Genomic DNA, 66833 nt, shown 5'->3' on the forward strand with positions numbered 1-66833 from the left:
ATCCCGATCATAGGTTGGGAACGGGCGGGAGGAGGGAAGGCCGAACCTTCCAGCGGACGCAACCCCTCTATTATAGAAGATTTTATTGATAGGGAGAGAAAAAGTCAGTATATACACTGCTCAAAACAATTAGGGGAGCAAGCAAAAAAGTGAAGAAAACCGGGCGAGACAGCCACGTATTGACATACAATGGATAGTACACGCGTATCAATGCGCAATACAGAAAAAAGACGTAAAAAAATTTGGAATTAAGCTTTAATTCTTTGAAAATATGGAAAAAACATGAAAAGATGATTTAGGGCAACAATTTGGTTACATGTAAACGATAAAAAGAAGTACTGTTTAGACATGATGCATGAGTTTTAATAGGGCGTGTGGTCTCCTCGAACAGCTAAGACTGCTGCACACCTGTTTGCCATGGATGCGATGAGGTTATCGATCAGACTTTGGGGAATACTGTTCCACTCCTCAAGAAAAGTCTCGGACAGTAACAGGCGGCCTTGGTCGCGCAGCAATGCGTCGTCCAGGACAGTGGCGGATCATGATTTTGGGAGGCCCCAGGCGCAACCTGATCTGGAGGCCCCCCTATCAGGGACGGATTAAAGGTAGGGGCTGTCACCCCCCCCCCCCCCCCGAGATCAGAAAAATTAAATGGAAAGAAAAATGTTTTCTACGTGTTTGACTGAATAACAAACCAAGAAAATAAATTTGCTTAAAAAAAGGGGAAAATTCAGAATTTTTTCCAAAAGAAATCAGAACCGTCCTGAAAAATTGAACACATGGTCACAACCACCGCCCCCACCCACAAATTTGCGTTTATCCACCACTGCACCCTTTTGGCCCTAATAAGAACGAGATGGTTCACTAAAATGAACAATATTATCAAAAATCATAACTTTTTTTTTATTTTTGCATCACCAAAACCATAAACACAAAAATAAGATAAGGAAATATAATGATATTCTCTGGTACTAGATGAAAAATAATCACACTCCCATTAAAAAAAAAAAATCACAGTAAAATTCTGCATCATATTTTTAGTAATCTAAGATGTCCGTCCTGGTGCCTTCCTTCAGCCACACGGCAAAAATGGAGATCCGTCATAGTTTTAGTAATTTAATATTACTGATTAATAAAGATTTGATAATATCTCAAATATAATATATTTGATTTGATATAAAGATACTGATAATATTTAATAGAAAAACATTTCTTCAATAGAGGGAATAGAGGGAAGAAATTATATCGGAGTAAATATAAGAATTATATTTTTAATGGAAGAAATTATTTCAGAATGAATTAAAATTATTGTCAATGAAAGAAATTATTTAAAAAAATTTTTTTAGAAATTATTATTTTTATTTGTTTATTCTATTTTATTTTTACTATTATTATATTGATTATTATTATTTTCTCTTTCAGCCACCTCGTTGGGCACTCTGCCTGTTGTGGCCTTTGCCTTTGCATTATTTGTATTCAGAGTGAATAAAAATCTTCTATATTATGCCCCCCCCCCGTTTCGTTTAATAACGAAAAATGCCACTGTATAACATTGTGGCCCGCGTACTTTATAAAATGTTTCAATATGGCCTGCTATGCCTCAAAGGTTGAAGACCCCTGCAGTAGACTCTCGCTAATCCGGTACGTATTACACCACGGTGTGCCAGATTTTACCAAAATTGCTGGATTAACTTTGAAGAAACCCATTGAAATAATATATGAAATTTCGTGCAAAGACATAGTCAGGACTTGATCAGCAATTAAGAAATATTAGAACGTGTTAAGGGGGTTAGGGCATCAGGAGAAAAGTGACACCACACCACCTAAATATCCTGGACTACTGGACGTGCTGGATTAGAGCACGACCGAATTCTCGAGAGACTACTGTAGTTGAATTGAAATGCTCAAATAAAAATTTATCAGATAATTTATATATTTTTAGTTTTGCTTACCGTTATTTTTGGAGATTCTGCAATCTAAATCCTAAAGGAAATCTTGAGGATCGGCATGAAAATTTTTTTCATTACAATAACACACATTACAATTACATTAACAATAAACACTTTTCGGTCTGACACAAAGATGTTGTCTACCCAAGCCTCCTTGACCAATCCAAAAATGTAGCTCTTTTTTTTTAGAAAGAAGGAAAAGAAACCCCCTCGATTTTTTTCAGCCGGGGAGGGAGTGTTAAAAGAGCAACAGAAAAATCACGTGATTCAGAATGCATGTCATTCAGCATTCATTTCAAACCCCACTTTTCTTTTGTCATATGGTCGTATGGTTCCAGTCATAGATTGCAAATGTATATGTTGTTTGAACCAGCTTATACTATTTCATTCAAACAAGTGGGAGACAAAATCACAATAAGAGCTCTACTACATTCATTTTAATTAGTACGACTGTCTCTTCCTGTCGATGTCGCCGCTTGCCGATAGCCATCTTGCCATCCATTATACTGTATACAAAAGCTTACACCAAAGCTGTCGTATTATCGGCGCCCATGAAAGCATTTAATACTGTGGAATGAGACATCTGTTTATGCCTTCACTACAATTTTCATTTCGGACAGACATTAGGACCTGCTGTTCTCATCCCTCCTCCTGCTTGTGCCCTTAGGGAAATACTGTTTGAAAATGACCCTCCCTGAATGATCGCTTTACAATGTCTCTTCTTTCTTTGTCGGGGAAGAACTGGCCCTTGAGAGCTGCGTCTTGTAAATTGTTCTTTTCTTTCAGTTCCCGTTTTTCTTCCATAACTCATACGTACAGTATACAAAAAATAACAAAAAAAAAAAAAAAATTGCGGTTGAAAAAAAAAGGGAGAGCAGATACTGTACTTAGTTCAAGAGATTTGTTGATGCGCATGTAAATTCATATGTAGGATGAAGCACACAACTATTTGGAGGCCCCCCGCTCTGCCGAGGCCCCAGGCGCGCGCCTCATGCGCCTGTGCGGTAATCCGCCACTGGTCCAGGATTCAGGTCAGGAGAGCACGCTGGCCATTCCATACGCTGTATTGTTTCAGCTTCAAGCATGTTCTCCACCAGACGAGCTCTATGCGGTCGGGCATTATCATCCTGGAAAACAAAGGAATCTCCAATGGCTCCAGCGTAAGGGATGACATGAGGTCGCAGTATCTCGTCTGCATACCTTCGGGCCGTCAAAGTGCCATTCCGAATGATATGCAGGTCCGTACGTCCGCCTATGCTGATTCCACCCCATACCATCCAACCAGCTCGTCTGTATTGTGACCTTTCACGAACGAATGCGGGGTTATTTCGAGTGCCCCTGTCCCTCCATACCAGAACACGTCGGGTGTCACACTCCAGACTGAATCGGGACTCGTCTGTAAACAGCACTTGGCTCCAATCATGTTGCTCCCAATCTCGATGTTCAGCAGCCCATCTTCTTAGGGCCGCACGGTGGCGTGGGGTCAACGGAATGCAGACCATTGGCCTACGTGCATAGAGCCCTCCCTCATGAAGCCGATTACGAACTGTTTGGCTGGACAGCCTTCGTCCTGTTGCCAAGAGCAACCGTCTTTGCAGCTGCGTAGCAGTCTCTGTTCTGTTTCGACGGGCTTTTAACCGTATATACCGGTCATCAGTTGCTGCAGTGGCGCGTGGCCGACCTTGCCGTGGTCGACGTCTAACATTTCCTGTTTCTTGGAATCGATTCGACTCCAACAGCGTCCGCGACACTACGTTGTGTTTGCCCGGATTCCAGTCTGCCTATAACACGCCATGCCATGGATTCCGGTAAATCACGTTGTTGAGACATCCTCAAGTCACCTTGTCTCGAAAAAAAAATACTGCGCAATCGAATTTCACAGTTACGGCAGTAAAACAGACGTTTCTGCAACATCCCGATTTCTGCCCTTATCTCCTTTTTCTGGTTTTTGACGTCATGAACTTTGATTTGCAAATGAAGTTTTCTTCTTCCGTTTCCTGCTAGGCTTTAAATTATGGATGATTCATTTTATGTTACTTATCGGTATACATCTTTGCGTAATTTTGTTAAAACCATGTGCTCCTCTAATTGTTTTGAGCAGTGTATATATATATATATATTACAACTGACAATATTAGTAAAAACCTCTACCTACTTTTAAAAATTCTTTTTAATCTTTTTAATTATTTTGTTCTTTTTTTTAGATGGGTTTCCATTACCATTTCCTTTTCGCGTACCCCCGGTTGGGAACCGCTGGCTTAGATATTAGAGCATTCGAGGGACCCGGGTTCGAGTCCTGGTAGGGGCGGCGATGAAATTTTGTCCAAAAAAATCAGTATCTCTACAAAATTAGCCAGTTTTTCTGTATATCTTGTATTAACAAGTGAAGAGTACATCTTTCTCCAAGTTAATGTACTTTATTATTAATTATCAGTTTATTAGAGATCGCATAATAAAGTAAGCTTGGGCCTTTTTAACAGAATCATAGGGCCCTTGGGCAAATTGATTTTTCGGAGGTCCTCCTACTTAAGTAAAAATACCTGTCCACCAATTTGCATACTAACTGTATACAATCAACTGTACTGTCAACAGATCTAATTGTCATGAGATCCTTAGGCTATGTCCGGGTGAGATGAGATCCCAAGCATTAGGAGTTAGGTTACATTAGGTGTAACCCAAGTTCTATATCATAAGGACGTGAACTTAAAAATGCGAAAAAATTTATGATTAGCAGATCAACTGCGTGGTTTCAGGGGCGATGCAATGAATGGGGCACGAATGGGCGATGATGAATTCAGGAGCATTATCTTATCGTTAATTATTGTTACTCGTGTGAGACAGTTTTAGCACCCCTGTGCCATATAAGCCACAGCAGTAAAATAACCCCGAAAACCCGTTCACTGATGAAATGCATCAAGAATCACATTTTCCTTTGCGAATTATTCAGGCCAGTACTCTCATAGTTTCAAATTTTGCTTAATTTTTTTTTTGCAATCCTGTGGTGTTTGGTCAGAACATAACTCCAAAATCACATTTTTGAGATATAAACATTTACACACACATTGTCATTTAAAAGTCAAAAATAAAGCATACACACAAATACAAATGAAAATATCATACATCAGCATGTTTTTTGGCCATACGCACATATTTGTGGATTTATCTCACTTCTAATTAGTTATAATTAGCAAGACCTACTTTTAGATCAAAAAGCCATTTTTTTGGAGTTATCATGTCCTGGCCAAACACCACAGAATTTTCATAATATTTTTCTCTTTTACCCCTGATTCGGTGCTCCGTGCATCCGCATAGGTCTTGATCCCTTAATCAAGCCCTTAGCAAATGGGTACAAAGTCACCTTAGTTCAGTTAACCGTATAAGTAAAAGAAATGTTAACGGATGTACTAGATTACAACTCAAAAAAGTATCAGAAAGAAAAGGTATCCAATGACTGTGGTTCACCAAGAATAATGTAACTATGAGCAGGGCCGGATTAAGGCGCTTGAAGGCCCTATAAGCACTCAAGTAATTCGGTGCCGCCTCCCCCCCCCCCCCACATTATTGAATATATCAATTGAAAAAAAAATTGGGGTAGCCACACACAATTTGAAGGTAACGACTCCAAGTGTTGACGTGAATACGTTCTTTGCGATTTGAATCGCGTGGTAAGTAATTGGTACCATCAGATTTGTCTGAAACAACTAACAGGCGATACTAATGTTATCTATTTGCATTCCGTACCGTACGAGATATAGCGTAAAACAATTTCGTTATGAAAGCGGACCGCGAGTCCGGTGCCCAGACCAGAGAAGAGGTATTAAAACCAGATCATTGGATTTACTTTGACGAGATCTACCCACAGACATCAAAAATCACTGATATATACTGAATACTTCTTGAGATATGTGAGCGTTTAAATTATTTCGTTTTCGAAAAGTTACGCAACTTTTTGTGAATGTACCTAGTATCGTCAAATGATTTAAAAGACATTGTAAAAAACACGTTGGATGAAATTTTATTTTAAAAAAGTAAATAATATCTAAGGCAGAGAATATATGTGTGTAATGTGAATATTTCTACGACACACTCTTTATTTATTTGAAAGGTCCCAAAATTTTATTTCATGTTTTCGAAAAAGACCAGATCTCAGATTATCTTTTGTTCTTGTCCAGTGTTTCTTAAAGTGGGTGATGGAATGGTCCAAGGGGAGGGGGGGGCGATAGAAGCTACAGATTTAACATAGGATCCTATGGGTTAATTTGATTTAGGGGGCGATGAAAGAAAAATATTTCTGAAGATGGGGACGATGTGTGAAATGAAAAGTTTGGAAACTATGTTCTAGTCTTTTAAAAACATTCCAAGATATTTTCTCCCATTGACAAAATGGGGCTTTATAAAATTTCTCGAGCCGACTTAACTGGCATAGCCACAATATTATCTACAGGTACCTTATTTTTGGTAAATCACAATCATTGGGTACCTTTTTCTTCTGATACATTTTCGAGTTCATTTGCAATCTCGATCTGGTAGCATTTCTCTTTTGCTTCTACAGTGGATCAAATGACTTACAGACGATGTTATTATCCATAAAGATCTGCACGTTCTAAGTTCGTCCTTATTCTGTTAAAACTTGGCTTGGCTTACTCGGTTCCTTCTCAACGCATATGATCAACCAGACACGCCTCGAGGCCTTCGGTGCATAGACAATAGATACTCATGACAATTAGATCTGGGGCCAATTTTCGAGAATAAATTGCAAATTAAAAGATGGGTATTTTTTAGCTAGAGGAGTCTCGGAAAAATCACTTTGCCTCCCAGAATTAACCTTTCAAGGGATAACAAGGAATCTTTCCAGAGGAATTTGGAGTAATTAACCTTCAAATAAACAGAAATCTATTTAACAACTCACAAAGGTATTTTCTTCGGATATTCTAATTTTTTGTACAAAAATATTTCCAATCATCTTTTTTTTTTGGGGGGGGGGGGGGCTTCTACGACCTTACCCGCGTAAGCCTCTGGAGTCTATGATGTTGATAAAAATACTCTGGGCTTACTTTATGGAATTTTTTGCGATATCTTTCAAAAACTCTGCTTTAACGTGAACTCTTGGTGTTTGCGATATTATTAGTTTCTCTGGATTTGAGATTTCAATATTGTTGCTGCGTCCATAGCATATGCCTCTCATCTTGTGTCAAAGAGGAATTTCAAAATACTTTAATTTCTAATATGATCTTATGGGGATTTTCTACCGAATGGTTGATGCTGGGAAAAAAGATGTAATGAACAAAAATACAATTCGATAACTTTTTGTGGTGCCCCTTTGCTCTTGATGCCCTAAGCACGTGCTTATTTTGCTTAATGGTTAATCCGTCCCTGACTATGAGTAATATCGGCCATGCTAAGTTCAGTTTTTGAAGCCAGTTTATGAAATCCTAACAAGCAATGTCTTAAAATGTTTTCAATAGATTCTGAAAAAAAAAATCTAAAAATCTGAAGTTGGTCTTTTTTTGGAAAATATGAAAGAAAAATTCCAAAAATTTTCCAAAAAAAAAAATCAGGAGATTTTATCAAAGACTTCGCAAATAAAAATAGGGGAGGGGGAGACCTTCAATGTCCATGCTTAGAAATATTCACATTATAGTTCTGCCTTAGGCCAGTATTACACTATAAAAGTTTTCTAAAAGTTCTTTTATAAAATTTGAAAAATTCAACCAGTAAGATTATGGGTTGCATTTGCTCGAATGTAACCTATTAACTTTATTGGCTGGATTTTTCAAGTTTTATAAAAGGAATTTTATCAAACTTCTATAGTGTAATCCCGACCTTAGATTAGTTACTTCTAAAATACGTAATAAAATTTCATTTTTTTTCAAATTTATAGATTCAATATCGAGTGGAACATACTTGTAGGTATCTCGGGGGGGGGGGGGGGCGCACCGAAACCATTCAAGTGCTTAGGGCCTTCAAATGTCTTAATCCGGCCCTGGGAGAAGCTGATTTATTGAGGGTTATACAAATTTCGCCACCCTTCTCTCATTATAATTTTCTTGGCCGCTCATTCCTCAGATTTGCTGCCCCCCCCCCGAACTTACCACCCTGGGCTATAGCAACACCATCTATAGCAGAAGGCCTCCATTCAAAGGTCGTGACGTGACTGAAGTAGGCCATTTAACCTGTAGTCATTGGATATAGCAGGTCGACGCACATGCGATATCTTTACCTTCCTTCTGCAGTATATCCAATGACAATAGATGAAACGGCTTACTACAGTGACGTCACGAGCTTCTCGCTTAGGCCTTCTGCGGTAGATGGTGTCGGCTTAGCCCGCTAACCCCCCCTCCCCCCCTTAAATACGCCACTGGATGGGCAACTGCTCCTCTCGCAGTTCCCAATTGCTGACTTTCAAATAACAAACTCTGCTATTTTGCCAAGGGGAGTAAATAGACACTATTGGAACTGACATTTTTTCCAAGAATCTCCGGTTTGTGGGCGGCTTTCTTTTTTACACGAATAAGCCCAATTTGTCAATAGCCAACCACCAGAAGGCCACATTCTTCGTTTGGATGTAAATCCCAACCTCTTCACTGCAAGAAGGAACAAAATGGTAGGATTACAGTTCTCAGTATACGTGCATTTTTTCTTCAAAGGTTACCCTCATTCTTGCCCTTAATCCGAAAGAAACTCCTGAACTGTTTGTATCAACATTCAAGATTGGATCGACTTGACAAGACACGTCAGCACTAAGCCGACCCTCATTCGTTACCCTCAAGAAACATGTTGTTTTTACTCTAAACACGGATAGGATCTGCCGTCAAGCACAGAAAAATCCAATATGGCCATCTTTCGTAGCGGTTGCTGTACTGTATCTTCTGAGAATCATGGCCCGATTTCCGCCATGGGCAACATGACATTTTTCAAGGCCCCCCCCCCTCCAAAATTTATAATAGTGCATATTTTACTCAATTTTTTATAAATTTTATTTGGTAAAATTTTGGAAAATCAAAGAATTTTCCTTAAATCTCATCATACCATTTCTAAAGTGCCCATTATTATCCTATTAAATATCACCCACAATTTTAATGCTATACTAGAGTTATACCAGACGTCCTCCTTTTTTGATATCATTTCAAGCGTCCTCCTGTTTTAGAAAATTCACCCTTTCGCCCTCCTTCAGGTTTCCGTACTTATTTTTCTTTTTTGCCTGGGGAATTTTTTTTTTTCCTCTCTGAAACATATTATATCCCGTCATTAACATGTGTGTTTTTTCCCACACAGGTTTCCAGGCTTTGACCAATCGCTGTCAAAATTCCCAACATACAGGAACCCAAGTTGCAAGCAGGTCAGCGGATACTGTTCTCACAAGAATCGGCCCAGCCTGCTTCATTACAGGGCCGCAACGCAAAATTTTCTCAATGGGGGGGGGGGGGGGGTTTACGTTTTTTCCTGAAAAATAACACTATAATCTCGGCTTGGGGGGGATTAGAACCCCTCCCCCTTTGCGTACGCCAGTGGTGGCATCTATATAGGAGGTAGTGGTTTGGGTCACTAGACCCGCTTGCTCTCCCTATCTCCCCGTCTCCCAGTTGCTTCAGGATAATATGAACAAGACAGTCCAAAAAACAGCGCTGGAGAAATCCGAAACATCCATTTCAAGAATACCATTGTTTGCAACATCTAATACCGTATACTGAAGGGGGAGGAGGGGGGGGGGGTGTTATACCTCTCCCATTCAAAAACAAAGAAAGCAGGATGCAAACAACACTGGGTTTAACCAAACGTCCTCCTTTTTGATGTCGTTTGAAGCGTCCTCCTACGTTTCGGAAAATTCACCCTTTTGTTCTCTTTTTCCTGTTTTCCTAATTATACTTTCCTTTTTTTTTTTTTGAGAAAAAGTTTTTTTCCCACTCTGAAACATATATCTCTTCATTCATGAGTGTTTTTCTCCACACACATAGACCAAAAAAGCCGTCGAAAAAAGTCCCAGAATTTTTTCTGTTTTTGCTTTTTTAGCGGTTTTGTTTTAGTTGGGAAAAATTATTATTGCCTGGTCGATTTTATTGGTCAGTACAGTGGCGCCATCTGTTGTGGAAGTTGAGGAAAGTGACGTTAAGTGCGCACGCGCAGGCGTTCTCCTTTCTCAGATTTCGAATCTGGTAACTCTAAACAACACGCAGTGCTGATTCTTAGTGGCGACATTTGTTATGAAAATTGGTAAAAGTGACGTTAAAAAAAATGCGTACGCAGGCGTCCCCCTCTATGAGTTTTCGAATATGGTAACCTTACATTATACCAATCAGTAATAGACTTTACACAGCATATACATTCAAGGGCATAGGGAGGGGGGACTTGGGGGTCTAGTCCCCCCCGAAATGTGAGAAAATTACCGAAAATAAGGAAAAAGATGGCCAAATCTATTGTCTATCATTTTGGTTCCCCCCCCCCCCCACCCCGAAATGAAATGAAAGTGGTTCCCCCGCCCCGAACGAAATTTCTGGCTACGCCTCTGTATACAATGCACTTATTGCAATATAAACTCCATCGCAAAAATATGTTTCAAAGTGTTACAACAGTCTTTCGTTCGATTCCTCAACTTCACATCTTTTTGACTATAAAATGATTTATGAAACGATGACAAGAAAGTGAGCATGTTTGATCAACATGAAATCCTCAACTCTTCATGAAGATTCTATATACGAATGTCCTGTAAGTGCCAATGTGGCCTTTATCTCATCCAGAGAGGAACTTAAGTATTTTGCGACCCGGTGCGAAAACAGCTTTTTTTTCGGTCCCTAAAATTTAGCTGCCCGGTGCTACCGCACCCTACGCACCTGCCAAAGTCCAACCCTGATCCTATCAACCGTTCGTCGTAGAGGTATGATTCCAATTTAAAAAAATGCTTAACAGGCGTTTAAAAATTATCTTTTACCAGTTTTGAGAGTGAAAATACAGTGTGTAACAAAATAAAAAAAATCTAAATTTTTACTCCGTGTCCTTTCTTATAACTCCCATTTAGAAAGTTGTTGCCCTGTATCTCCTGAGGCCAACAGAAAAAAATACAAGTTTCCAAGTGCAATATTCGTTGAAATATTTGAATTCAAAAACGGAGAAAGTTATGAAAAAACAGCGAAAACCAACGGGGACACAACTCTCCTTTCCCTCATTTATGCTGTACTTTCCCAACTTTTCTCCGATTTTCGAATTCGAATATCTCTGCGAATATTGCACTTAGGAACTTGAAATTTTTTTGTTGGCTTGAGGAGATACAGAGCAACAACTTTCTGATTTGGAGTTTTCTGACTGTTAGAGGACAGGAGGACTGTATAAAAATTTAGATTTTTTTTATTTTGTTACACACTGTATTTTCACTCACAAAACTGATACAGGCTAATTTTTTATTTTAATAGTTCAGGCAAACACTTTTCACACGGATTGCAATTGCAAGGTGCGGTCGAAAAGTTCGGTGAATGGTCTCAGAAAAAATAAAGGAAACAAAAGATACAAACAAAAAATTACTTTTATTGGCTTCGAAAGTAATCTCCATTTGCTACAATACACTTTTGACAACGGTTGCAAAGCTTCTGAAAACTTCCTTTCGAATCGCCCGAAGCAACGATGTCACTCTTGCTTGTATGTCCGGTGCGACTACAAAGCGTAGGCCTTTCATGACTTCCTTGAGCCGGGGGAACAGAAAGAAGTCTGCAGGACCTTGCTAATATACCCAATTCATCCGCTATCATTATTAAAGTCAGCTGCTGACCAACCGGAAGCATCTGTCGTATCCGTTCGATGATCCCTAGTGTTCTGCTTGTTAATGGTCGACCCGAACCAGCAGCTCGAACGCAGGTCAACATCAACAGATTCCTTTCCGGTGCGGAAGCGTTTAAACCAGTCGTAAACACGTTTTTTACTCACTGCTTCTGTTCCGTATAGTTTCGTCAACATTTCATCGGTCTCCATTGCGGTTTTCCCCATTTTGTAGCAAAACTTTATGTTCACGCGTTGTTCCATTGCATTGTGACATCAACTTTCACACTCAATGCGTTCTATCGGTTGCCTCGGGCAACTCTGCTTCGGCTTAGTATTTTAGACGCTAGGGGGGGTGATTCTTTACACGTCTCTTGACGCGCATGCGTAAGAGTACGTTTCTGACCAACGCTGTTCTTTAAATATTGGACTTTGGGAATTCATTGAACTTTTTGACCGCACCTTGTATGTTCATCCTTGGTTCGTGTTGGTGACACAATGCCACAAATGTTAAATAACGCTAGATGTTTAGAAGAGACGTTTCGAAATGTTGAGACAACATTTAATCATCACCAATATCAAACTGTTCTAGAGAAAGATCATTCTTCTTATTAAAATTTATAAAATCATCGCAGTTCAAAATCATCAGTTCGCTCAAGTCTTTAACAACAAAAACTGTCATCTTTAGCTTTATTGTGTATTTGTTACAGGAAATGCGATAAATCGATTATTATATATAATAACCTGTTATTATGCATACTTACCAATCGTCTTGGTAAGTTTGATAAATTTATCACTTTTACCTGCGAATATGCATATTACCCAAGAATCGTTGGTAAATTTGATTAATACTGAAAACATTATAACTTTTACGGCAATTACGTCTGTGATTATGCATAATACCCTAGTGTAATTGGTGAATTTGATGAATATGAAAAAAAATTCCAAATAAGTCTAGTATGTATGATGAATATAGTCGGACCCCGATACAACGATACAATAACAAACTTTCCCATCGTATCCCGTTATAATGGTACAATACGCGCGCGCGCGCGCGTGTGTGTGTGTGTGTGAATTATCCTGTATAGTATATCATATAGTACGATTTATCATGTTTATACCAATGACTCGAAGTTTGGGTATTATGCATAATCACCGGTAAAAGTGATAAATTTATGGAAATTTATCAAACTTACCAAAATGCTCGGTGATTATGCATAATAACTGCATTTATCACATTTACCGTGGCATATTGAAGTTGAGATAATTCAAAAATTAGATTTTGATGGTATTATCAATGATTTTGCTCATACGAGAGTGCGAAAAAAGCATTTTTTCTAAAATGTTCATGGAGAATTTTACATTACATTTCTCATTTAAACTAGAGCATATCCTTATTTTTGATGTGTTTACAAATAACATGAACTGTAGTTGCTGACGTACCAAACCTTTTTCACCACAGTAAGGGGGCGCCCCCAATACCTCTTTTGTCCTAGGCCCCATCAAGTCAAAGTAAGGCCCTGCTGAGAATCGAGAAATCGAATGTTAAAATTTTGAAGAACTTATATTGGCTCTCGCATTGTCGTTGTTTTCTATCCGTTTGTTTGGGTTGCAGATTGACTAGAACCCGGATGTTTCCCACGCACTTTAATCTTGTCCTTTTGGGTCGTAAAAAAATAAGAAAAGTTGCCTCACATTAAAAGAAGAAGAAGCGTGAAATGATTTATAAAGAGATGCTGCTTTGGCCACATATAACAATCATGACACAAGGTCTCAACTTTCTCTCATCTTAAAAACGCATAGGCTGCCTAACTTTGAAGGTCTGGGTTGTATAGGGTCGTAATATTTAATTCTGGGAATAAAATCTGAAGAGCGTTCTGATAGTAATGTCTGTGGATTGCAACCACCAGTTCTTTCTGAGTCGCTTGACAGGCCATTTTACTTACAGGGTGGGCGAAAAGTCCGTAGAAACTTTAAAAATGAATAAAAACCGAAAAAAAACAGAAATAAAAAACGGTTTGCAGGGTTAGCATCGCTAAGTCACGGGAATTTTTTTAACACTAGAAAAAAATAACTAAAAAAACAGCCGATGTGTGGCGCTGACGTACACAAGTCAAAGAAAACAAACGCAAATAACGAACAGAATACCTCCAAATCGTTTATTACAGCAGTGTGTGTTCTACATGACCACCACCACAGGGGATAATACATTGCAGGCGAGTCATAAATCCAGCAATGGCAGAGTGAAGCAGGTCCACATACACGGTTTACAACGGTGAACTGTTAGTGGATTAGGAGCGCAAGTTCTTATAACCGTCTCATTTGCCTATTTCCACCAAATTCACTCGTACCAGCGCCACCTATCGGCTGTTTTTTAGTTATTTTTCCCCGTCTTAAAAAATTCCCGTGACCTAGCGATGCTAACCCCGCAAACCGTTTTTTATTTCGGTTATTTTTCCGGTGTTCATTCATTTTTAAAATTTCTACGTACTTTCTGCCCACCCTGTATATTTCAGTATGTATATATCACCTTTCATTGCTTTCCAAAATGCACGTGATACAAATTAGTGAATAGTGAATATTATTGATTTTTATTAGATGGATCTTTATTGGAAATGTGGTGGCATTACAAAAATTCTATAGCTGGTCAGATTAATGGATTAATCAAGTCAGTTAAACGATCAGTTGTTAATTGCAGTTAGACTTTTAGTTGAGTTAATGGATTCGATCAATCCGATCAAAATTGTTATCAAAAGTTTGTGAATTAAACTGATTGGTTTGAAAAAACCGATTAGATGTCTTAGAACGAATAGCTCTGAAATTTCGATCGTATATATACTCTATGTTATTTATTATTCACCATTTTCAGTTAAAATTTAGTCACAAGTGCATGCAGGAGACCGACAAAAAATTAAATAAGAAAAAAATTTTTTTGATCAACCCTGTAACAGAAAAAAACAGAAAATGACTTGTAACGTCAACAAAATATTTTGCTGATTTTGTGCAATATCTGCTGATTCTGTGAATTTTCGTTAGAATAGCACGTATATTAACGAAAATATAAATGTTTTGTATAAAAATTTCAATTTTTGTCGCATGATTTTTGCTTATAATACGCCAAGTTTCCAACCAATTTTAACGAAATTTACAGAAAATATGACGCTATACATGATACACACCGTGTAGAAATTTAAAATGTGACGAATTGTTATTCAATGAGATATGAGTGATTTTAGTAAATTACTATTAATTGTGTATGCGCAAGAAATATATACATTTTATTTTTCATAATTTGATTGCCAGATATATGGGGTGCTAATTTTATGAAAATTCCAACTGAGACAATGTCGTGAAAATTCAGAAAGATATATGCGATACCGTGAGCTATAATTTGAGAGCTTGTGCTGAAAGTAACTGAATAATAAAGGATTTTCCACAAACTGGTATAGGATTATTTTCTGTTATTTGGTCATTTCGGAAATAAGCCCATAGCATAATGCGAATGAGCGATGACGCGTGTCTTTAGTGTGTTTTAGCATAACACGCATGTATGATGTCAAAATAAACAAACTGAAGTCAAAAATGAAATAACAGCAAATAATCGTGTACCAATTTGTATAAAAAACATATTGTTTAATTTCTTTCAGCAAGTTCCGAAATTTTACGGCTCACAATATCGCGTAATTGAGATTTCATTGACTCAATCTTATTTAAAATTAAATTTTTAATTCAAGTTTTTTTAATTTTAAAATTCAAAATTTGAAATTTAATTTCAATTTTGCTTTATTTCAAGAACTAAAGTTTCCTTTATTTTGAATCTTTTTTCTATTCAATTATATTAATGTAATGCTATTTTATCATGCACAATATGTTTTAATGCATTTTTTTTGAAAATTTACAAAAAAATAAGTATCAGAGATATATGAAATTTTATACTGACATAGGATAGCACATACAATCAATAACGCGTAAAAAATTTTAATAAATCAACGGTTAAATAGTATTTTAATGATATTTCTATTAGAGTAAATTTTTCATCATGTTAAAAGGTATAAAACCCTTAGCAGGCGATGGAAATGACGACTGACTTGAAAAGTGTAATTGTGTTCCTTTTGTGTATCTGTTCGAGTTTGTGCTTCTCTTCAACTGCTTTCTTGTATTATAGTAGACTCAGGACTATCTTGCCTAATGTGGTGGAAGAGCGCTGCCGGAGTACAGAAAACCGGATAGACCGGAGTTCTATAAATGCTCACTTCTACCTCGACCCATTTTACCATCAAAAACCCGCTCCTATTCATATTTCCGACCTCAGTACAGGCAAGTATTTCATAAATGCTTTATTAAAATTAATGTTAAAAAATTTATTATAAAATTAATGGTCCAAGAATAGAAATATTGGACACATTTTGGGTTTTATCACAAATTCTTTTATGCCTATTTTGAGTGCAGAAAACATAAAATCATAAACACACACACATTATGCAGTATGAACACATACCGTGCGCTTTTAAAATAAACAAAACATTAACGAAAAACGTAAGTTTAATTCTTACAAAAATTATCTAAACTTATTCCACTCTTCATTGATAAATGATAACGCAAATGTCAAAAGGTAGGCCTAAGATAAAAGAGTCTAAAAAATTCCAGTTTTTAGTTTTTAAAAGTTCTTGATGTAGATGACTGAGGGGTTCTCCCTTTTAGCCGTCTTCCGTGACGCAATGTCCCTCTACTTATGGACTTTTATGCTCTAAGTCGCGCAAAAACCGGTCCGGTTTCGAGGTGTGGCTAGCACAGTGCGGAAGATTTTAACGGTCAGTTTTGAGTAGCCACACCCCGAAACCGGTTTTTGTGCAGCTTGGAGATCATGGAAAATTGTTACGAATTAATTTTTAACTAAGTCGGATAGTACGAAGACCGGATAGTCGAGAGCCTACTGCATGGGTTCTTAACCTATGGGTCACGCGAGACCCAAACTTGGGTTGCAAGGCCCTCAGAGATGGGTCGTTCAAATTCACCAACAGCTGGGAGATCTTGAGCTATGGGTTCCGCCCTTTCAGCAGGGGGTTCTAAGAAGGGTCGTACAAATTTACTTAAAGCCAAGGGTTTTTGAGCACGACCCAAACTTGGTTCGCAAGGGCTTGTGAGATGGCTCGTTAAAATCCACTTACAGCCAGTTATTCTTAAGCTATGGGTTAAGACCTAATCTTGATTCGCATTGGCTGCCTAGATAAGTCGTACAAATCCACTTGCAGTCCTGCTATAAAATGCACTTAATGCGTCACCTAAACAAACAGTTCCATGGGTTGCAAAGCTAATCTTGTTTATTTTGGGTCACGGCTGAAAAAGGTTAAGAACCCCTGGTCTACTGTATGTGTCAGTTATCTGCCAGTTATTTTTGCAGACCAGTGTTTCTGTCTTCTGTCTCATCAACAGCACTCAGCTCTGCAAAGTTCTGAAAAAATAACTTCTCTTTTCAGAAGTTATTTTTTCATCACGAAAATGTGACATCACGAAAAACAACATTCTAACTCTCTCACACACAACTACAACAAAATTAATCTTTCTCCAAAATGTCGGTAGAGCGAAATTGTTATACACAGGGCTCCAATCGAATGAATTTTCACCGCACCCACCACCGGTAAGCGGGAGTTGCAGCAGTGCAAATGGCTTCAACTTGAATGGCGGCTTGAGAATTTTTTTCTCATTTTCAAAAAGCTGCTTTCTCTAACGAATATCATTTTTTATTACGGGGAATGGATGGATGCTGTCCTATGGTAACAAACTTCGAGAACGAACACTGTGCAACCATCACGATATGGTGGTGGCAGCATTATCTGAAAAATGTTATTATAGCGTTGTGTGGGTTCAGTGATACCTTGGGCAGGGTCGTAGCCAGAAATTGGTTTCGGAGAGGAGACAACTAGCATTTTGGACAACTGGGCAGCTGACTAAGGTAGCCACGCCTCAAGACATCTTTCACTACCTGTTCGTATTAAATTAGAGAGAACTACGATTTGGAGACAATTCTTAACGGCCGGGAAAAAGACCCATTCTCCAGCTGGTATTCAAACCAAGGCCTGTTGCACCGAAGGCAGCGATGGGCAAACTTTTTTTAGGAGCGGGACAAAAAACAAAAAGAAAGAGTTTTGACCGACCGGACATATTCTCACATTGATTCATAATTAGAATTTTTATGCTTAGAAGTGAAGTGTGGCGGGATATGTTTTATTCTTTGAAGACTGACACGGTTTCATTGCAAATGAGACACAATGGTTCATCGTTTACAACTGTGAAAAGTAAATAAGTATATTTTAATAACTTTTATACACATATATTTTTAGAGCGTGTTTCGTTTTTTGCGCATCCAAAAGTTTTTAAACCGATTTCTATTTAAATTATTATAACTGTATTTTACACATGCGGAAAATGGAACACCCACCCCCCCCCCCCACCTTAAATGAATTTTTCTAAAACACTGAAATTGAACATTTCTATAGGCCTACTATTATTATTTTGAAATCTGGCCGAATGAAACCTCTAAGGGGGGGGGGGGGCCGCGTCTGGTCCACCCGCCGTAGTTTGCCCATCACTGTGGTAACTAATTGTTATTTTCAAGAAAGAAAGCAGACACAAAAAATTTTCTGACAAATGAACACTTGTCAATGGTCACAAGGCAGAGAAACAAACATTTCGGTTTTAGTAAATTAGTACACGTGGTTTGCTGTCGTCACTTGTTGTCATATGGTGGTATCTCAGCCAACACACACACACAAGGGTTGCTACCAAAAGATAGATCAGTTACTCCGAAAGCATTTCCTTTACCACTCTTTTATACGAGTATTTGCTTGATAGAATACCGATGATAAAAAAAAAAGTTACATTTTATAAAAACGAAACTGGTATTTTTAACGAATTAAGAGGAGTCTCATGCTTTTTAACATAGTAGAAATGTCATTAAAAATATTACTTAACCATTTATTTATTTCAAATTTTTTGTACATGTTTTTGATTGTATATGCTATCCTATGTCAGTATACAGTTTTACATATCTCTAATATAATTTTTTAAAAATTTTCAAAATAACGCATTAAAAACAGCTTGCGCGCATGATAAAATAGCATTACATCAATGTAATTGAATAAAAATTGATTCAAAACATATATAAAAGAAAACTGTTCAGTTCATGAAATGAAGCAAAAGATTCAGATTTCATTGACTCAATCTTATTTAAAATTAAATTATTAATTCAATTTTTTTAATTTTAAAATTCAAAATTTGAAATTTAATTTTCATTTTGCTTTATTTCATGAACTGAAGTGTCCTTTATTTTGAATCTTTTTCTGTTCAATTGCATTATTGTAATGCTATTTCATCATGCGCAATATGTTTTTAATGCATTATTTTGATGATTTGTAAAAAAGTAAGTATTATACAGATATGTAAAACTTTATTCTGACATAGGATAGCATATACAATCAAACATATGTGTAAAAAAATTGAAATAAATCAATGGTTAAGTGTTATTTTTAATGATAGTCCTACTAGAGCATAGTTTTTTACCATGTTAAAAGGTATAAGACCCCCCTTAAACGAATTAAACAAAAGCATTGTATTCTTATGAAGCAGGACTACACTACATACAACTAGGTTTACACAAAACCACCAACTAAATTAGAAACCGGGCCGGTATATGATCCTCGTTATTAGATGTCGGTTCTGTTCTAAATTCGGTGGTGGTTTCTGCTTCTTTGCTACTAAAGTAGAACCTTTCGATAACGGACACCCACTGGACAGATAATTTTGTCCGCTAACGAGGAGTGACCATTAATGGGTAGTAAAATACATTCAGTCCCGCTGGCATAATTCAAAAAAGTGTCCGCGAACGGAAAATGTCCGCTACGAGAGGTTCCACTGTATCCATCTTAGAATTCACTTTTGTGAATCCAACCGATTTCTGCAAAAGATAAATGAACTAACTCTATATGAATAGAAAAAATCTAAAATAATGAAATCTGAATGCGACTGTTAACGCCAACTAATAGCTGGGACGCCAAACTTAGCGAGTTGCTTGCGAACATCTCTTTTTCCATAGCATGTCCGTGATGACAGAAATGAAACTCATACATCTTCAACTCCCCTCGCTCATATCTTTTCTTCTCGAATCCCCTCTCTTTTTCCATTTCATACTCTTCTCAAAGGTCCTAGAAGTTAATATTCTGTCAACAGAGACTTTTGAACAGTGTCTTGCCCAAATGGAAATCCACGAGAAGAAGATTATGCACAGCTATGAAAGTATGTATATTTTTACACCGTATTTCAAATTTTAATATGCATGTATCGTCCATATTTTGTTCTATATAAAATGTTATATCTTTGCTTTTAAAATTGCTACGAACACGACCCGAAACCGGGTATATCTCATCAAATCTTGCAAATAAATTAATAATTCACATCTTACTATCCCGGATGAAACTAGGGTCACCGATTTGGGAATTTTCATTGACGAGCGACTTAGGTTTACTGAACATTGTTCAGTGGTGATCAAAAAAGAGGATCGAATGCTCCGTTTCATTCTTGAAAAGGTCTCCTTTCGTTCTCTTAAAGTTATTCTTTCCGAAAAGCGGAACAATGACTTTAGTTCGTCCTGCACTGGCTTTAGTTCGTCCTGCACTGGAATATGCCGTAAGGTTTTGGAGACCATACCTACAGCGGAACATAGACTTGCTTGAGGGGGTGCAGAGAAGAGGTATGCGTGCTCTCGTTGGCACCCAAGGCTAGGAGGAAAGACTTGATTTCTTGAATATGTTTACATTGGAGGAACGCAGGTGTCGGGAGGAAAAGATCGAAGTGTTCAAAATTTTCAACGGGATGGATAGGATGGACCATGAGTTATTGATACACCGTAAATTAACCGCTTCGACAAGGGGGAAACCCGTATCGTTTAGTAAGGGACAATTCCAGGTTGTGGCGACGCAGGGAATGTTTCTCTGAAAGGGCTGTCAATAAATGGAATAGCTTACCTCCTGGGGTTGTGAATTCTAACACTATAGATACGTATTAAAAAAGTACAATGGGCATAGTGGGATAAATCGAGAAGCTATCCATACCTAGATAAGATAGATAAGACAACCATAATATTTTTATGCAGTTTAATAAATAATATTAATTATTATTATTATTATTATTATTATTATTTGGTGATGTATGCTTTTATATTGGTCATTTTGGTTATATTTGACATCCATATTTTTTTCCGGCATGATTTTTTCAGCCACCTCGTTTGGCAATTCGCCTGTTGTGGCTTTGGTATTTGTGAACAAGTTTCACGTATCACGTGTTCCACTGCTTCAAAGGCCGATTTTCTTTGTATTTTAAGGAACATTCTGGTTTTATGTTCTTTTTTAGTGATGTGGACAAAGATAGTTTAGAAATTGTCATCGTAAAATTTTCATTCAACGAACAGTCTCGCCAACGGATTCATTTATTGTTAGCGATTCCAGAAATTTTCCAGCGCAGGTATTGAAAAATTTCTAAGCAAAAACAATAATGATAACATCACAGCGGAAGAGAAAGAGGCACTCAACGAGGTGCGAGATTCGAACAACGGAGTTTATTTTCACATCGGGGTGGGGATTTTCGCTATCTGCTAATTGGTCCGTTTCTGTATATATATATATATATATATATAACTTTTTGTCTCTCCCTCTTCTTCGGAACCATCATCATCATTATCACAGCCTTACATTTCAGAACCCCACCGGCCATGCTCTCTATCTTTTTTCCTATCTATCTTTCCTACTCTCTATCCAGAGGACGTGGGTTCGATTCCCTACAAGGGCAGTTAAATTTTCTCTCTTTCCTATAAACTCATCTTCACATCAGCGAGCTGTTAAAAAAAAAAACCTCCGTATGGATAACGAAGAGTGACGTCATCCTCGGAAGGTTGTAAATGTACGGAATAGCTTACCCTCGGATGTCGTAAATCCCCCTCCCCACGATAGAGGCAATATAATGAGTTGGGTGAGAGTAATTAAGAAGCTGTCCATATTTAAATGAATGACAATCATATTTTTATGGGCAGATTGTTTAGTTACTTTTTTTTCTGGCTTATTATTACAGGGTAGCTGTATTTAGGCCATGACAACCATATTTTTGGGGGCTTTTTTCCAAAATACAGCATTATTATTATTTTTTTATACATATTTATTTGTTATTCTTTATATTCTGTATTTTTTGCATCCACCTAGTTGGGCAGTTTGCCCGTTACAGTTTCTGATTTTGTATTTGTCTTTGTATCTATGTAAAGCATAGTTTCCCAAACTTTTTGTTCCATCGCCCCCTACCAAAACGCCCCCCAACTCAAGTGAGCCCATAGGATACTATGTTAAATCCGTAGCTTCTATCACCCTCCCCCCCCCCCCCCGGACCATTCCATCGCCCACCAGGAGGCGATATTACCCACTTTGGGAAACATGTAAAGCATGTCTTTTTTTTTTTTAAATCTTTGTGCTACAATTTGTTGTGCATCGTTTTTAGTTGGGAATGAATTTTAAAATGTCACTATATATATATATATATATATAGCACCAGCTAAGTGCACATTATCTGATGCCGTACTTGGCCTGTAAGTTAGCTGTCCAGCCTTTCCTTGAAAACAAAGGAAAACCTATCTATTAGTTGACCAGCTAATAGATAGAATATTAGCTAGTAAAAAAAAAAATTCCTCATGAAGCCTTCTCGCTTGTCGCGGAGAGAGACCTACGTCCGTTTAACCTCAGAAGATACCTGCCACAGATGTGGGCGAAACGTTAGGAAGAAAATGCCCTAGACCATTGGTTCTCAACCGGGTTGTACTGGGATACTTCAAGGGGGCCACGGAGGAAAATTGAGAGAGGGGCCATGACAGGTGGTTTGGAGGGCTGCGGAGAGCTGAGAAGAAAAATTAAGGTGTGAAGAAATAAAGCTTTTATATTAGTGACTGGACACTTATACAGAATCCAACAAAACTACCCATAAAACCAGGGCATTTTATGGCATGGACCCACCCGGGACTCACCGCCTACATTCTGCAGCAGGTTCCCTAGGATGGGGTTTTTTCGCAAGGCCCCTCTAGATTAAATTTATTGTGTGAAAAAACAAAAAATGATAAAAATCATATCAGGCCCCCCGGGCTGCAGCTCTGTCAGTCCCACTCTTGTGAGGGGGTCATGCCCGTGGGTCTCAGGTCCATAAGTGACCCCACCTCATGATATTTTGTATAGTACAATAAATTTTGAAAATAAGTAGGAATATGTAAGTTGTTTATTTCCACCTAAGTGTGGGACTACCATAGCATCGCTTTAGCTAGGGGGCCCATGATGTTGAGACAGCCCTGAACAGAACTCGGACTAGCGGGGAGCTCAATAAATTCTAGCCCAGTGATTCGGAGTGATTGCAAAATTTTCGTTCAGTATAAATTCACTGAAAAAATCCAATACGTATAAAGGATCTTACTTCTAGATGAGGGTCGAAGACTCTGGGTAAGACAGGGGAGCCAAGAGAAAAAGCCTTTTTTATAGGGGGCCACGGGCAAAAACAGGTTAAGAAACACTGTCCTAGACCATGGCCTAATATCCCGGAAACCACTTGCAAGTCATTGAACGACGGCCACGAAAGCCTCAGACAATAATTCCTGTTTGTACAAAAAAGCAACAAAAAAAAAAAAAGACAAATGCTGCCAAAGATGAAATCATTTACACTCCCAACACCAGTGGCAATGCCGTCTTAACGCATGGGCCCACCCGGGCACGGCCCGGGGGCCTCAAGAGAATAGGGTCCTCAGAAAAATTAGTAGTTGAAATTTTCAAAAATTTGACAGGTAGGGCCTCAGAAAAATCACTTGGCCCGGGGGCCCATGATGCTCTTAAGACGGCCCAAATCACTGGGGGGGGGGGAAAGATGCACCTATTTGTTTGGGTCTATTTCCTATTTGTTACCTTTCGCTCCTCTTCGATCAAAATGATCAACTCTGAGATTTTCATTCCACACTCCAATTACATTTGGATCTTACAGAACCATTCTCCTCAATGTCCAATGCACAATTTTGAGATTCCCAGTCATATGATAGTAAGGAAAAACTATTGACTCTTTTGCGGTCGAGAAGTTTTTCCGGTACTTCGTTAGTACAGTTTGTACTTTTATATCGCCTTCCGCACAATGAGAAGTCCCTTCGGAATACTAACTATTGCGTTTTCTATTTTGAATAGCTTATGAGTAGGGCCCGGATTATATGCGCTAAAATAGTGGCAATATATACATTAAAAAACTTTGAAGTATGCACTAAAAACACTGAAATATGCGCTAAAAACGCTGAAATATGCACTAAAAACGCTGAAATATGCACTAAAAACGCTGAAATATGCACTAAAATTAAAGATAAATCTGCATTTAAAAATGCCGAGATATGTCATGGAATCAAAAATATATGCAAAAAATGAAAACAGATGCCGAAATAGGGCACTAAAAATAAAAAATACACTGAAAAATGGGAAATTATGCATTTAAAAGTGCCGAAAATGAAAAAATTGTGAAAAATATGAATTTTTTAAAATGCTGAAATGTTCATTTAAAAATATCGAAATATGCATAAAATAAATAATATGACTTAAAAACTCCTCAATATGCCCTTTAGGGGATAGATGTGAGTATTGAAAATTATATGTAAAGTGTAAAAAACATTATACGCGTTCAAAAACGCTGATGTTTCCCGAAAGAAGGAAAATATGAGCAAAAAAAAAAAGGAAAAAATGTGCATTTAAAAATGTTAAAATACTACTTAAAAATGAGAAGTATGCATAAGAAGAAAAATATGCACAAAAAATTAAAAAAAACGGCTTTAAAATACAAAAATATACATTTAAAATGCCTAAAAATATGCATTAAGATGAACAATGCACGAATTTTGGAATATATTTTTATCCAAAAATTAAATAAATTTGATTAAATTTGAAGAATAAAATGAGATAAAATATTAGTACAATGCGTTTAATACAAAAAAAAGCTAAAATATTCACTTATTCTAAAATTACGGTTGATTTTATGCATTTATATGCACTAACTACAAAAAGTGCAAAAATATGCAATTGCATATAATCCGGGCTCTACTTATTTGAGTTCAGTTAAAAACCCAAACTCACAGGGGGCCTTCATGTGATCGTAAAAAAGACAGGGGTTTCTAACGAAAAACTTCTCTGACAACCCTTGATGGTAATGAGTCTGTTCACGGAACTCAAACAAATTTTTGAATATTTATCCAAAAAAGTTGGTTCCCTACCGCCGTCTCAACAGCATCTAAAAGCCCCAGAGCAAACTGAAAGAGGGCTTAGGCACCACCTCTTGATTTACATATTTATTGCCATAAATCATTGTGTCAGATCTTATCGTGGAAGTCCCTATGAAAATGAGGGTCCCCCGTGCCGTGCCCGGATGGGACTCGTGTTAAGATGGCCCTGGGTGTAACGTAAATACACGTAAAATCTGCAATTCAAGAATCGTCACTTCTAGTTTATGAAAAATTTCCAAAAAAAACACATCGTTTTTACAACTTGTAATTTCCTTATGAAACGGAAAATGATATTCATAAACTTCTAGAGCTTCGGGTTCAAAACTTCAATGTGAAAAATTCACTGTCACTGTTTCTAAGTTGTTTAAAAACTCGGTCCAGTCATCCAAAGTGGACTGAGTTTTTCAAGCAACATTATCCCGTTAGAATTCAAAATAAAGAATAGCTTTGCAAGTATGTTAAGAAGATGTGTATTATCACTAAGGTTTCTGTCATTGTCAAAAATGACTTATTGGTGTTTCTCTTTGAAAGAGGTAGTTTTAATGCATAACTATATTCAATACTAACAAATACTTATTGGTGTTTCCACCTCTTTTAGGAAGATAGACTTAACCCAAATGCTGTTCACCTTCACCTAACACCAACTGCTGAATTGAAGCGAAAATACATACCGAAGGAAAAATGTTCGCTCTCCAGCAAATTGGATGTATAAAGAAATTATTACGGGGCCAAGCCACGATGTCTCCTGAACCGGAAAATATTTTTACAACTACGGCACAAATCGATTCCGAATCAAAAATACGAGATTGTTATGAGTCGAATAACCTGACGTTTGGAAACATTCCCATCGATCAACCGGAGGAATGTTCTAAACATTCACGATACGTGTTTCAAAAAATATTTGATGACGAACAGATCAAAGCGATCCCGGATCAACCGAATGTGGATCTTAGCTTAATACCATTGAAACCAAAGTCCTCGTTAAAGTACAGCGTAGATGCAGTTTTTGAGATTAATCCACCATCAGAGGAAGACCCTACGAATCATCGCATACGTTCAAAACCCGATGAAACTGACGAAAGAACTTGCAACATTCCTAACGATTTTACAGAAGGCATAACAAACTGTACTGGTGACTGCTCAACTTCTGAATTCATCAACAGCATCAGCAACATGACCCGAAGAAGTTGTATTTCTTGTGGTGATGGTGAAATATTAGTGCGAAACAAGAAAGACGTGGATGAACATATTTTGAATGACCAAAAACTCGAAAACTCTGATTGCCATCTTTGGAGGCTTGTAGATCGAAACAGATCTATACAGGTCAAGAGTTTAAAAGTTAACAATAATCATGATCGTATGACAAACGGGATGAACTGTCGGTTAGAAAATGATAATGATGATACATTTCAAGAAAAATGTGAAAGATATTTAGCCATGCCAAACGAAAAACATCAAACTTTAATTCATAAAATCATAGCGGAATCTGATATTATACCTAATTGTTGGAATGCTGCAGGTTCGACAATTCCTAAGACTCAAAACGAACCAGGTACACAACTGACAAATGGAAGTTCAACGGCAATTCTTGAAACCGATTTGAACTGTGGGACTAAAAATTTCCAGTATCTTCAAAATGGATGTCCAACTGAATTTGGTCAGAAGCAAAACAAAAATTTTACACCACTGGAATCAATCGAAGTGCAAAATATCTCTCACGACCATACTCGTCTACAAGTGAATACGGTAGAAAATTATTTCAACTGTTCATCAACAGGTTGTACCAGAAAAATACTCTCACACGACCATAAACTGAGAGATGACGACGACCGATATATTTCAGGATTAACACAAGGATCGGATGTAATGAAAGACGCGGAGAACGAATTCGTCAATCTGTACAATTGCGAAATGGATTACTTCGAAATCTCAAACGATGTTGACGACTACGAAGTACACCTTTCTCCATCAATGAATTTTCCGATGAATGATAATGATGGAAGTGGCACTTGTTCTCTAGAACATCTACAATTCAAATACGAGAATCAGGAACATGATCATTCATCTTCAATGGACTTCAATTGTTCGAACATTTTTGACGAAGACAAAGTGACGGTTCAAAATTTGGATTATTTCAAGCAAATCGATGAAGAAACCAGTAAGTTTTTTTTTGTTCACTCTGGGTTGTATAGAAATCGAAAATAACCCATAAATACACATACAACGATCTCTCACCTATGCGTTGGTGCGAGAGAACGAGGAAAAAAAGACGCATAAGTGAGTGAGGCGTATAAGTGAATATCATTATTATGCTATACATTTGACCGGGAGTACAGAAACTTGTCTTGTAACTGAAAGGGTGTATATGTGAGAGCTCACTGTATAGTTACTGTATAGGGTGACTCCATTATAAGGGTCGCAACTAGATGCTTGGTCACCCGGGGCAAGCGAACATTTTGACGCCCCCTTGTAATGTTGAAGGAGAGGTTTGAGAATGAAATTGGCACCCCTTCAGGTCTAGCGCCCGGGGCACGAGACCCGCCTGTTCCCCCTAGTTGCGGCCCTGTCCATTATCCCCCCCCTGCCGCATTTTAATGGCGAACCGGTGATCCTAGAGGCATACATACTTCTAGTCCAGTGAGCCTAGTAGTCTAGGGCGCTCACCCGGCAAGTGAGAGGACGTGGGTTCAATTCCCCGCAAAGGCAGTTGAATTTTCTCTTTTTCCTAAAATTCATCTTCGAATCAGCCAGCTGTTGAAAACTTTCGTGTGGAGAGTGACATCACATGTTCGGATACATACGTCTAATTAGGGAAAATATCCAAATAATGTTTAGTACTCAGATAATTCATTCATGTTGCAAGGAGTTATTAAAAATAAAAAACACTAACTTTTTATACGGACATACTGTCCTCAAAATTATCCTTTTTCCCAGGGGCCCCTGATGCTCTTAAGAATGTCTTGCTGCCGGGACAGTAAGGGACCAGGTTAGTGAATGACCAAAACAATGGCCTATAGGAATTGTAAGCACGTGAGTGGGCAAGAGAGTGACTTGGAGTGTGAGCAATCTTGCGAATGAACAAAAAAGTGACCTAAAGAGCAAGGGACCATAGACCGCCATCTGGCAGTGTCAGCAATTATGAGCCTGAGTTAGGTCTGGCCGTCCATGAACGGTCCCGTTCAGCGCACACAAGCTCTAAGGAAAGATTTACAATCGTTGTCTTTGCAGTCTAGGGCCCTCACCTGGAAAGTGAGAGGCGTGGGTTCGATTCTCCGCTAAGGTAGTTGGCTTTTTTTCTTTCCTATAGATTCCGTTTCGCATCAGCCAGCTGTTAAAAACCTTCGTATGGGTAGCGGAGATTGACGTCATCCTCGGCTAGTACATAAGTATAAGAGATAGATATATACTTATTATATATATATTATACTCTTATCTCTACCTCCCCCTTCTTATCTGTAATACTTACAGATATTAGGGTAGGTATACGATGTAGATTTCTCTTTTCTTGTTCTCACCTACTTGTTCTCTTTCGCTCTTAGATGTATATAGCAGAAGGATAGACACATCATGGAGGTAAAAAGAACGACTTTTTTTTTCGTAGGGGGTTTCAACAAAGCTTCGCGGTGATGAGGAGGAAGGAAAGAAAACAGAGAGAACTTTTTTGAATTTATTCCACTGGCGTTTGGACGCAATATTACGTTCTTGATCGTAAAATGGCTTAGAGTTTTAGATTTTTTTGTGAATGCACTGTATATCCCATATTGGTGAATTGGATACAGTAGACTCCGGATTATCCGACCTAATGTGGCGGAAGAGTGAGCGGGATAGCCCGAAGTCCTATAAATGCTCACTCTTACTACCCTCACATACCATCAAAAACACCTTTTTTATAACAGAATCCGCTCTTGTTCATATTTTACGATCTCTGAGTGCAGGAGAGCACTTAAAAATGCTCGTTACGTACTGAACTGTAGGTTTGTAAAAACGTATTTTACAGATATCCAAGAATAAAAATATTGGACTAACCAACTAATAATAACCACCTACAACTAACTGTAACGACCCTAACTTGACTGCAGGAAACATAAAATCCTGTCCATTGTACAGTATGAATACATACGCTCTTAAAATAAACGAAACATTAACCGAAAACGTAGTCTTAGTTCTTACTAAAACTATTTAAGGGGTCACATACCTCTTAACAAGGGGAAAAGTTATGATATCATTAAAAATACTATTTAACTATTAATTTATTAGAAATTTTTTCACATATTTTTGATTAAATATGCTATCCTACGCTGGTATGAAAAATTTTACATATCTTTAATACTTAAATTTTTTTTAATTTTCATAGAAATACATTAAAAATAGCTTGCGCGCATGATAAAATGACATGACATCAATGTAACCACCATACAATATTAAAATTAAAATGAAGAAAAAACGGTTGAAATTGCGATGAATAGTTCTTATTTAAAATTTAAATTTTCATTTTTTTTTTATTAATCAAATATTTATGAATGGATCTGAAATCTTTTTTTAGTTCATTTCATGAAATGAATCGTTTTCTTCATTTCAATTTCATTATTGTATGGTTACATTGATGTCATGTCATTTTATAATGATCGCAAGCTGTTTTTAATGGGGTTTTTTTTTGAAAATTTTTAAAAAATTAAGTATTAGAGATATGTAAAATTTTATACCAGCATATTTATAGGATAGCGTATTTAATCAAAAATATATGGAAAAAGTTTCTAATAAAAATCAATGGTTTAATAGTATTTTTAATGACATTTTAACTTTCTCCCATGTTAAGAGGTATGTGACCCATTATTTCACTGATGAATGATTACACTAATGTCAAAGGTCTTACGCAAAATGTAGGCCTAAGATAAAAGTGTCAAAACTCACCGTTTATAGTTTTTGAAAAATTCCTTGATAGATGACTGGTCCTTCCTTTTAGCCCTTTTCCGCAACGCAATGTTCTTCCACTTACGCTGTAAGGGTGGATTCACATCTGCAGACGCTCGCCATGTCGTGTCAGACACGGCAAACATTGTTTTACATAGAAATGTCTGTCTGCGTCTGTGCGGCCAGAATACTTTAGATATGAATATGTTCATTGGTTTTATGTTGAAAAATGTTTGCCGTGTCTGACGCAACATCATCTATAGCAGAAAGCCTCCGCCCTTCTTCGGTGACGTCACGAGCTTCGCGCGGGGGGGGGGGGGGTCTTCTGCTATAGATGGTGTTGGTCTAACACGGCACGGTGATTATCTGTAGATGTGAATCCGCCCTAACCCACGCAGAAAGTGGTTTTCAGGTGTAACTATAGCAGCGCAGGGGATTTTAATGGTTTATTTCGTGTAGCCCAGAGGCCTTCAACATTTTCCCAGTCGCAAGCACTGCCTTTACCCATCACCAAAAGAGTACCCTTACGGAAAGTTTAACATACGAATGCATAGAATCAGGATGATTTCAATCCTTGAATGCAATTCCTCCAAGGTGTTTAATTGGAACGTTGATCTCAAGCACACGCTAGCACGAAATCGAACACGAGCGTCAAGCACTCTGGATTCAGGGAGCACCGTGGTGAATATGTCTGGTGTAGCCTAACGCCAAAATCGGTTTTTGTGCAGCTTTGGAATCACAACGAATTATTATGTACGAATTTTTAACTAGGCCGGATAGTCGAGAGTTTACTGTATTTCGAACTATTTTGTTGTCTCCTTAAGATTCGAATTAATCAAGATCGACTGTATCCATTCCCCGTAGTTGAATCAGCTCATCCAACATAACTGAGAGTGTGCATATGAATTTTCAATGATAAACTGTTTTGTCTCTCGCTGCAGGTCAAATCATAGACGAAAATTTGCAGAAACAGCAAACCAATAAGCCTCGCAAAGAAAGAACTGCTTTTACAAAGCACCAGATCCAAGAATTGGAACAAGAATTCTCCCGCCATAATTATATTACAAGGTTACGTAGATACGAAATTGCTGTGCTGTTAGATCTCACCGAAAGACAGGTCAGTACATACAGTATCTCCTCGTTAGTAAACCTCGTTAGTGCGTCACCCGGTTAACACGCCACTCCGCTTACCGGATCACTTTTTTGGAAGTCCCAATTGTCCTCAGCCAGAAATTGACAAGCTATGGCTTACTCCGTTTAACGAGTCACTCCACTTACTAAGTCATATTTTTGCTCTCCCAAGAGTGACTCATTAACGAGGTTTGACTGTATTATTGCATATTGACTCGAGGAATAATTATAACCCCCCTGGACAAAATGTGTTCAATAATGGGACGAGGAAACAAAAATAAATGTAAAGAAACGTTTATTACCAACCAGTGAACGATTCGAAAGAAATGACATTTTAGACTCATTAGAATAACACGTTAATTAAAATTCAACTGATACACTTTTAGTGGATTTTGAAATAACGAAGCAAAAAAAAAAAAATAGTGTTGCATTGATGGGAAAAAAGTAGTTATTATAATAATGAGTTTGGCTTATATACAGGGTGTCCTGTAAGTGCTAATGCGGCCTATTTCTCATCAATCGTTCGTCGTAGAGGCATGATTCCAATTTAAAAAATGCTCAAAAGGAATTCAAAAAATTTCCCTGTATCAGTTTTGAGAGTGAAAATACAGTGCGTAACAAAATAGAAAATCTAAATTTTTAATACGGTCTCCCTGTCCTCTAACTTCCGATTTCGAAATCGCCAAAATCGAAATTTTTTAATATACGCGAAAGCCATAATCGTATTATATATATTATTTAATCAATAGCCTAAGACAAACTCACGCTGACATATCACTCTTTCAAATCCACTGAATTGGAAAGCTCTATCCAATTGCCCCCCTTTAAGAAAAATGGCCAAAATTCGATTTTCTGTTGAAAGAGAAGTTTTTAAGCTAAAATATTTTCAAAAAAGAAAGGTGTGAAGCAAGTAAATTTTTATAGGCCAGGAAGTTTCAACAAATACTAGTGTTAAGAAATTAAAACTCTGGTTTTTTTTTTTCGAGCGTTTTTCAGAATTATGGCTGTCTTTAGAAAAAAACCAGAAAGTTCAAGCTCAAGTTCTGCGATAGGATTTCCCTATTTTCTTTTCAGATGTTACATTATTGTTATTCTGAATATACAAAAAATACTGTTTTCATAGATACCTAACACTCACATTGCATCAATGCAGCCGCTGTACAAAAAAAAAAGCGAGAAACCATTTTTCGGGTTTTTCAATTGTTTTGCAGAATTTAAATTCACGTAGTTGCACAAATACGTGGAGCAGGTCATTGAGCATTCGAGTATTTTCATACCTCGACAGTACTTGTACGTGTACCAAATTTGAGGGAAATCTGAATCAGTCGTGCAACCCTCATTGGTTGAGTTGTTATGGAATAAGCCAGCAGAGACAGGCCTACAACACGATACTTACAAAACATGAAAATTCAAGTATTTCCATCTTTACTTCAGAAAACGGAAGCCATATGGCAGCATGAATACGAAACGAGCGCAACTCGACAACATAAATGCGTTAAGGCCAAGCATACACTCAGAACACACATTCCGGCATGTGCCGGTTCGTTCGAAATTCCGTAGAGGAATGTGTACGAGGTGCATGTTCGGTTAAGTAGTAGTAGTAGTAGCATATCTTCCAAAATGAAAGAAGGTCAATATATCTTAAAAAAGTCCAAAGCAGCATTATTTTGGATTTTTTCCTTTAGGTGAAAATATTTCTGGCTCCTAGATTTTTTTTTTCTGCGATTTGTCCAGCCCTGCTTTAAAAACAATTTGCCAATCACTGCTCAAACTGCTCAAGGTATGGAAAGGAAGGGCTTCTACAAATCACAGTAAACAAAAATGTATTTCACAACAAATATATTCAAATGATCCCATGACCATATTTCGATGATAAAAATAAAACCCAGTTAACTGGGATCTTAAATAATAATCCGTAAAATACGGGACATCGTCAATTGTCATCAAAAACATTGGCAGAAGTAGGCACAACCACCGCTCGTAATTAAAATTCCAAAAAATTGAGGAATAAACGTTAAACCTGACAAATATGCGAGATGAATATTATTTGTAATTTTCGCCATAATTATCATAATAAAATTTAGAGTTTTTATTTTGTAACACACTGTATTTTCATCCTTAAAACTGGTACAGGCTACAGGGTAATTTTTGAACGCCTTTTGAGCATTTTTTCAATTGTAATCATACCTCTACGACGAACAGTTGATAAGATAAAGAACGCAGTAGCACTTACAGGACACCCTGTGCATAAATTGACATCATCATCATCATCATCGTCCCCCCAGACTTTCAAGTCAAACACCGCCTTTGTCCTTAACACGGGGCACAACTGGTCCGTCAAATTGTTTCGGATATTTTACTGGTCCTTTGTTTTCAGAAAGGTTGAGAAATAATGATCTAGAGAGAAGTGTCCTGATACATCAAAAGTAAATTAGTCTCTGTCTCCTGTACATAAAGATATTTCTATCTTTATTGTATACGCTGTGATTATAGTTTCCCAAACTTTTAATTCCATCTCCCCTTCCTCAGAAATTTTTTCCCTCATCGCCCCCCAACTCAAGTGAGCCCATAGGATCCTATGTTTAATCCGTAGCTTCTGTCGGCCTCCAGGCCTATGTTTAATCCGTAGCTTCTGTCCGCCCCCAGGCCTATGTTTAATCCGTAGCTTCTGTCCGCCCCCAGGCCTATGTTTAATCCGTAGCTTCTGGCGTCCATCAGGCCTATGTTTAATCCGTAGCTTCTGGCGCTCCCCAGGCCTATGTTTAATCCTTAGCTTCTGTCGCCCCCAGGCCTATGTTTAATACGTGGCGTCTGTCGCCCCCAGGCCCATGTTTAATCCGTATCTTCTGTCCGCCCCCAGGCCTATGTTTAATCCGTAGCTTCTGGCGTCCATCAGGCCTATGTTTAATCCGTAGCTTCTGGCGCCCCCAGGCCTATGTTTAATCCTTGGCTTCTGTCACCCCCAGGCCTATGTTTAATCCGTAGCTTCTGTCGCCCCCAGGCCTATGTTTAATCCGTAGCTTCTGTCGCCCCCCGGACCATTCCATCGCCCACCAGGGGGCGATATTGCCCACTTTAGGAAACACTGCTGTAGATCGATCATTGCTGTGTATTTACTCTTTTAAGACGACTGCCCGCCTTCAAATCACGAATTTCATCACAATTTTCGATTTCTTTTTCTATTTACTTATAGTTATTCCAAAATTTATATAACTTCAATTTTTGTCTTCACAATAACTATAAATATAGCTATTTTTATAGATTATTTATGAATACAGTCGAACTTGATCAATTCGAACTCCAAAGTCACTGGAAAAAAAAAAAAAGTTCGAATTATCCAGAATTCGAATTAACCAAGTTCTTCTGTATGTTAGAACTGAGAAGCGAAAAGCTAAGGCGCTGACATGAAGGGGAACATTGAGGGGGGCAGCACCACCCTGATGAAACTTATTGGGTGGGGGGGGACTCAAAAAGTCTCAGCTCCCCGGTTCCGTTGTCTATGAAGCGAAGTTATTGTCAATTAAGTAAAAAGAATTAAATTATCTTAGTTCGATGATGAAATCTTCGAATAGCGTTTTTTCTGAACATTTGTATATTTTTGCTTTTTTTACTTCACGAAAAACTTGATTTTTCGAGCATTTTTCAAAATATCTCTATGAATGAATATTCCTCACTGTATTTTAAACAACTCTAAATGAACTAGAAACTAAGCAATATGTTGGCAACTTTTCGATTTCTATGATTTTGAATTGAGAACATCAAGTATTTTTAACGAAAAATGTGTATTTTTTCACGTCTACAATGATACCTCAAAAATGTTTCATAGTATTTAAAGACTTCTAGTTCATTGCACAGAACAATAATCTGTGTGAAGAACATGTTGATATAAGCAGTAGTTGTTTGTACAATGTCCATGCTCTGGCTTCTCTTCAATACTTAATGTCTAGCAGACGTACCGAAAATATGCTAATTGTACATATAAAATTGGGATTGATTTTTATAGTTTAAACACTTCACGTACAAGGTTTCCGGGGTCATTCAAGTATTATGTCAGCATCAAGGGGGGAGGGGGGGGGGTTTGAAGGTTGCTTACGTCATCAACCGCCTCTTTTTGAAGATATGAAATATTCTAAGCTGCTGACGAAATTTTGCTGACAGGAGGAGGGGGGGGTCAGTGTTTTGCTGACGATTGCTGACAAGGAGGGGAGGGGGTCAAAAATGGCTGAAAATCTGCTTACGTAATAATTGAATGGCCCCTTGGCAAAAAATTTGGATCATCTATATCTAACGAATCGGCAATAAATATGTACTATAAATATAACCTTGTCGTAACCTAACCGAGCTTAGAAAAAGGAAGAAGGGGAAAGAAAAAAAGTATAATCTATAATATAGAGATAAGAGAGTCTTCTTTTCACCTCACCCTACGTGTTCTCTTTCGCTCTTTCACGTTTATAGTGAAACGGTGCTCTATAAAGAAAGGACGGAAAGAAAAAGCAACTTCCGCAGATGTTAGGGGTGTTATAAAGCTTTGCGATGGTGAAGAGAGAGGAAAGAAAACACAGAGAATTTGTTGGAATTTATTCCACTGGTGTTTGGACGTAATATTACGCCGTGATCGAAAAAGAGTTTAATAACTATACAACTTCTTGCAACATGAATGGCTTATCTGAGTTCTACGCGTTATTTGGATACTCTTTTTCTAATTGGAAGTATGCCTCTGGGACAACGTTTGTCAAAGTGTTCGTCGCGGCTCCTAGGAGCGTCGCCAACCTTTGTCGGGTGCATCGCGGCGAGTTGAAGATATTGATTTGTTTACCTATTCATGCTTTGCAATGGTTTTTTATGTGAGAAAATATCTACCAAATTTTTTTGGGGAGCCGCAAATGAATTATAAATTATAGAACCGTGGGTGACAAAAGTTTGCGAACCACTGCTCTAGGACTGTGTTTCTCAACCGCGGCCCAGTACCAGGCCGTGAGGGATTCACAGTTTCATTTTTCCCATTAATTTCTCATTAGTTCTGTGTATGACCGGGCCTTTCACTTTACACAAAAGAGATTTACCGGGCCGCGCACTTCCAAAGGTTGAGAGCCACTGCTCTAGGATCAACGGTTCGCCAGTAAAATGCAGCAGGGGGAATTATGTAATCACCCTGTATATTGAACCGACAGCTGCAAAAAACTAATCAGCTGCTAATTATAATATTTTTCCTTTTTTCCGATTTCTCAATAATAAATTTAAAAATTTAGGCCTACCTTAAAATTAATAATCCTCCTAACCAGAACATTGCCTGCTGCTCTGTCTTAACGAAGAGATATGAAGGACGTAATAACTAAACAATTCAATCTCGTTTGAGTAAATTTATGCTCACATCAAAATATGCACATGAATGAGGAAATACAACAATTATTAGTAACAATTGAACATTGAATGGGTAAAATAATCTAGCGCGAGCGTATGAAACAGTTCGCTAGATATCAGCAAAAATGTCACATGTATTTATTTGGGATGATTAGATTAAACCTGATGAATATTCATGTTCTTTTACGCAATTTTTTCCGATCATTCACGACAATCAATGAAATGATGACACTTTGACCTTTTGATATTTCATTTGTTGCAAAGTGGGTAATCAGTGTCACCATCGATGTCCAAGTCAGAATTGCTTTTGAATCTTTCTTCTTTAAAATTGCCACTGGATGGTTGATTCGATTGAACATTGAATGGGCGAAATCATCTAGGACAAGCGTATATGACAGCTACGCTAGATATCGCCCCCAAAAAACAGTTATTCACTTAATATGGGTAGACCAAACCTTCGATGACCAAACCTAATCAATACTCATGTTTTTTTTTCCTGGCTCCGTCACTACGCAAATCCATAAACGTTGACCTTTCAATGTTCATTTGTTGTGAAGTAGATAACCAGTGTCACCATCCATCTCACAAGTCACAACCGCTTTCGGATCTGTCCTCTTTGCAATGACCACTGGATGGTGGAATCGGGGAATTTTTAGAATTTACTTAAATAGGATCAATTACTTCAATTGGCACCCTTCAATATTCGGCACCTAGAAGCTCCAGAATTGTCTGGTGCTTTTCTGGAGTACTAGCAGCCGTAGCTATATAAGACACCGTAGTCACGAAGAAATTGCATACTTAAAATATCTCTTTTTAGCAGCTAGATTATTGCAATTAGGGGGGGGGGGGTATGTCTCTTGGCTGCTGAATGTTAAATTATATCTAGATCTTCCTCTTCTTACATCTATCACGTAACGGTATAGATGATGAAATATCCATATCACAATTTTTTTCGACGTCCTTGCTAGCTGAGGACTCCTCTGTCGATTTGATTTGAGGGATTGCAACCGCTTGGTTGGCATCAATGATACTGCCATCAGAGATTTCGCGGTCCTCACCAGGAACGGGTTTCCTCTTTTTTGATCCATGGTTATCAACATCAGCGGAATCAGTTGATGGTGGAACGGATGCTGAATTATCCTTTTTGTCAGAACTACTTTCATGCTCCGTGCTATCTGAGGAATCGTCTGACGAAACGATATACTCAGGGAGAGTAACCGATCGGGTGGTAACGTGTGAGATATTCTGAAGGTCCTCAACAAGTTCAGTACCGACGACCTTACCATAATTGTTTATAATTTGATCGCGTTCCATTGATCTCAAATAAAAAGGGTAGCGACCCGAAAGGGTTTTAGTACGAGGACGAATTTCTCCGGTTTCGGGAACTTGAATATTCGTGCTGGCACTGACATCGTTTCCACTCTCATTATTATCATTATTTACCCTCGGTATGTACGTGAACTCCATATCCATATAACCTCCAAAAACTTTATCTTGCGATTCACTCATGGTGTTTGTGAACGAAATATTTCTGGAATGTATGAGATTATTGCTTCCAATCACCAATCTACAGTCACGTGTAATTTGATACAGTTCGCGCACGTAAGTCAATCTTGTTACTTAAAATCAATCAAAAAAATCCCGTTGAGGTCCAGTCAGAATTCGAATTCGCAATTGATGTTTCTTAAACTGTTCAACAACAATATAATAATAGATTTCACACAAATGTCTATTCTCTTATCACAGAAACTTTTCAAACGTTAACGAAACAGACGTTGTTGCCAATTCTGTCGTTTGTTTATCCTGAGGAACGGTGTTAGTCTGGGCACAATCAGTAAAACCATCAATTTCCTCTTTAATTACATTTATTTGTAAAGAATTTGAGTAAACTCACGTTATTTATGCACGATGCTTCGTAGTTGAGTGCACGTTCTCCTTCTTCTCGAATTACGACGTTGTTCATAGGGCGATGGTGTTTGTAACTACTGGCAATCTCTACCGATGCGCAATAACGTACTGTTTTGAGAAGCGTCTAGAATCTTGTTAATGTGTTGCCAACAGCACAAAACTTAAACAACTATAATTTTTAAAATTCTCATAAAAAACGATAAAAATCGTGATGGAATTTTTTTTGTCTCCAACATTTTAATTATTCCTTTTAGTTTTTCTGAAACTAGATGGGTATTTTGTTTTACAAATGGTCTAAAGAAAACCAGATCTAGTAAGAAAATACAAGTAACTAAGTTGGCAACACTGCGTACAATCTCTCTCATACATACAGTTAGCGAGAACAAACGCGGACGATGAAATTTCTGATCAGAAGAAGATGAAAATATTGCCAAATGCTGATGCCGTACTGTGTTGAGACGCGGCGAGAGTCTTGTCACTGTGTTGCCAATAGTGAAAGAATTAAATCATTTGATCATTTTTGTCGCACCACGGTCATTTTCTGCAAACGAGGGCTAATTAGACCGGGACCTACAATTTATTGCCGATTCCGAACGGCAGGCTTGTTTTTTATACTCATCGAGAGGTTGGTACGCTAACCCCTCGATGGGGGACTCCCTGCGGTAGAAATTTTTTCTGAGAAGCGTCTAGAATCTTGTTACTGTGTTGCCAACAGTACAAAACTTAAACAACTATAATTTTTAAAATTCTCATAAAAAATGATAAAAATCGTGATGGAATTTTTTTTTTTTGTCCCCAACATGTTAATTATGCTTTTTAATTTTCTTGTAACTAGACGGGTATTTTTTTATAAATGGTCTGAAGCAGCGGAGGAGCAGCAAAAGGAGTAAAAGAGAAACATTTGAGTTCATCGCCCTCCCCATAGAGAAATGAAATCGAATACGAAAAGAAAGAGAAATCGAAAGAGGAAAGAAAAATACGGGAAATTGGGATTTTAAATACGAGACATATATCCGATTGTTACAAAAAAGTTACTATTCGTTGGCGATATTGCTAATTTATTGCCAAATTTCTAAAAAATTGCCATCGAGTGGGAAATAATAGGCTATTGAAAGTCACAGTGAATGAAGATATATTTCACGGGGGGGGGGGGGGGACTTTGAACATGATACATATTTATTGCCAAAATTATCATTATACAGGGTGTTCTGTAAGTCCTATAATTCGGCCTTCATCTCATCAATTACTCGTCGTGGAGCCATGGCTCCAGTTAAAAAAAAATGGTCAAAATGACCAGTTTTAAGAATGAAAATACAGTGTGTCACAAAAAAAAAAAAAATCTACTTTTTCTTATACTGGGGGACCCTCTTATTCTCTAACTTCCAAGTACAAAGCTTTTGCGCTGTTTATTATGAAGCAAATAAACAAAAACCCCAGGTTTTTAACTGCCATATTCGCTGAGATATGTGAATTAAAAAATAGGAGAATAGTTGGGAGAGAATAGTGCAAATGAGGGAAAAGAGCGTTCGTTGTCCGTTAGTTAATTCTGTTCTTCCCAACTTTTCTCCGAATTTTGAATTCAAATATGCCAGCAAATATAGCACTTAGAAACATGGAATTTTCTCGGTTGACCTCCGTAGTGACAGGGCAACAACTTTCTAATTGGAAGTTGAAGGACATGGGGACCGTATAAAATTTATGCTTGTATTCAAATTTGTATTTAGATTTTTTATTTTGTGACACTGTATTTTCATCCTCAACACTAATACAGGGTGGTTTTTCAACGCACTTTGAGCATTTTCAAATTGGGACCATATACCTCTACGACGAAAGGTTGATGAAATAAAGGCCAAATTAGGACTTACGGGACACCCTGTATATGCATATCATTTTAGTATACATTAGCAACTTCGAGGCGCAAATGAGAGCCGATTTCCCCGTTAAAAAGTCTCGCCACACAGAACAATAGGCCTACAACGATACACTTCATAAATTCAATCATTATACTTCATTCGTAGTTACAATAATTGATGGCAGATGGAAGCACTACGAGCATTACACAGAAGAAAACTTAAAGTCAGGTTCACTTACAGTTACCAACCGTCCTCCTGTAAGAGGACATTTCCTCTTTTTTGATGTCATTTCAAGCGTCCTCCTACGTTTCGGAAAATTAGCCTTTTTTGTCCTCTTTTTTAGGTTACCGGAATTGTTTTTCATTTTTCTGAAGAAAATGTTTTTTTCCTCCACTTTGAAACATATATCTTCATTGATATATGAGTGTCTTTCCTCCACACGCATTCACCAATACATGGGCGGAGATACGGGGGGGGGCACCTTTGCCTCCCCAGCGTCAAAGGTGGAATCGACTGATCGAATGTATATGCGCATATATGAATTGACATCATTGTGCCCCCCCCCCCCAGCAATAATGACCTTGCCTCCAGACTTCCAAGTCTATCTCCGCCTATGCACCAATATAGACCTTGAAATTCCCAGAATTTTTGTTTCTGCTTTTTTTAGTGGTTCTATTGGGAAAATTATTGTTGTGACCGGTTTTATTTGTTGGAATAGTGGTGCCATCTATCGTGGAAATTGGGATAAGTGACGTCACTAAGGTTGAGTGCGGAGACGTCCTCCTTTCTCAGTCTTCGCATCTGATAACCCTACCTTGAGGTATTAAACCATCGAGCAAAGCTGCATTAAGAGTTAAGAGTTAACTTACAAGCGGCTTTGCCATCGAGCTTATACAGTATTGCCCACTGAGCTATAAGTGGTATTGCCATCGAGTGACTTCGAGTAACCATCGAGTAATATAAGCTCGATGTATTAAACTTTAAAAACTTGCGATCTTTTTTCCTGATGGTGTGTCCTGTGTGTGCTGCCATCTATTTTTTTGTTTGAGATTTTTAATTTCGCGTGAAACAATAAAATGAAATTTATTTTTCGCTCTCTTCTAGGTGAAAGTTTGGTTTCAAAATAGAAGAATGAAGTGGAAGAGAACAAAAGGACCGCAAAGAAATAAAAATTGTGCGAGACATTCGAACACTACATGAAAAAAAAGTTCATGTAAAACGAGAACGGCACAAAAATTACAAACCAATTTGAATAAATAATTTCATTTTCGATGCAATTAGTTTCTTATGGGGTTCTTATATATAAGCTATGGGTCGCGGGGTTTCCAACATGGGTCTTTAAATCCAATAACGGCAAGGGATTCTTGATGAGCTATGGGTCACGACCCAACCGTCTGATTCGCAGGGGCTACAAATCCACTGACATAGACTATTGATCTATGCAAGGGCGTAGCGGGGGGGACATGGCGGGTCTGGTCCCCCCGAAATGTGAGAAAATGACCGAAAAAAGGGGAAAAAATGGCCAAATCTATTGTTCTATCACTTTGGTTCCCCCCCCCCCCCGAACGAAATTTCTGGTTACGCCCCTAGATCTATGGGTCACAAACCAAACCTCTGATTCGTAGGAGATTCTGAGATGAGTCGTACAAATCTACTTACAGCCAGTGATTCTTGAGCTCCAAGTCGTCTTAACGCATGGGCTAACCAAATGTTCCCAGGCGGGAATTCCGCCCATTTGCGGGAATTTTTTACGATTTTCCATTCCCGAGAAATCGGGAAAAATACTGTTGCAACACAGTAGTACTTGGAATGGAATATGAAAAATATACAAAACAGGCAATGGGAAATATTCGCTGAAAAATTAAGTAATTTTCTCTAGCATTGCTTGAAAGAGAAATAGAGGAAAGAAAAATACGTGGGGTGGGGGGGGGGGAACTTTCAGTTTTCAATTCTAAAGTATAAAAAACTAATTTTTGAAGTTTTACAATCGTAAATTCGTTATTTGTGCATCAGTGGAATGTCCCGTATCTTTGAAATGTGGTCAACCTAGTCGCACCCAGGTAACGTGGTTGCCCAATTTAAATTATTCCAGCACGCATGAAAATTCAGAATAAATGCAAGAAATAATTCCAGCACCTATGAAAACTCAAAATAAATTTCAAGAAATAATTGCAGCACCCATGAAAATTCAGAATAAATGCAAGAAATTATTTCAGAAATTTATGGAAATTCAGAATTCTCTCCAGAAATATTGATCAAAACGCAGAAAATTCCAGAATCGTTTCTTTCTAGATGAAAATACAGAATCCCAGAATTGATGAAAGGAAATATTATCATTCTATGTGTGGGGCTTCTGAAAATGCGAGTCCTGGTGTGACCGCACCTGCCGCACACCCCTGAGGGCGGTTTTGTAGGAAACACTGGTCTATATACAGGGTGATTTAAACTGTTTGTTGATAGCACTGCAAGCGTTGACTTTAGCAGTATATTTTCAGTCACGAAAAGTTTTCAAATGAAATGCGGTTTCTTAAAATGTCGTAATTTATTTGAGGGGTCGTATACATAAAAAATAAAGTATATAACTTTTGATACAGTCCCCGTGTTCTGAAAAAACCCCAATTGAAAAGTCGTTGACCTGTCTTTCCTGAGAGAGGCCAACAAAAAAAATCCCGTTTTCTAGTGCAATATTCGCTGAGATATTTGAATTCAAAATTAAGTGGAAAGTTGGGAAAAGAAGTGTTGGCCATTTTAGTTCATGCAGTTTTTTTTTTTTGAAAATTTCGGTATTATTTAAATTATTGACTTTTTGGTTGAAATGTTTTGTTTTTGGCTCGAAATATTATTCAACTTTGATTTTCAACATGTGTGAAAATTACAAAGATTTGAGAAAGTGGTATCATACCTTTTAACATGGTGAAAAGCTATGCTCTAGTACAGGGGGTCTTCAACCTTTCAGATACGGCGGGCCAAATTGAAACTTCCCCACAAAGCTCGCGGGCCACCAACTCGTGTAATTTAGTTAATTCGTCTTAGTAGATGGGGCGAATGGGCGATGGCCCGAGTTAAACAGACAAAAATAATTGAAGACTTTCATTTATTCTGAAATTATTTCCTTTATTAATTATCAATTCTGATTAGTTCTGAAATAATTTTTCTTCACTAATTCTGAAAAGTGTTCGATTAATTACTGATTTAATTTATTAATTTATTTATGATTTCTATCAGAAATTTCGAAATTATTTATCTCATTCATTTATAAGTTATTTTTTTCACTAATTCTGAAATTATTCGTTTAAAAAATTATTTTTTCCAATAATTTTGAAAATTTTCATCAATTCTGGAGTTATTTATTTCACGAGTTCTGAGTTTTCATCAATTTTTGTTTCAGATCTATTTCTTTCATGAATTCTGAAATAATTTCTCTCATGAATTCTGAAATAATTTCTCTCATGAATTCTGAAATAATTTCTCTCATGAATTCTGAAATAATTTCTCTCATGAATTCTGAAATAATTTCTCTCATGAATTCTGAAATTATTTATTTCTGAATTCTGAAATTATTTCTTTCATGAATTCTAGGATTAATCGTTTTTCAACAATTTTCTGAAAATGATCGCCTGTCCACGACAACAAGCTCCGAGGGCGAAATGCGGCCCGCGGACCATGCGTTGAAGACGGCCGCTGCTCTATTAAAAACATGATTAAAAATACTATTTAAACATTGATTTATTTTTATACATATTTTTGATCGTATATGCTATCCTATGCCAGTATAAAGTTTCATAAATCCTTCACATATTAAATTTTAAAATTCAAAAAAAATTTACATTTTAAAGTTAATTCTAAATAATACTGAGTATAAACGAAATTTCAATCTTTTGCTTCATTTCATGTGAACTGAACAGTTTCATTTATATATATTTTGAATCAATTATTCATTTTGATTCAATTTCATCGATGTCAGGCTATTTTATCATACGCAAAAGCTGTTTTTAATGCATTTTTTTGAAAACTTGCAAAAAAAAGGGGAAAAAAATCAGAGATATGTGCAACTTTATACCGGCATAGGATAGCATTTACGATAAAAAAAATTGAAAGTAATTAACTTTCAAATGTAGTATTTTTAATGATATTTTTCTACAGCATAGTTTCCACCATGTTAAGGGTCATGTCCCACTATGTTGAGACAGGTAACAAAAGGGATAAAAAAAAATATTTGAAACACAATTTTGCGTAATATTTATTAATCAAACAAATTTCACAGGAATTAATATGGTCAGGGAAACTGACACAATAGAAAATGTGAATAATGCAAAAAAATCAAACTATACATAAAATAATTGAAATTGCACATGTTTTGACATTTCATTTTTCATTTTATTATTTATTCACTGACACACACACACGCACAACGTTCTTTTTTTTAAAATCTCTAATAAACATTTATGTACTATATCAGCGTTTCTCAACCTATGATCCGCGGAGGTGGTCCGTGACGATGGCACAGGTGGTCCGCAAGCATATTTGGTAATTGTATTCCAACTGAATAAAAAATTATTTAATTCTTGTTATATTGATGTATGCATAGTTGTATCCTCATGGTTTAAAATAGAAAATTAGACCAGCGTTCTTAGGGCGATGGCTCTCACAAGGGTAGAGCGACAGGGCTCAAGCCTGGAGGCCCGAGACAAATCTCATTACTTTTGTTTTTTCACTATACAGGGGAATATTAAAGATCTCAGCCTAGGGTCTCAGATATGACATGTGGGGGGCCATGCTTAGGGGGTAATCATATCTCAACGAGAAAAATATGGGAGATTGCGATACTAAATACAGGATATAATTGTAGCCAAAAAATGCAATTTACAACGACATTGCTTAATTATTGCTGAAAACTGAAGGACATAGAAGTCAAGAGCTGCTGAAAATATTAGTAAACAAGAATTTATTTCATTAGAAAAACATTCATCATGACTGTATGACCATATTTCATTCAGAAAAAGACGGGAAATTGACAGCTTAAAGTTATATTTTCAAATATGGTAAAATACGGAACGTCGACCGTTTTCACCAAAAAACGTTGCCATAAGTTGGAACAATTACCAATTATTGCTTAAAAATTATCATTCAGTGGGTAATAAAGAATTTCTTGATATCACAATGAATTGAGAAGTAGTTCACGGCAAAAACTTGAAACAAGACTCAGATGAATACAGTCAAACCTCGTTAGTGTGTCATCCGGTTAACACGACACTCCGCTTAACGGGTCACTTTTTGGAAGTCCCAGTTGTCCTCAGGCAGGAATTGGCACAGCTATGGCTTACTCCGTTTAACGAGTCACTCCGCTTACTAAGTCATATTTTTGCTCTCCCAAGAGTGACTCATTAACGAGGTTTGACTGTATTCATATTTATGGTCATAATTATCATAATATAATTTATAAACCATGAAAGTTATCTTCATTCACAATTTTAGTAACGATTGCAAATTAAAATATGCTTTGTTGAAAAAAAAATGACGGGACAAGTTTATAAAAAAATCAGAAAGACCAAAAATACGGGAATAGCACTTGAAATACGGGACAATCCTAATGTATTATTATTGTTCCTGAATGCAAATGTCCCGTATTTATAACACATATAGTCACATCACATATATATGCTGTAAGTACCAAAAATACGGGAATAGCACTTGAAATACGGGACAATCCTAATGTATTATTATTGTTCCTGAATGCAAATGTCCCGTATTTATAACACATATAGTCACATCACATATATATGCTGTAAGTACCAAAAATACGGGAATAGCACTTGAAATACGGGACAATCCTAATGTATTATTATTGTTCCTGAATGCAAATGTCCCGTATTTATAACACATAGTCACATCACATATATATGCTGTAAGTACCAAAAATACGGGAATAGCACTTGAAATACGGGACAATTCTAATGTATTATTATTGTTCCTGAATGCAAATGTCCCACATTTATAACACATATAGTCACATCACATATATATGCTGTAAGTACCAAAAATACGGGAATAGCACTTGAAATACGGGACAATCCTAATGTATTATTATTGTTCCTGAATGCAAATGTCCCGTATTTATAACACATATAGTCACATCACTTATATATATGCTGTAAGTTAGCGGTCTATGAAATTGTTTCAGACATTTTACTCGTCCTTGAGTTCAGAAAGGTTGAGAAACGCTGTATTACACGATCGATAAAACAATCATTCCAAACAGTCTCAATTACGCGTAATGCAAATACTTTTTATAGCTACTTTATAGCATTCCCCTTATAATAAATTTAAATTTAATCCAGTATTTATATTGCATCCGATAAAAATAAAAGTAATAAACACAAACAATAGAGTCATATTTGACTAAATTCCTTTCAAAATTACCGGTATCTTCAACACGTTGCTCGCCAGTACCACGGTACTCCTTGAAGCACCGAGAGTGCTCGATGCTGATGTTCGATTTTGTGCTCGCGAGCACTTGATCAACGTTCCACTTAAAGACCTTGTACAAATTACACATTCAAGGACTGAAATGATCCTGATTTCTTGCATTTGTATGCCAAACTTGCCATAAAGGGTGCTCTTCTTTCCATGGTGAGTACAGGCAGTGCTCGCGACTAGAAAAGGGTTGAAGAACAAAAGGGAGACAGAATATTTAACTGATTTTTTTTTCTATTCTTATTACAGCGAGTGTAGGCCCAGTGCGGCCATACCATTCACATACCTTCCCCCCCCCCCAAGTACATCATCTTAGAGATAAAACCAACAGTTCTTATAAATTGACAACAATGAACATTGAATGGGCAAATCATCTAGGACAAACATATATGTCACAGTTACGCTAGATATCTCCCCAAACATTATAGGCATTCATTCACAATGGTTAGACCAGTGGTTCCCAACGTTCTTTGCCCTGTCCCAGTTAAGCATGTTGTAAAATCTTAGGCCCCCCTTAATTAATTTAATTAATAAATAACAATTTAATTTTCATTAATTCTGAGAAATTATTTTTCATCAGATATGAATTTTTTCATAAATCCTGATTGCTCTCATTAAAGGTCAAACTGCCCCCTTTAATGTATCATACTGGCCCCCAATGGGGCGTGGGCTCCAAGTTGGGAAGCATGTGGTTAGACCAAACCCTTGATGACTAAACCTAATGAATATTCACGTTGAAGTTTATTTTCCTGCTCTGTCACGTACGTAAATCCATGAACGTTGACCTTTCAATGTTCATTTGTTGTGAAGTAGATAACCAGTGTCACCATCGATCTCCAAGTCACAACTGCTTTCGGATCTGTTCTCTTTGTAATGGCCGCTGAATGGTTGGTTGGAGGAATTTTTGGTATTTCCTTCAAAATTAGAAGTTCTGTAGCAAGGAGATGCACGCGCACAAATATTCGGCACCTAGAGACTCCAGAAATGTCTTGCAGTTTCCTGGCGTCCTTGCATGAAATATGACATTTTAGCGGTTAGATGATTGCACTGGGGGGGGGGGGGAGATATGCCTCTTGGCTGCTGTATGTTACCTTTATATCCTACATCTTCTTACGTCCACCATCTAACGCGTCTGGGCTTTGAGAAACTCTTGAGAGTCGATCGATGTCTTTAGAAGTTGCCGATGATTTCGCATGACTTTCTCGACGCGTACTGCTTTGATCTTGTCCATTGGATTCTAGCGTGGATACAATTTCACGGTCCCCATCAGGAACGGGTTCCATCTTTCTTTTTCCACTGGTATCAACATCACCGGAATCAGTCGATGGCGAAACGGGTGCTGAAGCATCCATGTCACAACTACATTCATTCTCCGAGCTATCTGAGGAATTTTCTGGCGAACAGATAGACATAGGGAGAGCAACCGCTTGGAAGGTACTATCTGAGTTATCCTGAGGGTCCACAGCAAAATCAACACCTCTTAGCTGCCCATAATTGCTAATAATCTGTTCGCGATCCATTGGTCTGAAATAAAATGGGTAGCGAGCGAAAATGGTTCTCCTACGAGGAAAAACGTCTTCTCCTTCGAGAACCTGACGGACATCGTTTCCACTCTCATTATCATCATCATTTGGCTCCACTGAAGCTTCAAACTTGTAGCGGACATCTATATAACCTCCCAAAACTTTATCTTGCGATTCACTCATGGTGTTTGTGAACGAAATATTTCTGGAATGTATGAGATTATTGCTTCCAATCACCAATCTACAGTCACGTGTAATTTGATACAGTTCGCGCACGTAAGTCAATCTTGTTACTTAAAATCAATCAAAAAAATCCCGTTGAGGTCCAGTCAGAATTCGAATTCGCAATTGATGTTTCTTAAACTGTTCAACAACAATATAATAATAGATTTCACACAAATGTCTATTCTCTTATCACAGAAACTTTTCAAACGTTAACGAAACAGACGTTGTTGCCAATTCTGTCGTTTGTTTATCCTGAGGAACGGTGTTAGTCTGGGCACAATCAGTAAAACCATCAATTTCCTCTTTAATTACATTTATTTGTAAAGAATTTGAGTAAACTCACGTTATTTATGCACGATGCTTCGTAGTTGAGTGCACGTTCTCCTTCTTCTCGAATTACGACGTTGTTCATAGGGCGATGGTGTTTGTAACTACTGGCAATCTCTACCGATGCGCAATAACGTACTGTTTTGAGAAGCGTCTAGAATCTTGTTAATGTGTTGCCAACAGCACAAAACTTAAACAACTATAATTTTTAAAATTCTCATAAAAAACGATAAAAATCGTGATGGAATTTTTTTTGTCTCCAACATTTTAATTATTCCTTTTAGTTTTTCTGAAACTAGATGGGTATTTTGTTTTACAAATGGTCTAAAGAAAACCAGATCTAGTAAGAAAATACAAGTAACTAAGTTGGCAACACTGCGTACAATCTCTCTCATACATACAGTTAGCGAGAACAAACGCGGACGATGAAATTTCTGATCAGAAGAAGATGAAAATATTGCCAAATGCTGATGCCGTACTGTGTTGAGACGCGGCGAGAGTCTTGTCACTGTGTTGCCAATAGTGAAAGAATTAAATCATTTGATCATTTTTGTTGCACCACGGTCATTTTCTGCAAACGAGGGCTAATTAGACCGGGACCTACAATTTACTGCCGATTCCGAACGGCAGGCTTGTTTTTTATACTCATCGAGAGGTTGGTACGCTAACCCCTCGATGGGGGACTCCCTGCGGTAGAAATTTTTTCTGCGGTCATGTAAAGAATTAAATAATAAAAAAATCTTTAAAAAAATTCTAAAAAAAACAACTAAAATCGTCATCTAAACATTAGAAATTTTTTCTGTCTCTAGTATTTTAATTATTTTTTTAGTTTTCTTTGCAACTAGATGGGTACTTTTTCCAACTAAATAGCCTGAAAACACCAGATCTTGTTAGAAAATAACCAAGTTGCAACACTGCGTGCAATTGGCGAGAATCATTGCAGCCGATAGCCCTGCATAATTCGGTTGGAATCGGAATTGGTGGGTAGAAACGCGGGCGAGATGAAATTTCCGATCAGATGAAGCTGAAAATTTTACGAAACAAAAGAATCAAAAAATAATCGCTTGGGTTGATCATAGAAGGATGAAATCGAGAAAAATACGAGAATTGGTATTTCACATACGAGACATCTCTGATAGTTGCAAAAAAAGTTGTCATTTGTTGGTGTTCTTGGTGATCTTGCCAATTTATAGCTAAATTTCAGATAAATTGCCAACGTGGGAGAAATAAGAAGCTGCTGCAGTCACACCAAATTCAAATGTGTTGCACAGAAGAAAAATTAAAAACTCTGAACATGATATATATATATACACATTTATTGTCAAAAAATTATCATTATATATGCAGAGTGATTCAGAAAAGATGCGAAAAACTTAAGAGGTGATAGTACATACCAATAGAAATAATTGTCATCAAAGAATGCACGGTCTAAAATGAAATGTAAGCGTGCCAGTGCGTTTCGAAACGGCCGCTCCGCAAACGTTAAAACGGCATTCCCGTTGAAATTTATCGGGAGAAAAAGAACACCATGCATATGCAAATGTAACCTGGGGAAGAAGAAACCGTATGCAAATCCTGCGTCACAGTGAATAAGAGGCGCGAACGCCAGCCCTGTGAAGTTATTCCAGCGTGCAACCGTTCTAACAGTTGTAACGTACGGGATAATGGCACACTTTAGTAATACTGAGTTCGCGCCTTTTATTCACTGCGACGCAGATATGCATCCTTTCTGGTCCAGCGCCCGGGGTGGCAGACCTGCCTGCTCCCCCCCCCCCCCCAGTTGCGGCCTTGCGTGTAGTACTCGGATATGTCATTCAAAGGCTTGTATAGTTATTAAAATAAAATGTTAGCTTTTTATGCGGACATCCTGTGCCCGAAATCCGACCCCCCCCCCCCAAGATCCAGAAAGACAATCAAAAATAACCATTCTATATCGTAAAATACGGGACTTTTCAGGGTCGACACCAGCCAGGAGGCGACGAAGTGACCGCGTATCATTTTTTATGTCAGAATTGTTATGACAGTGTTCTCTTACTTGCGTGTGTGCAGATTTCTACACATCGAAATCAGTTTGAGGGAAAAGCGTGAATGGGTAAATAAAAAAGTACAAGTAAATACAATACTTTTTAAATGCTATTAAACTTTATTGCTATTCAACGCTCAATTCATCTCAATATCCCTCCTTTTCTGCACTTCTAAAAAGTGCCGCTCTCTTTAGGTCCTTAGGCCGGACATAGACAGCCGGACTATATCTCTTTCTGTTGCATCCATCTTTCAAGGAGGTTCGAAATCGCGTCAGTGAAGAGAACCTGAGTGCATCTGGTTCTTCAGGATCTCTACAGAAGCTGGTTTCTGAAAAATTAAGTTCCCTCTCTTCTTTTGTAAAGGATCTTTTCACTCTTTATCATCATTTTTCGGTGCCCCCTTGTAATGTTGAAGGAGAGGTTAAAGGGTAAAATTTGCGCTCCCTCAGGGCGAGCGCCCTATGCATCAGACCCAGCTTGCTTCCCCCTCCCCAGTTGCGGCCCTGACCCGACTTATCCCCCCCCCCATTGTAATTTGACAGCCCAAAATATCACCAGAAACGTCGACACTATATTAGTGCGAGGTTTGTCACCGACGAAGAATACTAAATTTTTTATTTATTTATTTTCTGTGTCCTTTCTATGGGATTGGACAAGTGTTTCTCACCGTGCACCGCTTAAGAAGAAAGAATTTGAGCATACCAGTAGACACCACTGGTGTAGCTCTACGAGTTGTGGCGTGCTGAAAAAAAAAGAGATGCAAAAATGAGGGAAAAATATTGTCAACTATGACATGTAAACGGGGCTAGGTGATCTTGACAGAAAACTGGTGCACTTGAAGTGGTTAACGCAGACTTTTTCGCGCATCTGAGGTCGAACCAAAGTGGTTCAGAAGTAGCGGGCCAATCGCGCAATAGACGCATCAAGACGCGGACTATTTTCGCAGAAGAGGAAGACGCGGACCATTCGCGCATTTTGTAAAATTTGTGTATATATTTGTTGTATAAATATTGTGTAAATTGCAGGATTTTCTTTAACCTTGTAACATCCTGATTTAGAGTCATTAAATGACTGAAGGTTGAGAGGACGAATGGGTTAGGCGGGTTGGGATCCTCATGGCACATAAGTGCTCGGCGCAAGCTGCGCGTGGAAAATTGAAGTTAGGAATAAAATCGCGAATAGCGGTTTCGCCGATACTCTCGTGCTTGGTGTGGCTGCTGTCGTATGTTTTCATCATCAGACTCAAGCCAAAGGCGGAGATAGACTTGGAAGTCTGGTGGGGCGCGGTCATTATTGCCGAGGGGGCAAAATGATGATGATGTCAATTCGTATATACATATATACATTAGATCAGTCGACTCCACCTTTGACGCCCCCGTAGCTTCGCCCATGACTCAAGCGTATGCCCTCAGGGGCGGGTCGCATAAAGCTTATGCCTCACCGTGCACCGCGAGTCCTAGGTGCGTCGCGAACCTTTGTTGAGAACGTCGCTGCGAGCTCTTGACATTGATGATTGCCTTTAGTACTTTGAAGTGACTTTTTTAGACTATTCTGAAGAGCCGAGGATAAACGTTGTGGCGACAAAGAAGCCATGGTCAACAAAAGTATGAGAACTGGTGTCCTAAACCACCAGTGTGACCCGCTCCTCCCCGGAGGGGTCGCAACCCACACTTTGGGAACCACTGTATTAAGGTAATAGACGTGAAAAAAGAAAACTATAATCAGGCAGACGTATTCAAAGGCTGCAAAACATTATTCGCCTCAGGCGGCAAAATATCTAGGACCGATTCTGGAACTTTTATTCACCGTACGTTCTTATTCGCACCGTACGTCCCCTAATTCGCTTTCTCCGACATATTGAACCGAAACCGTGTCTGTGCAGAAGGTGGCTTGCCTACCGTATTCTATGATTTGATATCATTCTTCAGGAACACCTTTCGCTGGTCCTGATGGTTAAGACGGATCTGAAAATCCACAACTCATATTTGTTTATCACTGATCATAACGTAAATCACCAAAATGAATAACCAAAATAGCACATGCGCGCGAACCACTGACACTAAAGCAAGGCTATAAACGGGAAATCATTTGCTTAAAACAGCAAAATTGGCAACTAAAATGTAAAATAATACGCATGTCCTCAGCTGAAAAGTAACTCGGCTGAGGCTGATCTCCCGAAACAATCCGGATTTTCCTAAAAACTCACCCATTTCCATGTGACCTCTGGTTACCATGGAGGTAACGAACTCTATATTCTCGAAACTTTGAGATAATTATTAATACCAATTAGTGTAAATTATAATAAATATGAACATTCATCTGACATGTTTTATATTTGAATGAAATTGCGTAAAATTCATTTTAATCCACTGCGATTAGCAGTAGCGCTTCATTCCCACTACAGTGTCTAAAGATACGGGCGGGCTCATCAAGCGATAATTCTGACGTCACAGCACTCGGCAATGACGGACGTGATGGCTACGCATTCGCTGTTATTATACATAAGTAGGCTGATCATATTTGCTTGAGCAAAATACGGGAAATTGAGCTTCGAAATACGGGAAAATACGAAACATTGCTAATTATCGTCAAAAATGGTGAAAAAATTAAGCAAAGTCGCCAATCACGGAAAACAAACACCACTTCAAATTTAAGTGAATTAAAAAAAACAAATGTTCGAGATGAATATTCTTGTTTGTTGTCGTAATTATCGTAATGCAATTTCTGAGTTAGAAAGATAATTTCAATCGTTGATTTGAAGAATAGTCAAGTTGGCTTCGTTGAAAAACAACATTTTTGAAAAAAACGGTGGGACAGCCAAAAGACAGGGACTGTACCGGGAAATACGGGACGTATGGCCACCCCATGCATAAGCTGCTATACATAAGCTGCTATACATAAGCTATTCTCATTAGCTATACATGTTATTATAAACCACAATTACTTAAAAAGTTTCGATTCATTAATTTCTGTAATTAATATTGGTACGTGGACGCCTACTAGATAATCTCGTCTTTGCGAAGTGAGTGAAATTCTAACGATACAGTTTTTTTACGATTTCAGAGACTATCAGAGGCATCGTCGGCCATTACCGGGTTCACAAGGGTTACCATTCTTAGTGATGCTCCCCCCGCTAGTATTTCTAGGCTTCCTAATTCCCACAATTCACGATTTTCCGTTATTTTAACGATAATCGGCAACTTTGCACACCTTTGGCATCATTTTTCGCTACAACTAGTGATTTCCCGTATTTTCCTCGGGGAAATATGATCAGTCTAAGTTTAGCCATATTTTGGAACATTTCTCAACAAAAATTATTTATAAAAAAAAATGGTTTAAAACAATAACAAACATTATATTAATACTTGCTGCTACTAACCTAAATTTTTGTCTTCATTTCGAAAATGAAGATTATTATCGTCGAAAAGAATTTATTATTTACATATTTGAAAATCTTCGCCTAATAAACTTATTACTGCATTATATTATTATTACTCATTATTAACAGCAGCCTTTTATTTACCGCCGAATTATTAGCAATTATGGTCATAATCGGTCATAATAGTAAGAATTCCTGATGTCCCGCGATTTCCCGCTGTTTGCACTTCGTAGATTCATAGGCGCAAGCAGGGATGGGATTGGGTATTTTGCGGTCCGATGCAAAAACAGCTAACAGCTTTGCAGCCCTCTAAAAAGGAGTTTATATAGTAGAACCTATTCAACCTTAGAATAGAAGCTTTTTACCTCCTCATCACGGAGATGAAAAGAACTACTTCTTTTCATAGAAGATTCAAGAAGAATTCAAGAACTACTTCTTTTCATAGGGTTGCAACAAACTTTCGTGATGGTGAGGAGAGAGGAAAGAAAACAGATAGACTTGTTTGAATTTATTGCACCGGCCTTTTGGACGCAATATTACATCCCTGATTGCAAAGTGGTTAAAGAAAATCTCTCTCTCTCTATTTGTCCCGTATCGAAATTTCTATGGTAAGCATGAACGAAATTAAATTTTACCTCATTAATAACAAACTATAGTAAGCTGACCACATTTCGTCGAGAAAAAAACAGGAAATCGCCTATATAAATTTTATTTAAACAGAATTATATTTATTATTATAAGAATTATTAATTCTTATAATTAATTAATTATTAATTATTATTATTTTATAGAATCATATTTATTATATTTATTATTTATTTAAATACAATTATAAATATATATTCGAGTTTCGACGCAGTTTCACTCCGTGATTTCATAGTAGTAGATTTGAATTTAGAAAAGTTTGGTCTCTTATTTTGGTGATGTCGCCTTATCTTTTGAGGCAGTAGAGTATTTTGGCAGGTTTAGCAACAATTGGCGATTTTCATGATTTTTCTGTTTCGAGCATCTTGCTTAGGTGTATTTTCACTTGATGCAAGATAGTCATCATATATTTTCCCTACGCGATATTTTGAATAATTTGTAGTGACACCATCTACATTGCAGAAAATGATTTTTTATTTTAGCAAACAATTTTCGAATTATGATTGTGTGAGTAAGCAGGTGCTGCCATCTACCTTTCAAGTCCATAGTGCACCGAGAAAATTACGTTCCGTATTTCAATTTCAACGGTATAGAAAAGTTACTCTCAGTTTTAATGATATCTTGGCTTCGGATTTGTCCGGGAAGATAACGAATTCATGGAACGAAACGATGAACCTCTCCGCTAATTATACGAAGTACAGACGACTGGATATCAAGCGAAGATAATTGGAAAGAAAAGTCATTCCTCTGTGGGGAATCGAATCACCAACCTCGCACTTTCCGGTTCCTGAATTAGCGGAGAGGTTCATCGTATTTCGTTCTATGTCGCCATCTGGAGCCTATTTCGATTTCGAGCTGCTGCTGAGTTAGGCCGTCTATTGCGTAGTCCCGTTCAGCCCAAAGGAACACGGTGTTCTTAGGAAATAAATTGTCTGTCCTCTGTAGTTCAATGGTAGAACACGCGCCCGAAAAGTTCGAGGTTGATGGTTCGATTCCCCACACAGAAATGTGACATTTCTTTCCAATTATCTTCGCGTAGTATCCAGTCGTCTGTACTTCGTAACGAATTCATGGTTTCACAATAATCAAGACATTTGATTATTGATGCGACACTTTACTGGGTTGATCATACTTCCTCGGAGAAATTGGGATTCCAAATACGGGACATCGCCAAAAATGATGCCAAAGGTAAGCAAAAAATGCTGACTATTACGTACACATCACTGAAAAATCGGCAGCAATAGCGGAAAGTGAAGCCTTACGGTACGTTGCAGAAATGAGTTCTGCATGATTTCCAAGAAATGCAACGTTTTAAAACGACTAATATGTAAGATGAATAATCTTAATAAAAATAATTTATAAGTTTAAAAATAATTTCAACCTTGATTTCGATTAATAATAAAAATTCAAGAGTAAGCTTCGTTGAAATACATGAAAAAAGGGGACGTTTTTATAAAAAAAGGTCGGGATGGCTAAAAAAGTACGTTAAATGTACGGAAATTCCCAAAAAATATGGGATGTATAAGTTATGATAAAATCAAAGGTCGATGATCAAGTGACCATATGACCCAGGGCCGCAAATGTGGGGGGGGGGGAAGCAGGCAGGTCTCTTGCTCTGGGCGCTGGACCAGAGGGGGCGCAAATTTTATTCTCAAACCTCTCCTTGCAACATTACAAGGGGGCGCCAAAATGCGCTCTTGCCCCAGGTGACGAAGCATCTAGTTGCGGCCCTGATATGACCCATATTTTACGATTCTTTCCCGTATTTCTAACAACTGCTTTATTCATTTTCCTGTTTCTTCATTGAAACTAACTTTATTCATCATCTTCAGTAAAATTGTAATTATACAGGGTGATTTAAAACTCAACGTACAAAGTTTTAGGGGAGATAGAAAACATAAAAACAAAACAGAATCACATAGGAATGTATGACCAGAAACCCCAACCTGATCAGCTGAAGGATAAACGAAGATGCACAAATGACAAGCCAATAATGGGTGGAAAAACTATTTGTTTAGCGATACACTTTACACGAGGACAGTGCGTGTACACGTCAAGTTTCACAAGTGCTCAAAGTTCTTACCATTCACAGTTATGCGCGATTCACACCGGCGACTAGAGATGGGCGATCTGCTCATGAGCCGGCTCATTTCAAAGGGCGAGTGAGCGACGGTTCTTGAAAAAAGAACCGCAGCTCTTACACTTCGATCGCACACAAGAAGCTACCAAGAACATAGTAGCCAAAAGCCCTGTATAATTATTATTGTATTGTAAACTACCAAGAACAGGCAGGCTTTTGCAAACATTGTGAAAAGAACCGTGACATGACAGCTGGTCTTACCTGCTCCTATTGGCTACTAACGAACCGTGATGAACCGCGGGCGGCGAAATTCAAGTGAACCGTTTCTTGTTAAAAGGCCTCCTGTGATTGGTCGGAAATGACCCGTGAGTCGCTTCACTTTTTTTCGTCCATGTCGCCTGCTCTTATTGGCTACTAATAAGCCGTGATGATATCATGAAGTTGATTGCAGGCAGGCTTCGTGAAGCTAAAGGGTATAAACTTTTGGCTATCTGTTCAAATATTACTTCAAGCTTCATGAATTACAGTTCATTCTTGTGGCATAATAACTCCAAGAAAAATATTCAAAAGTGTTATGCTATCTACCACCAATCTCTTAGCATTGCTACTGGTCTTCCAATCTCAACACCGATTCCTCTGTTATTCAGCATCTGTGAAAAACCTCCATTTTCACTGTTTTTGTTAAAAAACGCCACTAATCATATTATCAAAGCAAGAACTTCCCATTACAGCTCTGTGTTCAAACATATCTGTTCTAATTTCAGTTTTGACCAAAGCTTTGGTTTTGACCGTCAAGGCTTACATACTAAAATTTTGGATCCATCTATTATTCAATTCATCCAGGACAACACTTTGCTTATTCCTCTTCAACCTCTGTTTTTTGCGAATCCTCCTTGGTTTATCACCAATATTGATTTCACAACCAGTTCTCTTCCATTTCAAACATCATAAAATGATCTCCTCACAAAGCAACTATTTTATGAACACGAACAAAAATTCTGGTCTTGTTCTACTATTATAGCTACAGATGCCTCAAAAGGAGCTCATAACTATTGGAATTTTCTGTGCAAAAACTCGTAATTCATTTCAAGCAGCGCTCCATGATTGCTCATCTGTCTTCACTAGAGAATGAGTTGCACAATAATGATCGCAGCACTAAAATTCATTGTCCATAATGAAAAATACAAATACAACGCCACAACAGGCAAATTGCCCAACGAGGTGGCTGACTTAAGAACATCATGGATCCCCGAGCCATTTTTTGGAGGCCCTACCTACTACTGCTACACCACAAATGCACCCCCCCCCCCGCGGAACCCCCCAACGAATCGGTACATGCGGGAATGTGCGTGTACGTGTAGTGCAACCTGACGTAAAGTTTTTGTTTCTGTGTAATGTTTGTTATGTGTAGTGCTGCCATCTGCCACTAGTTTTTCTAACTATGAGTGAAGTATTATGATTGTATGATTTATCGTTGTAGGACTGTTGCTCTCTGTGGCGAGACTTTTTAACGGGGAGATCGGCTCGCATTTGCGCCTTGAAGTTGGGAACCACAGATAACCAACTTCAGCCGACCACCACTAGTGGGGTTCGAACCCGGATCCTCGCATCGCGAGTCCGTCACTATAACCACTCGACCATCACAGCGGCAAACTACATAATTTTATTGGATAGCAAATCAGCTATTCAGGCAATCGCCAACATCAACCCAAAATCTCATTTGCGAGCGACAAGAATCTCATTAGTTTGGTGTCCACGCCACAAGGTTGTATTCTACAATGAGCTTGCAGATCATCTAGCACGAACAGCAGTTGATTCCCAAAATCCAGTTTTCCCTACATATGCTTACTTCGAGGATGTGATAAATCTTCCACACAAAAATTGGCAATCATCAATTCATCAATATTTTTGTAATCAACCCCTTTTTCCAGTTGCGGATCGTTTCTTCGATGCTGTTAAAAAATTTTCGCCGTACTTTACTAGCCGCAAGTTAGAAACACTTTTTTTACCGTCTCATGACCAACAGAGCACCTACCAATGGTTACCTTCACAGAATTAATCAAATAAGTTCACCTAACTGTATATCTGTGGCAACAATTGTGAATCTAACAATCATTTCTTATTTACGTGTCCTAAATGGTCAATTTTTAGGGAATGCTTTCTGGAGAATCAAGGGCGTAGCCAGGGGGGGGGGGCTTGGGGGCCTGGTCCCCCCCCCCCGAAATGTGAGAAAATGACCGAAAAAAGGGAAAAAGATGGCCAAATCTATTGTTCTGTCACTTTGGTCCCCCCCCGAACGAAATTTCTGGCTACGCCCCTGTGGAGAATGTAGGCCTTGGTAATAATCAGATATCTGACTGGCACACACTCATTGAAGTGCCTCCGGGCACTTTGATCAAAGAATTTAAAATTTTCATGGGAAAATGTAATCGTTTCTGACATTGGCTGCTTTCATTTTTTCTAAGAGCTGAGATTTTTGTGTTTTTTTTCTTTTCTTTGCATCATCTACCAGTTTGTTTGTTTTTTTTTGATGCCGAGACTTTTTTATTGTACTTTGTTTTCCACACAGTTCTGTTCTTCCTGATCTCCTTCGCAACTGTTTTTGTAAAAGATTGCACTCTGAAGATATGAACTAAAGCTGTCCTAGAGCCCTAAGCAGGCATAGAGGACGATAATCTATCTAACCATGAGCGGCGGAAATTCAAGTGATCCGTTTCCCGTTAAAAGGCCTCCTGTAATTTGTATTTTTGCTAAAGGTTTTCACAACCTCCCTCTCGTTTGGTTTTTTTTTTATACTCTTTCACTACAGATTGCGTGCACCTTTTGGATGGAACGAAATAATTTCCCTTGTTATTATTATTTTGCCTATTCACCAGTGGTGTCCTAATTTTTCTCTTCTTTATCAATATAAATTTATTTCGCTCTTTAACTTCGGATTTGGTGCCCCTCCTAGAGAGAGAGAGAGGACAGAAACCATTTTCCTTAATTTTTTTTTGGTCAATCAGATTTTTTCTGCCCTTTCATCATGAATTTGGCAACCCTTCTAAGCCAACACCTTCTAGAGCAGGTGTTGCTATCAAAGCCGCTTGAAAGTTCTTAATGCAGCTTTGGTTGCTATTCTTCTCTGCTCTAGAAGGTGTTGCCTAAGCGGACAAAAAAACTATTTCCCTTAATTTTTTCGTGGTTCTTCACCTTTTTTTTCACAAAACATCTTCCCTTGAATTCCCTTAATTAATAATTCTATAATTACAGAGGTTTCCTATTACAAATACCTGAGTGTAATAATTTCTGCTCTTCGTTGGAATCTCCACAGATTTATTAATTTAATATGTTATGTTTCAAAAATGAATCCAAAAACTTTTTTCCTTTGTCGTAACCTTAAATATTCCACCCGTCACCTCCAACATCTATATGCTTCCAAACTTATATCCTTCCTGTTCTCTCCTATGCCCGTGAAATTTGAACAAGGCCGCAATTAGGGGGGAGCAGGCTGGTCTCGTGCCCCGGATGCTAGACCCGAGAGGGCGCAAATTTCATTCTGAAACCTCTCCTTCAACATTACAAGGGGGCGTAAAAATGCGCCCTTGACCCGGGTGACAAAGCATCTAGTTGCGGCCCTGAATTTGGAACCCCCATACAGAAACCAATATCCATAGATAACCTGGAATCCATCCAAAATAAATCTACCCACTTTATTTTAAACTGCTGATCTTCTGTTTCCATCACACAGCTCAAAAATTCCATCCTACCACTTACCTCCTGTATATATCACTAACCTATCCCTATTTTTCAAAATTATCCATGGCTATTTTAACATTGACACTACCCATATTCTACTCAAATCTTGACATTTTTGCAATAGACTCCATCACTCTCAAAAATTGAAACATTTTCTTGCATCCACAGATTGCTTCAAAAATGTAGTTTTTCCTCCCGAGCAATTATTGAATGGAGAACAGCCTTCCATCAAATACACTGCTCAAACAATTAGGGGAGCACATGGTTTTAACAAAATTACGCAAAGATGTATACCGATAAGTAACATAAAATGAATCATCCATAATTTAAAGCCTAGCAGGAAACGGAAGAAGAAAACTTCATATGCAAATCAAAGTTCATGACGTCAAAAACCAGAAAAAGGAGATAAGGGCAGAAATCGGGATGTTGCAGAAACGTCTGTTTTACTGCCCTAACTGTGAAATTCGATTGCGCAGTATTTTTTTTCGAGACAAGGTGACTTGAGGATGTCTCAACAACGTGATTTACCGGAATCCATGGCATGGCGTGTTATAGGCAGACTGGAATCCGGGCAAACACAACGTAGTGTCGCGGACGCTGTTGGAGTCGCCAGAAGTGTTGTTGCAAGGCTGTGGAATCGATTCCAAGAAACAGGAAATGTTAGACGTCGACCAGGGCAAGGTCGGCCACGCGCCACTACAGCAACTGATGACCGGTATATACGGTTAACAGCCCGTCGAAACAGAACAGAGAATGCTACGCAGCTGCAAAGACGGTTGCTCTTGGCAACAGGACGAAGGGTGTCCAGCCAAACAGTACGTAATCGGCTTCATGAGGGAGGGCTCTATGCACGTAGGCCAATGGTCTGCATTCCGTTGACCCCACGCAACCGTGCGGCCCGAAGAAGATGGGCTGCTGAACATCGAGATTGGGAGCAACATGATTGGAGCCAAGTGCTGTTTACAGACGAGTCCCGATTCACTCTGGAGTGTGACACCCGACGTGTTCTGGTATGGAGGGACAGGGGCACTCGAAATAACCCCGCATTCGTTCGTGAAAGGTCACAATACAGACGAGCTGGTTGGATGGTATGGGGTGGAATCAGCATAGGCGGACGTACGGACCTGCATATCATTCGGAATGGCACTTTGACGGCCCGAAGGTATGCAGACGAGATACTATGCGACCTCATGTCATCCCTTACGCTGGAGCCATTGGAGATTCCTTTGTTTCCCAGGATGATAATGCCCGACCGCATAGAGCTCGTCTGGTGGAGAACATGCTTGAAGCTGAAACAATACAGCGTATGGAATGGCCAGCGTGCTCTCCTGACCTGAATCGGACGACGCATTGCTGCGCGACCAAGGCCGCCTGTTACTGTCCGAGACTTTTCTTGAGGAGTGGAACAGTATTCCCCAAAGTCTGATCGATAACCTCATCGAATCCATGGCAAACAGGTGTGCAGCAGTCTTAGCTGTTCGAGGAGACCACACGCCCTATTAAAACTCATGCATCATGTCTAAACAGTACTTTTTTTTATCGTTTGCATGTAACCAAATTGTTGTCCTAAATCATCTTTTCATGTTTTTTCCATATTTTCAAAGAATTAAAGCTTAATTCCAAATTTTTTTACGTCTTTTTTCTGTATTGCGCATTGATACGCGTGTACTATCCATTGTATGTCAATACGTGGCTGTCTCGCCCGGTTTTCTTCACTTTTTTGCTTGCTCCCCTACTTGTTTTGAGCAGTGTACTATAGAATGTACTTCAATTTCTGGTTTTGCATGTAGCATCAATCATCGCCTGTCAAATCCCATCACTGCATTCTCTTGTACAGGCCTCGGCCAAACCATATTGCATACATAAAATAAATAAATAAATTTCCTTGGGGGAATTTTTTCGTACAGAATACTCTTTCTTTTGTTTCTGTTATTACTAATCTCTGTGTTGGGGGGGGGGAGTATAGGCGTAAACTTGTATCCGGCCCATGGGCCCGAGCCCCCCCCCCCCCAACATTTTTGAAGACCCGGCTCAGTCCCCCCAAAAAATTCGTATGAATATGATTTCCCCATTTTGCAATGATGAAACAAAAATTTTAACCAAACAGTTGTCCTAATTATGAATTAGTTAATGGAAACACACAATCTGCTCAAAATTTTAGTTCTTTTAAAAACTCTGGATGGTCTTTGGCTTTCTTGCTCCATTGAAAATATGTTTATCTCATTTCTTCCCTGCCGTTCAATCCCTAATTGCACCCTCCCTTGGTGCCAATCCGCCCCCCAGTAATTACTGAGAAAATCATTGCAATGCGTTCTCCTTCATACACGCTCGAGTCCCGTATATACAGAGGACCAATAACTTTTAGCCCCCCAATGTTTCCTTGAAAAATATTGGGGAAAAACAGTACATTCTAAATGTCCATTCATAACGGATCTTGAGGGCTGATGCGGAAACATTTTTCTAGCCTCTTTACAACAAAATTTGACTGGGGGGGGGGGTGTAGAACATAGAATCAAATAAACAACAAGTGAATTATATTGATTTAAAAAAAAGGAAATAAAAAATAAATGATACTTTTTCAAAGGTTCACAGAAGCCTCTGGACCAGAACCAAGAACCTAGACTAATCAAGAACTTCAGAAGATTATGTTGATTTTATAGTTGATTTTTTTTGTATATTATGATCCGGCCGTTGTCGAGTGTTGATTATGTGAAAAAAAATTCCACCACACCAATCCTCCAGGTACGCTGCGATATCTGAGTTGTGAAGCGGGGTGTGTCCGGTCTTCAAAGGTCCAAGGAGCCCCTTGGCCAGGCTTCATTGGCCCATTCGTTAAGTCACCACTACAACCTAACAATGAATAGAAAATATTATCTTTATAACTCAGGGATTCCTGAACTATTTATGTTCACAGCACTCATGGAAATTTTAAATGTTGCCCAACACCTCAGCCAACGTCTCCCTAAAGAGTATAGACAACACCGAAATCCTTGTTTTGTGGAACAGATTTGCCCTCTCCACTAATATAATTTTACTGGCTCGTCGTTTTTGTAAGAATGCTCATTTAGGAAAGAAAATTTTTTGAATTTTTGAGTAGGAAAACTGAACATCCTAATCTAAATTGTTCATGTTTATCAATAAAAATTATACAAACTGTATAATTTTTATTGATGATGTGAGTAATCCAAATACCGTGAAGTACTCAGATGTCATTAATGTTGCAAGTTGTTTTTTATAGTTATTAAAATAAATGTTAACTTTTTATATGAACACCCTGCGCTCAAAACCAAATTACCAAGTTGTTGCCCTATCTCTCCCAATGTCAACTAAAAAATTTCCATGCTCCTAAGTGCAATGAGTGAGATATTCAAATTCAAAAAATGAAGGAAAGTTGGGAAAAAACAGCTTTAAATACGAATAAACAGTTCTGCCTGCATTTAACACTGATTAGAAAAATTTTTTAGTTATCAGTAGAAACAGGGCAACAACTTTCTAATTGAGTATTTGATCACAGGGTGTCTGTATAAAATGGTAACATCTTTATTTTAAAAACTATACAAAACAACTTGCAATGTGAATGACACATCTGAGTGGTTCACGTTATTTGGATACCTTTTATAATTGGAAGTATGCCTCTAGAATCAATGATTCATCAATAAAATACCATACGCCCTGTTGTCTATGCACCCTGTATATACAGTGTCACTGTTAAATCTGACATTATTTTTTGCACTCTAAAAGAAGGTAAGACTTCTTTGTATTGCTTTTTTCTTAATTTTAATTTAAAATATCAAATAAGGACTTTAACAGAAATAACTCAAAAACGTATTTAGTTATGATAGGAAAATTTTTTAATAAAGTTACAAGCTTTGTTTTTTTTAAATTATAAAATTGATAAATTAATACTATGTGTTTGTTCAGAGCCTGAACAAGTTAGTGTAGAATGTAGAGCTTGACAATAATTCGGAGACAACACTATTCATCTCTATACTTATGCACAAAATGCTCAGCCATGCAAAATACATAGGGCAGTCATCACACTTTTTACATTTCAGTTAATTTCGGGTATGTAATTCAATTAATCATGATTACAGGGGAGGGGGCACAGAAATGAAACATCGTTGAAAGGGGGCCATGGACAAAAAAAGGTTGAGAACCACTGATGTAGATGACCTCACAAAAAAAATAATACAGAATTTCCTAAAAAATCACCCTTTTCCGAATAACTTCTAGTAATATAGATTTTATTACCATGGAGGTAATAAAATCTATTTTACTTCCACACTGGCTACCACTACCCACTAACCTGTTTTGGTTCTTTACCCATTTTGAGTCTTATAAGCGATTGATTTTATCATTGTTCATGGGGTAAAAGTAGTCAATATGAAGTGATTATTATCAAGATAAGTGACGATGAAATAGTCCCCCAACAACCTTGTGTGAATAACAAATATATCCTACAAATTTCCACCACTGAAATGAGCAGTCAGAGTTTTGGGGGAAAAATTTTTATGAGTAGAAATCTAATTCCTGTTAATGATGATTTTCCTACATTAAAGCAATCTTTGGTTTTGGCAATTTGATTTTTATAAGCGGTGGCTACTGTACTTGTAAATTATTAACGTTCCAGTTGAAATTCTTTTGGCTCAAAATAGCATTCAGACTTTTCAATGTGTGATGTTTAAAGAGATTGAACTAAGAGTAATTATTTTTAGGTTTTGGGAGAAAAAAAAACAATAAAAGAAATGCAACCAACAATTTTGCATAATATATATTTATTAATTAAATAAAGCTTTTACAAGAATTACTCTGGCATGTAAAACTAACACAATAGAAATTGTGAATGAAATTTGATGCAAAAATTGAACTTCACATAAAATAATTAAAATTCAATATGTTCAAAATTCCATGATTTAATTTCTTACATATCCACTGATAATGTTTTCTTTAATGTATTTTTACCTCACAATCGAGAAAACAGTCACTCCAAACAGTCTCAATATTAGTAATACAAATTCTTTTTACAGCTATTTTATGACCTTCTCCTTACAAGAAATTATAAAATTTTAACCAGTAGAGTATTCATATTGCAATTTACAAAAAGAAATAATAATAAATAACCTCAAGGACTATATCAAAATTCCATTGAAAACTAGCTTAAAAGTTCACAAATATGCTATGGGTGCAAAATATTTGAATTGAAAAAAAAACCAGACTAATTTTTTAATCCCAGAAGTTCAGGCAAAATGTCATGAATACCATTTTCCTGCTGCAAATGCCTATTTTGGAATTGTTTCATGTGTATTTTTGTGAATTTAGAGACCATATGTAATAGAACTTATATATTTTTAGCTTTGAGAACTTAAAAAGAATTTCTCTTATCAGAAAGACCACCCCTTCATCTTTTTAGCCCAATTTACACAAAAATAGGTGTTTAAGTGTCTGAGAATTAGAAAACTTGGTGTTGTCCGGCATAGGCCTAAAGTCACTGGAAACATTGGGGGGGGGGGGAGCAGCAGACTCAAACCCAGTATCTCTATGGGTATTATAGAGATGGGGCAAAAATATTGGGAGGTTTACGCATGGCTGACTTGATGTTATTGTTGAGTTGCTGTCTCGGGCCTATGGAACCATTACAAGTTTATGCCTACGAGATGTCAGGCATAGAAATGACAGACTTTTCATCACTGCTATACCTAGTTTTCAGATAGCAATTAATATACTATTCAACTCACGTCGAGATTGTTAGAGCACTAATTAAAACAAACAGAATTACACACAATTTAAACCTTGTATATTCACGAATGCATCAAATGCTTTGAGCAGATGGTGATAGACATGAATGTTTCTGTTACCAACAACACAATCCATGTATAAGAAAAGCTGAGATTAAATTACAAGTGTATTTCTCCACACATTCATATTTTGCTGATGCATTGCACATCATTGTAGGTGTATAGCTGACCATTGACTGCTCTCAAGCCCTCAGTTGACATCATGGCTGCAACAGGTGCCGACAGGGCTCCAGCCCAGGGGCCACCATTGTTTCAATTTTTTTCATCATAAATACACAAACTTTACGTATGAACCACACATAGCCCTGGTACTATTGCCACAGAGGGAATTTGAGACATCTTTCAATACAGATCAGATACAGATCAACTGAATACAAAACCAAATCGATGATTTTGAATCAGCAAAGATTGAATTTGACAGCCAGGGAACCAAACATTCTTGTCC

The 66833-nt window shown here is 37.9% G+C and overlaps 1 protein-coding gene across 1 annotated transcript; it reads left to right on the forward strand.

The window, feature by feature from the left end:
• Window positions 1–19871: 19871 nt before the first annotated feature.
• Window positions 19872–41449, forward strand: LOC149065494 (uncharacterized). Its single transcript, XM_089253686.1, has 4 exons — window positions 19872–19985; window positions 25613–27172; window positions 30867–31042; window positions 41283–41449. Exons 2-4 carry the CDS (start codon window positions 25696–25698, stop codon window positions 41376–41378), a joined length of 1749 nt encoding a protein of 582 aa, XP_089109812.1. The 5' UTR covers window positions 19872–19985; window positions 25613–25695; the 3' UTR covers window positions 41379–41449.
• Window positions 41450–66833: the final 25384 nt, after the last annotated feature.

The sequence above is a fragment of the Pholcus phalangioides genome, unplaced genomic scaffold (assembly GCF_987345545.1).
Source record: "Pholcus phalangioides strain wild (caught in Gottingen) unplaced genomic scaffold, Ppha-v1.0 ptg000039l_1, whole genome shotgun sequence".
Taxonomy (NCBI): Eukaryota; Metazoa; Arthropoda; class Arachnida; order Araneae; family Pholcidae; genus Pholcus; species Pholcus phalangioides.

Coding starts and splice junctions, on each gene's coding strand:
- LOC149065494 (XM_089253686.1), top strand. CDS start 25,696: ATGTTCGCTCTCCAGCAAATTGGATGTATAAAGAAATTATTACGGGGC. Junction 27,173..30,866: donor GCAAATCGATGAAGAAACCA/GTAAGTTTTTTT, acceptor CTCTCGCTGCAG/GTCAAATCATAGACGAAAAT. Junction 31,043..41,282: donor TAGATCTCACCGAAAGACAG/GTCAGTACATAC, acceptor GCTCTCTTCTAG/GTGAAAGTTTGGTTTCAAAA.